This window comes from Capsicum annuum, chromosome 2 (genome assembly GCF_002878395.1).
Source record: "Capsicum annuum cultivar UCD-10X-F1 chromosome 2, UCD10Xv1.1, whole genome shotgun sequence".
Taxonomy (NCBI): Eukaryota; Viridiplantae; Streptophyta; class Magnoliopsida; order Solanales; family Solanaceae; genus Capsicum; species Capsicum annuum.
Genome location: NC_061112.1, coordinates 90,411,579 through 90,483,667, shown reverse-complemented (window position 1 = coordinate 90,483,667; position 72,089 = coordinate 90,411,579). Strand labels below are relative to the sequence as shown.

The following is a 72,089-nucleotide window of genomic DNA, read 5'->3' as shown; positions in this document are numbered from 1 at the left end:
GCATACAACCATCTTTCCCATCATAACATATTTACTCTTTCCCATCTACACAATTATTCATCATCACTATCTTGACCTAAGAGAAGGTCATTGAAAGGTTGAAATACCAACGACTAAAACATGAAGGGATACTAAGCATAACTTGACACTTTACTAAGGCCTGAGGAATAAAGTATTCACGATATCAATTCATTACAGAGGTCAAAACTAAGGATATACATGGCAAAATCTGCATTTTGTTGACCATTTAGAGTGTAGCATGAGTGCCCAAAACTGAACATACTGTAAAGCATGAGTACTTGAGTCATGAGCTGCATGCCCTGAGTTTGGAGTTCATAACTTCCTGGAACATGATTCGTACTGCTGAATGAACTAAAACTCCTTATACTAGAAATTGGAAGAGTACATGATTCTCTATTATGTGCATGAACATGAACTATGATCGTGGAAATGATACATAAGGCATGAGTAGATATCGGAATAACTGAAGTACAGCTACTGAAATAAGATTGGATTGGGCTTCATCCTCCCTTATGGCTATGCTACAACATACTGACATCCCTACTAGAATCTGAAAGCTTGACTTGGTTCCTTATTCTATCATCTCCCCCTTAGCTTTAAGCCATCATTCTAAGTCTGTGGAACCCTTTACTAAACTCTAAAATGAACTACACTTACTGCACTCTAGATCCTGGAATACAATAATACACGTAAATAATAAACTTACTCTAAAAGACTGCACCTAAAAGTGTAAGATCCACTGCTAATACTTCTTTTTGAGATACAACTCTATCTTTATATAGCCCAATAGTAATCATATAATAACTTGAACACTTACTAACTTAGAACCTCCATGAGTATCATCACGCCTATTGTTCACACCATCTAGAACTTTAACTCTGATTTATATTAGCTCAATCTCCGAGGATTCAACTTAGATTTTAACAAGGATATCTCCAAACCTTTAATGAACCATACTACTTCCGTCATAGCCTACTAATATCATATCTCTAAACTTATATTTTTTCCTAAACCATGAGAATCAAAATCATACCAAAAAGACTCAACATCATCTATCATTAACACCTTAACTTAACTATTAAGAACATCAAATACTATATAACTAGCCTCCTTTCACTTAGCAACTTAATAGTACTACTAACTATACACAACACATAATAACAAAGGAATAAAGCAACCCCATATCACCTTGGGCATACCTCTACATCTTACGTACAACATCATACTTAATTACGAATAAAATGGACCTAAACTCTTGCATATACTATCCACGCCTACTAGATCACTTCCATTTAACTAGCATCATAATTGAGTAGTCATTACCTCCACCTTGGTGATCGTCCACTATTCAAACTTAACGTCTAGTGATAAACATGATTTATAACCCAGCCTCACATATTATTCTCACTCGAAAGCTATAAAATATAGCATCAAGAATCACTAGTACACTAGAACCTCATAATAACAACAATTAATCATATGATTGCATGGTATATCTTATTATAATACATTAGCACCTCCTCCTTCTACACATTGCTACTATTTACCCATCTATCCACCTATGTTATTTTCATATCTTTATAAGTTTCAATAAAATCCTTTTTGCAACCTCAAGGGAAGCCTAAATTAACAATACTAAACTACTAAATACTTTCATTAATAACCAATACTTTTCTAACAGAATAGGTACCATCAATAACTCTGTTCATACTTCAAGCAAACAACAATTCACCTTAACTAATTGCTCTTTCTCTATCTTTCTTGCCACTACTCTTCTATACTCATACTTTCGACTATAAAAAAAGTTTTACTACTTATAAATCATAACACTCTAGGTTACAATATTCCTTGAATGCAAACTCTATTTAACAATCTAGGTTCACACTATCTTCTCTCATGAGCACTATCTGTATTAAAGGGTTAACGAGGAATCTGAATATATATCTTACTCTATCTTAACTGAACAACTCATATGGATGAGGACATAAAATTTTAACTTAAGGAACTTGTAACACACTAGCAAGCTCCTCTCAAGCCCCTTGGTGTGACTTCTGGAGTTACTGATAGTAAATTCGAGAGCATCATCTTGGGAGAAATTGGAATCTATTACTCATGTTATCACAAAAATTCATAGATGGAGAATTTTGGGGTAACACACGAATAGACAGGAGTTTTTGAGAGAACAACTTTATTGCACGATCTAGAGTATGAAAGAAAAGAGACACTTCTTAAATGCCCTATAGCCTTTTAAATAAAAGTACAGACGCCCCCATACCATTCCATAAGACTTCACTTGACATGGCTTCATAGACACCTTATGAAACTTGAAATCTGTTCTCTGATTCTAAGTTTGTAATGACCTGAGACTACCCCCTAGTCGTCACACGATTCTTAGGACCACAAGTGATCCCAAGCTAACCCTTGTACTGGCATACTGTTAAGCAACTAACCTAAATATGTATAAATAATTGATTTTACTGTGCGGAAATATAATCATGATGAAATCTGAGAAAAATACAATATTGATACAATTTTACATTCTTATAAAACTGAAGAGCGGAATTGAAATTACATGACTAACACCAATTGACATCTGTGAAGCCTCTACTATACTGACTATAGATAGCTGGGATGCGACCCCAACTACTACTAATCAATACATATGAGTAAGAAAGTAAAGTACATAAATAACATCTAAATGAAGTCCCGAAGTAGGAGGACTCATCATCTACTATCTAAAATCTGTAATTGTCTAATCGTGATAGATGAACCACAACTGAACTGGAACTTACATTATGAGACAATGTAGCACATAAACGTATTTGTGGATCAATACTTTTGGAATGTACTGAGCATGTGGGGGTGAATGTATGAGTAAAACAATATCTCAATAGTACTATAAATTTTATAAAAGAATGCATGCTAAATGTAGAAGACTCACATAAGTTGGAATATCTGAAAAATGAAAATCATAATCATGAATAGAAAACATACTACATAAATCTAGTGAGTTATCACGTTTAGTTTCTAAAAGTTGTACTGGTATGCTATCTTTAAATCATGCTGTCTAAGTTTAGAAGGACTCACTTTTATATCTGTAATCTAAAAATCTGAAATCTCACAGCTAATATCTTTTGTATAACAATGTATGAATAAAGTTGTGAGCCCTTTACACTTAGTTTCTAAGAGCTTTTTTGTTATTATTTACTCTTTTCTGTAAGCTGTAGGGAAATACTTTAAAAAACTATTCTGCAAATCTTTACTATTAGGGAGGTTCTTCTAACTGACATACACTATGTAAGCTATCATAGTGTCCAATGTCTAGTTCCCTTATATAAAAACTTCATATTGGGGAGAGATACCATACTCTTGCCAAGGAGTATAACCTAATCTAAGTAATCATATCTATATCTGTCATCCATATAAAAATGAGAATAATTTGATAAATCTGAATCCTACGTTGGCTCGTAGTTCTAGGGCATGATAACATACCCAACTCGGTGCTAAATACTACTCCCTTTAATTTGTATGTTTATTCTATTGGAAATCTACTTTTAAAAATAATATGATGGTTTATAATAGAAACCAACTGTATATCTGTTAATTTAAATTGTAACTAAAACTGTAAAGTGGATCCCATATCTTCAAAAGATCAAATCTTTGTTCAAAATTTGAATATAACAAGTCATGGGATTCTTAAAAGCATAATCTTCTTGAAATATCAACATTCAAACTAGGGCTAGTAACCCATGCATCAAATTAATGTCAAATCATCATAAAGTTCATACTTGATAATGTAAATATTGATAATTTAATTCTAAATCTGGAAATTACTGTAATATGCATGAAAATATGAAAATAGACATGCAATTCAACATTTAAATCTCTCAAAATCTCATAATCTTGCAAATAACAATATTGGGTATGAACCCTAATTCAAAACTCATGTAAAATTATCTTCAAAAACCAATTTTGGGCATAAGAATGAAAGGATTATCCTTGTTGAAAACCCCCACATACCTTCATTAATGAAATTAATGAAGAAACTTGACTTTGAATCCCTATTTGTGCTCTTAAAGATTGTTTCTTGTAGTTCTTGAATTGGGAACCTTGAATTTTGGGTTATCTTGGAAAAAGAATTGTGGAATTTGAGTTTTCTCAGAATTTGAAATTGAAACTCTAGGGTTTCCTTGGAGGGAAAATTGATCAATAATAAGAATATGTTGCTCTAAATACCCTAAATCTTCTATTTTCCATGACTTGGGGCTTGGGTAAAAGACTAAAATTGCCCTTGAAAGCTTAAGTTCGGAACTGGAGCCTGATTTTTTACCTCGACGCGATGCAAAATGGATAGGCCTGATTTTACACCCTAGCGCGATACGGTGCTATCCCGTTGTGTCACTGGAAATGGACGAGTGCAAATTTGCACTCCTCCGTGATGCGGTACATGCTTTACCGCAATTTCTGGCGCGACACTGGTCAATCGCGGTGAGCTACTAGAAAGGGATGAATGGGTCTTTGTGGTTCACTGCGATACGGTGTAATTGAGGTGCTTCACTGTAAAGAGTACGACTACGAATCTGCCTTCCATCGCGTCGCGGTACTATAGCGCTGGCCTACTGCTTCTCACTAAAAGTACCATAACTTCTCAACTAGGTATCAGATTTAAGCAAAATTGGTATTGTTGGAAAGATGATTCAATTAGCTACATATTGGTAGGTCTAGATATGGAAAATTCTATACATATCAAGAGTTATACACTTTTAAAATTGACCCTTGACACACTAAGAGCCAAATGGGACTAAGAAAAGTATGGGGTACTACACCATTATTGGTCCAAACTTCAAAAATAAAAATTTGATAGAAACATTGAAAGGTAAAAGAATTTCAAAGAAGCACAAACAGTCATTGTGCTTGGTTTGGTTTGTACATAATATTCTTTGGGTGATAGACATTAACAACATAAAAGTTGGTTTAATAAAGCTCTCTGAGGATCTTGAGGCGTTTAACAGCTATCCTCTGGGTTATGAAAGCTTCAAAATGACTGTCAAATATTTTTTGACTCCATTAGAGCCAAAGATAGTCAACTTATATGGATTTCATGGTAAATATTTATTTCTTTTACTATGATATCATTCATTTTTTTTTACTCAATAATAGTTTTGATTTATTGGTGTTTTTTTTATAGGCTTGGGCATTTGAAGCCATTCCTTATTTGAGACAATAAGTGAACTACCAGGAAGAAGTCTCCTGTCCAAGAATCTTAGATGGTTGTCGGCCAAAACTGATAAAATGCAAAATTTCTTGATCTCTTCAACCCCTCGAAGGATATAGTAAGTATAATTATAATTAAGTTTTTATTTTAATTAATGATTTTTGAATGGTCTAATCATCATTCTAATATATGTAATGATTTATGTTAGATTGTGTATCCATCACTAGTTTCGACCAATCGAGAGTTGAATATGTCATTTTTTCTTACTTTACGGTCTGTGCAAACTTTATCGGACCCTAAGGTCATTGACAAAATAAAAATAGAATTGTTTGGAGCAACAACCATTACAAGAAAAATAATTTTGGAGGGTGGACTTGTTGTTGTTAATGGTCTTAGTGGTGATGGAGATTTTAGTGGTGGTAGTGGTATTGTTGTTGGTGCTAATGATGCTCCTCTTACAGTATTTAAAATAAAGCATTATGAGTATGATCATACTGGTTATACAGATTTTACCTCTCCCAGTGAATGTTCTGGATGCAAATGTCAAGACTGCAAGGCGAAACATGATGTAGTGATTAATACTATTAATGAATTAGCTTCTTCTACAAAGGAATGGCCATCTAAAATGGGTTTCATTCCATCAAAGAGGATCTTATATCTATCCACCCCATTAGAGATTTAAGTCTAAGGGGACAAGGAAAGTAATTTCCAAGACATTATCAAACATCCAAAAGAGTAAAATTGCAACTCCTTTGTCCGTGTTTTGCTTTGAGCAATGTACAATGGCCAAAGAAGAGCAACACGAGCTGAAGAAGGTGAATATATATGTCTATTCCAACTAACAACTAGACACATATCTGTTTCAACAGTTGACACATTTACTAAAAATTATCAAATAGATATATACATCTATTGTAACAGTTGACTAACTTGTTGCATTAGATAAAGTATCTGTTGTAACATATGTCTCATCTATTTTAGAAAATCAAACAGCTCTTCATACTGCTTTTATTTGTACCAACAGATGGCCTATCTGCGGCAACAGATGAGTCATATGTTGCAACATATGGTTCATCCATTAGAAATTATCATACACGTCTTCCTTATGTAGAAATTTATGCCAACAGTTGATTCATCTGTTGCAATAGAAATATAATCTATTTGGGTCAATTTAAAATAGGAGGAAGACCTGTTTGATTTGCTAGAACAAATGAGTTATCTTTTTCCATTTTATTGTATCCCCGTGATTAGCATTGACCAATTCTGGCTTTCCAGGTGGATGTAGAAGCTACAGCTAAACAACATTGACAATATGCTACTCCTTTTAGGGAAATACGGAGAATAAAAAGTGAAGAAATCATATGTAAGTGATAATAAAGATCCACGATGACCAAAGCTGAATTTCATAGCACCGGATGAAGAACAACTTATCCATATTGAGTAGATCTTTATAGCTTGAGTCTGTCAAAGTAATAACCTCACCCCTCCTTTGGAATTCTCGGAATCAATACTTAAATTGTTGATGTATTTGTTAAGATCTGTACCCATAATAATTTTTTTTACATTTCATTTATTCGTTGATTTATTTCAAATAATTTTTGAAGGCTTTTATTTATTTTATTTTGTCTATGAATTTTATTTTTTTCTAAGATTTGAAATTATTAATTGAAATGAAATACTAGAGTCAAATATTGCAACATATAATGTATCTGTTGCAATAGATGATACATCTGTTGGAAAATATCAAACAGATTTAGACATATGTTGCAACAGGTGGGTAATCTGTTGGAAATTATCAAACATGTCTTCCCACTATTTCAACATATAGACTTAGATAGAAGCATCGACATAATGCAACAGATGACTAACCTATTGCAACAGATAAATTATATGTCAGATTAGGTAGAATATTTGTTACAAAAGATGGACAATATATTGCATTATAAAAATTCAAATTTCATTAGACATAAAAAATTTCCACTACATGTAAAAACGTGAAAGTGACTTGAAATAAAAGAGATGGAACACATCGATAGTGTTCAGTTTAAACACCTAAAATAAAATATGCATCAAGTAGATAGTGTTTATTTTTAACACGTAAAATAAAATAGGCATCAAATGTGTCAGTTTGTCATTTTTTGCCCTGTCGGCTGCTTGCATGTAATTCATGTAGCCAAGGCTCGTTGAATCCCCGTTTTTGCTGATTTGGCCCCCAACGGTTATTTTTCTTCCATTGTCTTATAAATTCATCTTCTTCCTAAAATTAGCCCTAAATTCCTAAAGCTTATTTTTCTTCTTCATTTTTTTTTCTCTATCCAAATTCATCTCGATTATTTGTATTTTTTTCTGCGTAGCTTTTTCATTTTTTCGAATTGGTCGAGCTCATCTTCCGCACTTCTTTGTGACAAAGATTTTTGATATTGTAAGTGCTGTCATGAAGCTCTATTGAAGACTTCTTGGACTCAACAAATTTAGGTCGTAGGTTTTTAATTGTAATATTTCAAAGGTAATATTTTTCCTCAGATAAATATTGCAACAGATAAACTATATGCCATAATAGATAGAATATATTTTACAATAAATTGACAATTTATTGCATAATAGATAAACATGTCATGACTCTTATGACCTTAAAGTATCAAACTTTAGGTGATTCATCATCAGGAATATCATTAGGTATTTTTGGAAAAGTTTTAGATTTTTTGGACCTCGTTTAGACCATGTTTGAATGACCAAAATAGTGAGTTGATGCGATCTTGATGCGTTGCGCTGTCCATTGCATCGACAAATAATTTTTTCCTCAGCTCAGTGCAATTTCCATCGAATCGATGCGGACTCAAAGCAGTGCACCTTCCATCACGTCTATCCCATCAATACGGTGCATTAGTATGTGCTTCGATAGTTTATTTTTTAGTCATTATAAGTCGCGTCCTTAGGGGTATTTAGGTCTTTTCCCACATTCTTCAGCCCCTAAAAACACAAAATTTAGCCCTCTATTTGCACCATGTACTCATTATTTCACAAATTGCTCAAGAACAAAAACCCTAGGTGATTGAATTTCAAATTCAATGATCAAGATTCCACAATTAATCTTCAAGAATTTAGCAACAAAGGTATGTGAAGTGTTCATCTACGGGTTCCTTTCACCCTTGGAGTCCAATAAACTCTTTTAAAACTTTGATTAAAGTGATTTCATGATTTCCATCATTGGATTCAAGTGTATTCATGATTATAATATTGATTGGGTTTCTAATCCATGACTAAGTGCAAGGTTTATGTGCAAAACAGTTATTATGTATGTAGTATCATGTGGATTCATGTTGAATTCTTGAAATTGTGAACTTGGTGTTGAAATTGTGATGCTCATGTGTTGATTAGTACTATGTGCTTATACAGTGCCTTCCAAGGGGTTTGATGAGTTGTTCATGTGAATGTAATAGTTAGATTGTATCATGTAGCATGTATACTAGTTCATGCCATTCAAGTGTTTGATAAAATTCCTCTATAGATGCATTATGAATCAAGTGTGCATTTTTATGCTAAGCAAGGTCATGTGATGCTTTATTTTCATGCTATCGAGTTCTGGGGGTATTTAATACCCGACAATTTAGCTATTTACCTAGGGCCAGTATCAGTTACAAAATAGTCTCAGTCATGGCACGATCAGTAGTACTCTCAGTTAGTTATAGGACTCAGGAAAACTCAGTAGACTCAGTATTAGTCTAGTTTAGTTCAGTATTAAGTTCAAACCTCAGTACTCAGTCAGCTAACAGAATTCAGTAGTATTCCATCAGTCAACAGAAACTCAGTAAACTCAATAACAGTTTAGTCAGGCCTAGTATGAACTAGGAAATCAGTTCAGTGTCCATTCAGTTAGGAGTAACATTCAGCATCGAGCGAACCCAGAGATGGGGCTGTAACAACCCAAGACTACCCCCTAGTCGTCACACGGTGCTTACGACCCTAAAGGACCACAAACTAACTCATGAATGATATATGTTGTGAGTACTGAATAATAATACCATAATTAATGTGAAAAATGGGCTGAAATGCCATAAGGTTCAAAATATCTGAAAAACTAATAAAAACTGAACACTGTCTGAAAACTAGTCTGAAAAGCCTCTAACTAAATCTATCTGAAAGTGGAGTTGATGGGACAATCCCCTAATAACTCCATCTACTAAACTAATACATCTATTCAAAATATAAAATAGTATAATATCATCAAATTATGAGGACTCATTGCTAAATCTATTGTTGCTGGATAAACCTGAATCTACTATGCGTGATCAGGAACCTGAGCGTCCGAACCTATGATATGAAATATCATAGCGCAGAAAAGTATACGTTAGTACGTGGGAATGTACTGGTATATTAGATGAGGTAAGGTTGTATGTAAGGGTTCATATGCATGAGGATATAACTAACTGAATAAGAATAACTGAACATGAGAGTACGTGGAAAATCTGAGAATACTGTAAATACTGAGAATGCAATCTGTGTATATACATATAAATAATTAAACTATAACTGAGATTTTCTTAAGCTAAGTATTGAATTTTGATCACTGATTAACTGATACTGATTGACTGTGTCTGACAGTCCTGATTCTGTAAAACTGAGCTGAGTTCCTAACTGAAGATTGAAACTAAGACTGAAACTGTGGAAGGTAATTATCTAACCGACATTCCCCTCTCTGATCTGATTAAGGTCCAACCTGTAACCCCAGCTGGAAGGGTGCTAATACCGTGCCACGGATACTAACACTATAAAACTAGGATGCCAAGCTTAACTGATGGGTGACACTTGGGCGGAGCCAAGCCTAATCTGATAGGTGACCCCTGGGAGGTAGTAAAGCCTAGCCTGACGGGTGACTCCTCATCCTGTACTGGCTACGCAGTTCTGGAGTACAGGGATTGCTACTAATGACTCTGCCTATCTGACGGGGAATCCATATCCCTGCTCTCGCTCGGTGCTGAATCCTACTCCCAACTGAAAGACACTGAACTGAGTATACTGGACTGGACTGGACTGAGACTGAGTTTACTGAGTTTTCCTAAGTTCTATAATTATTTGAGTTCTATTAAGTTCTGTAACGGACTGAGAGTACTGATCATAACATGACTGATACTATTCTGTAACTAACACTGGATCTAGGTAAACAGCTAAATTATTGGGTCTTAAATACCCCCAGGACTCGATAGCATGAGAATTAAAGCAAAGCATAATCTTGAATAATATAACAATGATCACTATAATTCATTCATAGAGACATTTAATCAAACACTTGTAATGCATTAACTTGTACATGAATGGCATCACATAATAATATGTCATGCCTTCACTATTCAATTCACATAAGCATTTTATCAAACACTTGTAGGGCATAAGCTTGTACATGATTAAGATCTCATAATAACATCTCACGATTCGTCTATCTACTTCATATAGGCATTTTAGCAAATACTTGGGGAGCATGAGTATTTCACATGATAATGATCATCACATAAACATCATGAATACAATACTTAATTGTAAATTCAAGGGTTTAGCATGTAATTCATATAATTCCCCCTAAATACTATTCTATTTTTCATGAATCTTATCCTAATCATGGATTGAAAACCAAATCAACATCATAGATGCATTAGTCACTTTATAAATTTAAGAGTCTATCAAGATAATCACATATTTGTTATATATGCTATTTAATTTCATGAAACTTGCATTTAAATCATTGATTGAAACCCAACTAATATTATAAACATGAATTCAATCTAATTCAAACATGGAAATCATAAATATATTATCTTTGTACTTTGAAAAAGGATTCTTGAACTTCATGGGTGAAAGAGACCCATGAATCAACATCTAACATACCTGAGAAGAAGAGTTCTTAAAGGTTCTTGGAGAGATTCATGAGGATTGACCTTGATTCTTGAACTAGGATTTTTGACTCTTGAGAGAGAATGATTTAATTTGGGGAAAAACTGAATGAATAATGGTGTAACTAGGTTTATTAGGGTTGAATTTCATGTTAAAGGTTGACTAGGGCCATGGAAAAAGACTCAAATACCACTTGAATGATTTAAAAACTCAAAATTTAAAACCTGAAATTAACTGAAAAATCCCGATCTGGGCCCTTGGCACGGAGTGTGCTATTGTGTTATGTCACTGGAAAGTGGACAACTGGGAATTGGACCATCAACGCGATGTGGTGGAAATGTGTTAACCCTTAGATGTGACCTGGAAGTTCACCGCGATGCGGTGGGATCGTGTTGGTGTAATAGAAGCTAACTAATGTGAAAATAAGTTGTGGCGTGATGCCCCGGTATCGCGGTACCTCACTAGAAACTGACAATTGGGTAAAGGATAGTATAATGATGTAGTTATGTCGCATTTTATCACTAGGAAATTAAAAATGGCATTTGGACTGCCTCCGTGATGCGCTAGAGTACTAGGTGGTACACTGTCTTACTAAAATGGCTCTAACTCTTCGCTCGGGTGTTAGATTTGGGCAAATTTGATATCGATGGAAAGCTTATTCAATTTTCCACACAATAAAAAGTCAAAATATTGAAAATTACACATTTATAAAAGTGTATTCATCTTTAAATCAAGTCTTTGATATTTTTAGGATGAATTTAAGCTAGGTAAAAGTACGGGGTGTTACAAGGGCATTTTTGCCAATAGAGATTTTGACCCTTAGTAGCAATCCCTGCATTACAGAACTATCTAGACATCATAGGTTGAGATATATTCCTACTAGATATTATGAGGGTTGATACATCTCAATCAAGTTTTCCTACCAGCGAGGGTTGATGAAAGAGCTTTTTGTTAAAGAGGGTTAACTCACATCTTGTCTTTACCTGTGGCACGGTACTGAAACCCTTCCAATTGGGGTTACTGGTTTGACCCTAATCTATTCAGAAAAGGTCATGTCAGTTTGATGATTACCTCTCACAGTCTCAGTTTCAGATTCAGTCTCAGTACAGAACTCAGTTCAGTTCTACAGATTTAGAACTGTCAGACACAGTCACTCAACTCAGTACAGAACTCAATATAGTTCCACAGAATTAGGACTGTCAGATACAGTCATTCAGTTATTAGTATAACAGTATTAGTAAACTTAGATATCAGTTAATCAATATTCAGATTCAGTATCTAGTGCTATCACAATCTCAGTTACAGTATACGTATTCATACATGTACTCTCATTTAGTTTTATTCATGTTATTCAGCTAGTATTGTTCATGTATATGAACCAATGCATTTCAGCCTACCTCACTTAGCATACTAGTACATTCAAAGTACTGACGCATATTTTTCTCTTGTGCTATAATGTCTTATATCATAGGTTTAGACGCACGAGCTCCCGAGCACCCTTAGCATTTTCAGATTTTCAGCAGTAAAAGTTAGTAGTGATTCCTCATAGTTCAAGGATATGATTATTTTCTTTAGTATTGCAGTTTAGTAGTACAGTTTTAGTTGATGGAGTTTGTTGGGGGCTTGTCCCATCAACTCCATATTCAGATATTTAGAGGCTTTTCAGACTAGAGTATTTTCAAATAGATGTTTCAGTTTTGGTATTGCTATACCGTATTTAGTTTTATTTCAGTATTGAACCTTATGGCAAGTTTCCACCTAATTTTTGCATATTTATAGTATTATTATTCAGCCATTGCAGCAGGTACCAGTCATGAGTTAGTTTGTGGTCCTTCGGGATTATGAACACCATATAGCATCTGGGGTACAGACTCGGGGTGTTACCAACTTGGTATCAGAGCCTAACATTCAATAGAGTCCTAGGAAGTCTGAAAGATGCATCTAGTAGAGTCTTGTACATAGGTATGTATCATGGCACACTTATCGACAGGAGGCAACAAGGTGTTTTAGAAAAAGTTTTCCTTCTTTCAGTATTCAAGTCGTACGATTGAGCGTGAGCTCAAGATAAAATCTCAGTCTAATTTATATCTTCCTTATACTTCTAGAACATATCTTCTAGAGAATCTAACGAAAGAGGTAACGAAAACCAGTCATCCCTCAGCACGTTCAGGAAGATCCCCTGAATGAGCATGTCTCCCATGCTGAGTTTAGAGTGTTTTCACCGCCTTAGATTAATTAATGGTTTCTCATAAAATTCATCTAGATGTTATCCTATCTAAGCTTATGTCTAATGCTCCATAGAATAAGAAGCAGAGCCATAGGAGAAAAGGGAGAAAAAATAAGAGGGCTAGAATGTCAAGGCCAAAGAGTGCCCGAACAAATCCCCTTTGTCAGTAATGTGGCAGAAACCACTAGGGTATCTGCAGAGCTGGTAGTGATATGGATTTTGGGTGTGGAAAGCCAGGTCACAGAGTCAGATATTGTCCCCAGTCAGGTTCCTAGGATCAGCATAACCGTCCCCCAGCTCAGTTCAATCACTTGAATTAGTAGGGTGCCGCATCTAGTGCCACCAGTGGGCAACACCCAAATATACTCTATACTCTTCATTCCTGATAGGATCAGGAAAGTTCTCCTGATATGGTCACTGGTATGTTACAAGTTTATCAATTTCATGTTTATGCTTTGTTAGATCCAGGAGATTCTTTGTCCTTTGTTACTCCATATATAGCCGTTGATTTCAGAGTCAATCCTGAAATTCTAGCAGAGACTTTCTCAGTCTCTACCCTAGTGGTTAAATCCATCATAGCTAGGCGGGTATACAGGAACTGCCCATTATGGTATCTCAGAAAATCACTTCAGCAGACTTAGTCGAATTAGAGATGACTGATTTTGATATCATTCTCAAGATGAATTGGATTTATTCCTACTATACCTCAGTCAACTATAGAAACAGAATTATTCAAATTTAGTTTTTGAATGAGCTCGTCCTAGAGTGGAGGGGTAGTACTTCAGCACTTAGGGGTTAGCTTATTTCTTACCTTTGGGCGAGAAAAATTATAACTAAGGGATGTGTCTACCATATCGTTTGAGTCCAAAACTCTAGTTCAGAAACCCCTAATCTTGAATCAGTGTCAGTAGCACGTGAATTCCCAGATGTGTTTCCCAAAGATCTTCCTAAAATTCCTTCCAAAAGGGAAATTGATTTTGAAATCGATCTTCTCCCAGATACTCAGCTCATATCTATTCCTCCATACAGAATGGATCTAGAAAAACTCATGGATTTAAAAGAACAGTTGAAGGATCTCCTAGATAAGGGATTCATCAGACCCAGTGTGTCCCTATGGGGGGCACCAAGTTCTATTCATGCCTAATAAGGATGATTCTATCAGAATGTTTATTGACTACCATCAGTTAAATAAAGTCATGTTCAAGAACAAGTATCTGCTTTCTAGAGTCAATGACTTATTTGACTAAATTTAGGGTGTCAGTTACTTTTCTAAGATAGACCTCAGGTCAAGCTATCATCAGCTCAGTGTCAGGGAATGTGGCATTCCAAAAGCAGCCTTCAGAACCCGGTATGGTTATTTCGAGTTTATAGTCATGTACTTTGTTCTTACTAATGCCTCAGCAGCTTTCATGGGCTTAATGAGTCACGTGTTCAAGTAGTATTTGGACATGTTCATCATATTCTTCATCAATGAAATTCTTGTCTATTTTCATAGTGAGAATGATCACACAGATTCATCTTCGAATCATACTTCAGACTCTCAAAACCATCATTTATCATGATATCTATTCATGAATTATATGTCAACTCTATGATCATGGCTCATAGTCAAGGACGTTAGCAAAAAATCATGTACGCTTACAGTTCATAGTATAAGGAATTCTAGTTCACTTAGTGTTACGAACCATGTTCCATGAATATAGAAAACTTCATACTTGCGTCATGGAGATCATGAATCATGTAATCATGTCATGTTTTACAGTATGCTCAGTTCCCATAACCCATGTTACACTCCTAGCGGTCGGCTAAAATCAGACTACGTCATGAATACCCTTAGTTTAGATCTTTTGATAAATCTATAGTGTTTATATTCTATTTCTTTGACCTCAGATAAGCGTCGATCTTGGTATAGTATTCATACATACTTTAGGTCCTCATGTTTTAACCCTTTAGTGGACTCTCCTTACAAAACAATGTAGTGATAAGTGATTACTTAGATGGGAGAGAGTAAGTGTTTCATGATAAGAAAACATTTTTACATGCTTGTCTTACACGAGGATGTAGCTATGAAGAAAGGATTGAATTTTAGGGTAGTGTATAAGTAATAGCTAGCAAGGGGTTGTATTTAGTTGCTATAGGGGAAAATCATAATTTTTTTTCATTAGATGAGAAGTTGAGAAAATACAGAGTGTGAGTGTCTATTCAGATTCTCGATTCGTGTTAGTTCCCATCACGTAGATATCAGAGCCCAATATTCAATCCCAGTTATAGTCTCAATTATAGTCTCAGTTACTGTCTTAGTTATAGTCTCAGTCACAGTCTCAATCCAGTAATCAGATCAGTAACTCAGTTCAGTTTTAGGTTTGCTTGACCATAGCGTACAGTTATCAGTTATCCAGTTATCAGTATTTTAGTACCTTGGTTTATAGGATATTTCAGAATCATGTTATATGTTTGGTCTTGCATTCTCAAATAATATAATTTTTATGAATTCATGCTCAGTTATCTCATGTTACTCAGTTAGTCCCCTTCTCACATACACAATACTCTATAGTTCTAGTCCAGTTATTCAGACTAAGTACAGTTCAATATTCCATGACCAAGTATTCAGCTATCAGTCATTCAGATAATCAAATAAGTTAGGATGTTTATGCACTCGTGCTCAGCACCCGTGTTAATATTTTTAGTAGTCTTAGGTGATGTGTTGTACTAAGGTGGAGAGTAGAGTTGAGAAAGTATTCGAGGAATATGAAAATTTTTAGTTGTGGTGCAAAAAGGCTTAGTCACTCTAACTTAGATGATGATTCGTAGGCCTCGCCTCATATTACAAAATTTTAGCCAGGATGTGATTTTCTTATTCAGATATTTTTTTCAGCCATGTTAAGATTCTTTGCTTCCTAAAGTCACTAGAACTCTATAGAAAGAGTGCCAAAGAGAGGCTTTAGTCGAGTATAAGTTTTCAGCTTAAGATAGTCTGCAAAGCCCACAATTTAGTTTAGCAGTCAGGCGGACAAGTTCGTATGATTTGGTTTCCCATCTTTCCATCTAGTCACACTATCCGAACTCTCAGAAATGTAATTATTTTAAGATCGAGCAACCATGTGGTTGCGATTTCAGCTCAGTTTAGGTGTCATGCCTCAGTTTTAGATCCCCACTCTGCAGTCACGATTTAGTTCATAGGTGCCCTGTGCATCGTCTTATTTTTCCTCAGTATCTCAGCCAAGTTAGTATTCTTCGAGGGACATAATGTCCCAACGAAGAGATATACTATAATTCCCCAGGCTTTCATGACCTAAACCTTTCGTCTCCTCTTCACATAAGAAATATAGTTTGGAGTAGTGGGTACTCATTAATTGACCCTCGAGTCCAAATATCATTCGTACGCCATGTATCCAGGGGCTCATACCCTTGAGTCCAAATCTCAGTCGTATGCCATGTATCCAGGGGCTCAGTTCAGTTCATGATGTTCAGTTCATGTATTATGTTACAGACTCAGTTATATTCTCATGTTCTCGTTCACGCGTGTTCAGTAAAGGATCTCAAGTTTGAGATCGGTAATTTTATATTCTTGAAGATCCCTCCTATGAACGGGGTAAAGAGGATTGGCAAGGAGGGGGAATTCAGTCCATGATATGTCAACCCTCACAAATTTCTCAGTTATTTTGGAAAGATAGCTTACGAGCTTGAGTTGTCTGCAGACTTAGCTTCAGTGCACCCAGTGTTCCATGTCTCCTTACTTAAGAAATGCATAGGAGAGCCAGAAGCCATAGTCCCTATAGAGGGCATAGATATTCATAACAACCTCTCTTATAAAGAGATCCCAGTCAAAATCCTTGATTATCAGATTCGCAGACTAAGGAACAAAGAAGTTTCTCTGGTCAAAGTTCTTTGGCGGAATAAGTCCATTGAGGGAGCTACTTGGGAAGCAGAAACAAATATGCAGACCAAGTATCCTCATGTCTTCTCTACAAACTCAGACTCAGCCCAAGGTAACAGTTTTTCTTTGAATTTACTCAGTATCATGTTCAGATATAACTACCAACTTGGTATCAATTAATGTTGCATATTCAGTCATGTATTAACGAATCAGTTCAGTCATGTACTCATGCATTAGATATGCATGTTGATTATATAAACTCATCTTATCAGTAATACCAGTCATGTATTCATGAATTATGTTAAGTTATGTACTCATACATCAGATATGCATGTTCAGTATGTAAACTCAGTAGATCAGTAATTTTAGTCATGAAATCATGCTTCAGTTGTGTATGTCCAGTGTCTAAATATAGTCTATTAGTATTCTCCACTTAGTCAGTCTCATTTAAGAATGAATGTTCCCAAGGGAAATATATTATAAGACCCCGCAAAATTCTAAGCTTAACTCAGTCCCTAAAAGTTTGTTAAGGGGTCCCAGACTTAGAAAATTTCAACTAAGTATTCAGACTTAGTATTATATTAGCCTTCGTAAGTTGGAAACAAAATTTCATGACTCATATGACCTTAAAGTATTAATCTTTAGGTTGATTCATGATCTGGAATGTCATTAGGTGTTTATGGACAAGTTTCAAATTTTTCGAACCTCGTTTAGACCATGTTCAAATGACCAAAATAGTGAGTCGATGCGATCTCGAAGCATCGCGTCATCCATCATGTCGACACATAATTGTTCCCTCAGCTCAGTGCAATTTTTAGTAAACCGATGTGGACTCGATGCGACGCACCGTTCATCGTGTCGATTCCATCTATGTGGTGCATCGGTCTGCGCATCGATAGTTGAGTTTTCAGTTATTAGAAGCCACATCCTTATGGGTATTTGGGTATTTTCCCACGTCCTTCATCCCCCCAAAATACAAAAATTAGCCCTCTATTTGCAACATACACTGATTATTCCACAAATTGCTCAAGAACAAAAAACCTAGGTGATTGAATTTTAAATTCAAGGCTCAAGATTCCACTATTAATTTTCAAGAATTTAGCAACCAAGGTATGTGAAGAGTTCATCCAAGGGTGGAATTTTGAGTAATGTGATTTCATGATTTCCATGATTGGATTCAAGTATATTCATGATTATCATATTAATTGGGTTTCTAATCCATGACTAAGTGCAAGATTTATGTGCAAAATAGTTATTGTGTATGTAGTATCATGTGGATTCATTTTGAAGTCTTGAAATTGTGAACTTGGTGTTGAAATTGTGATGCTCATGTATTGATTAGCACTATGTGCATATACAGTGCCTTCCAAGGGGTTTTATGAGTTGTTCATATGAACGTAATAGTGAGATTATACCATGATAGCATGTATACTAGTTCATGCCATTCAAGTGTTTGATAAAATGCCTTTATAGATGTATTATGAATCAAGTGTGCATTTTTATACTAAGCAAGGTCATGAGATGCTTTATTTTCATACTATCGAGTCCTAGGGTATTTAATACCCGATAATTTAGCTGCTTACCTAGATCCAGTGTCAGTTACAGAATAGTCTCAGTCATGTCATGATCAGTAGTACTCTCAGTCAGTTACAAGACTCAGAAAAATTTAGTAGACTCAGTATTAGTCCAGTCTAGTTCAGAATTCAGTTTAAACCTCAGTAAACTCAGTCAGCTAACAAAATTCAGTAGTATTTCATCAGTTAACAAAAAATCAGTAAACTCAATAACAATTCATTTAGGCCTAGTGTGAACTAAGAAATCAATTTAGTATCCATTCAGTTGGGAGTAGGATTCAGCACCGAGCGAACCCAGGGATGGGGGCATTCCTACCAGCAGAGGGTTTGGCCCTTAGCAGCAATCCCTGCGTTATAGAATTACATAGACAGCATAGGTTGAGATATCTTCCTGACAAACATTATGAGTGTTGATACATCTTATTCGAGTTTTCCTACCAACAAGGGTTGACGAAAGAGCTTTCTGTCAGAGAGGATTAACTCACAGCTTGTCTTTACCTGTGGCACGATACTGACATCCTTTCAACTAGGGTTATAGGTTGGACCCTCAATCTATTCTGAAAGGGCCATGTCAGTTAGATGATTACCTCCCACAGTCTCAGTTTAGATTCAGTCTCAGTACAGAACTCAGTTCAGTTTTACAGATTCAGGACTGTCAGACACAGTCACTCAGCTCAGTATAGAACTCAGTATAGTTCCATAGAATCAAGACTATCAAATACAGTCATTTAGTTATTAGTAGTATAATATCCATAAACTTATATATCAGTTAATCAGTATTAGATTCAGTATCCAGTGCAGTCACGATCTCAGTTATAGTATACGTATTCATGCATGCACTCGTATTCAATTTTATTCATGTCATTCAGCCAGTATTGTTCATGCATATGAACCCATGCACTTTATCCTACCTTACTTAGCATACCAGTACATTCAAAGTACTGACGCATACTTTTCTCTTGCTCTATGATGTCTTATATCATAGGTTCAGACGCACGTGCTCCTAACCACCCTTAACAGTTTCAGATTTTTAGTAGTCAAAGTTAGTGGTAAGTCCTCATAGTTTGAGGACATGATTATTTTCTTTAGTATTTTAGTTTAGAAATACAATTTTAGTAATTGGATTTAGTTGGGGACTTGTCCCGTCAACTCCATATTTCAGACAGTTTAGAGGCTTTTTAGACTAGAATATTTTCAGACAGATGTTTCAGTTTTGGTATTGCTTTACCGTATTCAGTTTTATTTTAGTATTAAACCTTATGGCAAGTTTTTAACTAATTTTTGCATATTTAAACTATTATTATTTAGGTATTACAACAGGTACCAGTCATGGGTTACTTATGGTCCTTCAGGATTATGAGCACCGTGTAGCATCCGGGGTACAGATTTGGAGCATCACAATAATAGTCGAAGATAATCACAATAACCTTAACACATATCGACCAATATTCATTTCCCGGGGGGGTGATGGATGAGTAAGGCATTCATCGGCATTGATGGCCATGCGACTGAGTAAACTCCTTAGCATATTATCCAAAGTTTGAATTTGGTTCGACAATATCGATAATTTGTTATTAAATTCTTCACGATCCGACAAACTTTAAATTCTTTTCTTTAAAGATTCAACTCGAAAACATATCTATTAAACCTCCATGTTAACTCTGCGTAAACAAAAATTAAATAGGAAAACACGTAAATCTAATATAAAGAAGGATATAACAAGAAGCCGAAAAAAAGAACTATGCCTACAAATACCTTTTTTCCAAGTTAACACTTTCAGAATATGAATGTCAAGTGTCCACTATGATATATCACAAGCAACAACGTCTATATATATAAGTAATAACTTAATATTTTTCAATTCATCAATAAAAATTTAGATTTAAAAAGTTTGAGGTTTTCCCTCCCATTTTCAATTGCCAAATTTTCACTAGAATCGCAAAGACTTTGGAGAGTTTCCCGCTCTTGACAAAAAAGTTAAAGTTCACATTTTTATAACATAAAATTATCAATTCATCATCAAAATAATTAAACACTTTTCCGTGACTTTCCTGCACTTAACAAATCAGTCACACTTTAACATCTTCTTATAGTTATTGATTTTGTGTGGATTGGTAGTTTATAATGCTTAATATCAGACCTTTTAATTAATTAGTATCAAAGAGTAATAGATTTTATTTTAGTAAGCTTACTGAGCAACTCATCAAATAGTAGACTGATCCCATAGTTGATTACAAGCAATAAGTTGACATAATCGTGAAAGAGTTAAGGAAAGATACATATTTTTTCAGTTCTAGTACATTCCTGTTACAAATTTCCAAAAGAACAACACAAACACCAAAACATACAATATATTTTTAAGGGTATTTTCTTTTTCTTCTGCGAAAATCAACCTTTGTTTTAGTTGATCCCTATCCAGTTCGATTTCTTCTAGCAATCCTTTCAACTGATCCCTTTACCCTTCGGTTTCAATGAGCAGTGATCTCAGAAAATTCCTATTTTCTTTGGTTTCCTGAAGCTTTTGGATGAGTTCAAACTTGGCAAGTCCTTGCAAATTACACGTAGAAGGGTTGATCTCCGGTGAATCCTCTTGAAGCCACTCAAAAAAAGAGCATCTTCCATTATACTAGACCAATCAGAAGAATTATAGTGCATCTAACCAAAAAAATAATTATAAATCAGTAAATAAAATCACCCACCTTCCCAACTGTACAGTTAAAGAACCGTTGTCCCGGATTTAAATCGGTGCGTAAACTTCCTCAAGATAGCTGCTTTATTGCAATTACAAAAAAAATGTATATTGGTTGCATTGGATGTTTGATAGTTCTGAGACATTGTAGATCACTACAAACTGAATGAAAAAACACTGAGTTAAAAAACCCTAAAAAGATTAGGTGAGTAAGGTACATTAATTTTTTTTGAACAATAAAACGAACTTTAAATTTTGGAACAGTGGATAGGCAAAGTTGACAGCCTGGTTGCATTGAACAATCACCTCAGTACCCAATCAACACTCTACCCCATGTCATGAGTGATTGTAATAATAAATCTGCAGGATTTCATAGCTTTTTTTTATGCAATCTCATTAATTGATGTGAACGTTGAGTGAAGCATGTCATATCTCGCACCATTGTTAGATCATAGGTCTTAAACCAACCAATACTCTATTTTGTCTTTTTAGAACATTCACGCTAATTAATAATAGGTTTTTAGAACGTTCAGGTATTTTTTTTCAATAATACCCTTCATATTATATTTTTTAGGTTGAGTTCCAAGAGACTTAATTTTCTAGTTCGAAATCAAATTATAATTGATTTTATTTTGTTTAACATTGCAGTATGTTTTAATAAGATTTACATCGATGCGATGAAAAATTAAGCAACGCAACATATAGTCTGATTCACCTAAAAAGGTATCGCATTGACTAATTGACCACTATCTGATTTGATTACTCTCAATAAATGCATGTAATAGTGTGAACAATTTGACCCATTTTTAGCAAAGCTTAGCCTACCCAGCCTTGATTTGGATGAATTTTCACTTCACTGTACGAAAGCCATATCTCCTTAGTCAACTCTACACGGCACAAGCACGGATTGGATATTAACGTCGTTCATAAACGCAATCCAAATAAAACCAAGTTGTTCGTCTAACTGCGCATACCACATTATAAATATGTCAATATAATTGATTCAAGTTGGCCCTTTTTCGGTGATGTCATAATTCATGACGTACGTTCATTCAACAATCCCTTTTCGCGAGCGAATTTGATAATATTTGACATAAGGTTGACAAATCGAGAGTCGACGTAATTCATTATGGACGTCCATTCAACAATTCTTTGTCACGAGCGAATTTAATAATGTTTGACATACTGTTGACAAATCGAGAGTCGACACAATTCATTATGTAAGTTCATTCAACAATCCTATGTCACGAGCGAATTTAATAATGTTTGACATAATATTGATAAATCGAGAGTCAACGCAATTCATTACCTACATTCATTCAACAATTCCTTATCACGGGTGAATTTAATAATGTTTGACATAATGTTCACAAATCAGAGTTGACACAATTCATTACGTACGTTCATTCAAGAATACCTCGGCACAAGCGAATTTAATAATGTTTGATATAATGTTGAAAAGTCGAGAGTCGATGGAATTCATTACGTACATTCATTCAACAATCTCTTGTCATGAGCAAATTTAACAATATTTGACATAATGGTCACAAATTGAGCATCATCGTCATGCACGACGTACATTCATTCAAGAATACCTTTTAATGATTGAATTTAATATTGTTTGATATAATTTTGACAAGTCGAGAGTCGACATAATTCATTACGTACGTTCATTTAATAATCCCATGTCATGAGTGAATTTACTAATATTTGACATAATGTTGACAAATCGAAAGTCGACGCAATTCATTACGTACATTCATTCAAGAATACCTTGTCACAAGCAAAATTTAATAATGTTTGATATAATATCGATAAGTTGAGAGTCGATGTAGTTTATAACGTACGTTCATTCAACAATCCCTTGTCACGAGTGATTTTATTAATGTTTGATATAGTGTTGATAAATTGAGAGTCGACACAATTCATGACTTACGTTCATTAAAAAATCTCTTGTCACAAGTTAATTTAACAATATTTGATATAGTGTTGACAAATTAAAAATCAACATAATTCATGACGTACGTTCATTCAACAATCCCCTAATACGAGTGAATTTACTGATGTTTGATATATAACGTTACTAAATTAAGAATCAACGAATTTCATAACATACATTCATTCTAAAATTTCATGTCATGAATTTGGTCAAACGTACAAGTTCGCTGATAGTTTGATTATTATGCCGCATGCACTATATTGAAAGCTCTGGTAGAAATTATGCTATACATCATGTTCATATGCCTTACGTCGAGTGTTCTATCCCCACCAGACACATGTTTTTTTTTTTAAATATAAAATAATAAATGTTGATCCTTTCAAATACAACTACCTAGGTAACTTCCATGAATACAAACCATCAGAATCTAGGTCATCTCTCCCATTCCCCTCCTCTTCAAAAGACTTCACAATGCACGCTTTACCTAAACTATATACAACCAACTACGAAATTCCTTTATATCTATCTAAAAAAATGTCGGTGTTCATTCCCATCAAACACAGATAGGCCCCATTCATCAATTCCAAGTTAATTTGCGCCGCACCTACTTGACGTATGACTTACTGGTACATTTATTTATTATTTTAAAAAATAGTTCTTTGTATGTGTCGTCGTTTAATGCATTCATCATATTTTTTTTGTGGTTTGTAGTGGATGCCACTATGCGTCACCGACTACTTCCCCCCAAAACAGATACCGATTAAGATCAATAATTCAACTTATGAGGTGAATCTAGATCAGGTTGGTCCTTCTGGCTTCAACAATCATCGTAGGATCAACAAGGATGGGGAGAATTTATCAGGGCTACGATTTTTAGGGAAGGAGATGTTTTACATATGTTGCTCTTACACAATTGTGAAAACTATGTTAAAATTATTGTTCTTAATCGGGACCCAAAGCTACAACATCTTATTGCAAGTACAGAACCTTTTCCGTTTTTGATCAGGAATTACTAATACTTTATTGTTTTGGTATGTTTTTATAAATATATTCAGTTGTTCATGTTCAACGAATTTATTCATCTTTATTTATTTTGCTGCATCCACATTATTATCTTGAATTTTTTTAAGAGTAACTGAAATCATTAATCAATTTTCTATATGTTTTATTTCTGAAAGAGGACCAATAAATACAAAAAAGAAGAGATAAAATCATGTTTCATGAAAAAAAGAGTAGCAAATGCATTGGTTAAGAAAAAAAGTAACTAGGTGAACCATTAATTAGTGGTTGGGTAGGATTTTAATAAAAAAATAAAATTCTAAAAAGCCAAAAAAATTAAAAAAATAAGTCAATCCGAACACACACTAAGATGGTAAAAATTTAAAATTTTTAAGTTTGCAATACAATAGTTAAATTAGTAGGTCATAGTATTTACATTTGGATTTTCGGTTATATTATGGCACGTTATTTAAAATTACAACTATTCATAAATCAACGAATATTTACGACTACACAAGTTCTACGTAATAAATTAAAATCATGTTTTCAATATTTGAAAATAATCGTTTGCGATATCGTGGATAATATTCGTGGTTTACGCCTACTTAGGATTGAAACTAATTTTTTAACTGTCGCAAATAATAAATTGTATCTACCTAAAACATTCATCGTGTTTCTTTATGTCCATGAAAAAATCAAAATGTACTCAATTACAAACAAATGTTGAATCAATAATTATGGCTACACCAAACATAAATTGAGTTAACAATTACGATTGTGCATCAATCAAACTTGTTCACTATTGCCGATACAATTAAAAAAATTGATTTGATCAATATTGTCGTACTCTCTGCCTCAACTAATTCAGTTCACAGTTATCGTGACATGTTCATAGTCAAAGTATGAAAAAATATATCACATCAATAACTATCGACTTTAAGTCATTCAGTTGAATTCACTATTGTCGTCACGATTTACACTATCAATTGAATATTCAATCATTTCATTTATTTGTTACAGACATAGAATCTACATGCAAAATATTTAAATTATTAAAACGAGTCACTTAATTAGGTTTCTTACTGATATACCTAAAGAAAGCATCAATAAAATTTAAATGCATGTAAAGTAGGAATGAATGTTATTGTAGCAAATTGGTCAACCATCAACTTTAAAATATATAGATCCCGAGATCGAATTCGCTCTTTCCTACTAATTTTTTAATGTTTTGAAGGCGGTTCTCCATGTGTTTAGAAATTCAAAAATCATTTCAACTAAAATTTACCTGTCCTTATTTGACGGGAAGCTAAAAAATTCCTTTTCACTACTTATTATAATCACCAACGCTCCGTAATACATAACAAAATCTTAGCCAAAAACCTATTCTCCCCTCCCCCTTCCAAAGAAAATGACAAGGTTCATTCTAGTACATGGCTGCCCAATTGATGTTTGGCCAAGATTCAGTATTAGATTGCATAAATCGTATATCAGGCATGATAGAGTGGTAATATCTAATTTTTTCTTCAATGAAAATTCTATGTTTATTTGTTATTTTAATTTAACTTTCGTTCTCTTTCAAATTTGAGTAATTCGTCCAATTTTCTCCCCTTTGTAGTGGATACCACGAGAGGCAGGTTGATTCTTCCTCATCGGCCCGACGCTAGTCACCATCCATCATCATAGTACTAACAAGTTGTATAGGCTAAAGTCACCTGCTTCAAAGTTCGGACAAGGAAGAGAATATATGACGGGTGGAGAAATTTCAGCCGTAATGCAGGTATATGGACAGAAGATGTTTTGCTCATTGTGATCTCCCATAGTGTTCCAGGGTATGTCTTTATAACTGTTCAACATGTAATTGATGTGTGAAGTAGTTTTCAGGTAGTACGGGTTTAAAAAAACCATTATGTTACGAGATACATAGTTTTTGTTCTTGGATTATAGATTGGTTTGAATGTCTATTTTTTTAATTCATATCTTTACTCTTTAGTTTATTTTTAGTTTCAATTAAAGTAATTATTTTTTATTTTCCTTTAGTTTAACTGCATTAACAGAACAACCATAATTATATCTTTTTTGTGTGTGTATTTCTTAGCTTAATTAGCAGAAAAGAAAAACAATGATGACTTAAAAATGTAAAAGAATTCATTCAGATTTACCAAATCTTTTTGCTAGATTTTGAACGGCATAGGTGAGAAAACTCTTCAAATTCTCTTAGCAAATTTAGCTGATTTTTTTGATAGGATGTGCCAAAGAGTGAAAAACCCTTGACAATGACATCATGCACATTTTGACCGCCTTAACACTGTGCACGCCTTTTTCTATTACCAATGTGGCGTTAGCAATATCTATGTTTAGATATTGTAAGTGAATGGACTTGTTGGTAGCGGAAAGGGTGTAACAATATAAGTCTCAATTAATTCTCCAACAAAAATCCTAGCCTATTTTTTTATTCTATTTAAATATTCTCTTTTCTTTGCAATATTGTTCATCTTTTACCATAGAGAGTTTGCTTGACAACTTTCAAAATGCCTCTTTTAAATGCTAAAATAATATGTCTTCCTCAAACAATGAGAATAGTCTTATGATCCAAAAAAAAAACGCTATCACACCATGTGAAAGATTCAGTTACTGAAAGATGAGGTAAGGGACCATAATCAGTGTATGGAACATCTTAAGCAAGATTTGTGAGAGTTGAGGTATCTTTTCCACACCTACATACTAGAGGTTAACAACGAGAAGATTGAAGAAGGTGGTGAGGTTGCACAAGGTGTTGATCCTGCTGCTTAGGTTGTTGTTTATTTTTTTCAGTCTTTTTTAATTAAGTTTTTTTATTCATTGCGTAGGGATGACTATGTTTGTACTTTGATTTTCAATTAATGAATAGATGTTTTCTTATTACACTTGCTATTATGCAAACAATGGAACACACAAATCAATTAAAGGACTGGCGATTAATACAAATTATTGAACGTTTTTTGAATAAGCCCTAGATTGTACGTTGAACACATTTAACCTTGATTAGATTTAACTGAAGAAGTTTATGAAAAAAAAACATTTTTTTTCAAACCACATTCACCTTCAATTCTTATTTCCACTCTTCAGGTATATGATAACTTATCCAGTTCCATCAAATTTCAAGCACAAGTTTGGACTGAACAAAAAAAAATTATTGGAGCTAGTTACTTTTCATCAAACTCATTAAAAATGTATTTTCTATACTTGGATAATGAACTGCAACAAACAAATAATATGCCTACAATAGAAAGTCACTTCAAATGGAGCATTGAAATAAAATAATATGAACAATGTGTTTGACGATTCAATTAACTCTTTTAATGACCACATCTTTAACTCTACAGGTCCTATTGTCCAAGCACTAATTGGACAAAGTATTAAACATGGTCATACATTAGATAACTTAACAAATAAATTGATGAATAGATTCTCACCTAATAATCTTCGTAAAATTACACAAGGGTATAAAAGTAAGCTTCAAAATATACTTAAAAATGGGTGGAGAAATTCCAAAATGGAGCAAGTAAGAAAGAATGGAGGGAGTGCTAATTCATACTACAAAGATATATGTTAAATAAAGCTCAAATATCCCATGCTAGCATTCACTAAAATAATCACAAAACGTGCTGTAGAGTTGTCACTACGCATGATCAATTTGAGTGTTTGCATTGTGATAAATTTAGTGAAACCACACTCCTTTACAAAATTTATAATACGTTTAAGCATGTCCATGCTTCCATTCACTAATTGAAAAATAATGAATAAAAGAATACAGTAAACTTTGATGGGTGGAACAATGTCACTACGCATCACAAAATAATATTGATTACAATAATTTTAGAAGGTAACACGAATAATATTACACTATTATTTGTACCTAATTGTCCATATTGTTAAAAATGAATGAAAAATAAAGAATTGCACATAAATGTATTTAATTAATAAAGCCAACGGGGTGTTATTTGAGGCATAAACCTATATTGTACATTTACACTTTAACAAAAAAAATTCTACGTAGATTATTTTTCATATTAACAAAAACTTCACCATAATCCTAATTTGTATTTCAGGCCCAAGAAATGACCCATGAAAACTTTTCATATGAACATCAAACTAGGCCCAACATGAGAACAATTGTAACAATTTTCTTAGTAATGAATAGGCCCAAATTTAAGGGTGTCAAAACAGGTTTACAAAACAAATGGGTCCAAAGAAATTGTTCCCACTTTTTTCAACAACGGATCCTAAAACACCCAAACAAAACAAAATAAAATGGGAAGAGGGAAATACCAAGAGAAAGGAGAAAGTGGGGACAAGAAAAGACATTGTCAGCCTATTTTTAAATGTGTGGGACAATGATTTTATCAAAATCGGGTGGTTTTCAATTAGGGAGGGTTATTTTGGGTATGAAAAAAATGTAAAAAGACAATATCACCCTCCCTTGTCACTTTAATTACAAAATTACCAGCCAAAAAGTGTAATTCCAGTCATTCGAGCCAAAAGTGCCCGAGTCAATTATATCTTTTGAAAATTTAATTTAAAGAATTTAAAAAAAATATATGTTTTACATGATTGTAGGCATTGAATCACCTTATTGTATAATCTTATTTCCTAACATTTATATGGGGAGCAAAACTTTTTTACCAAGAAATTTATTCATGCTACTACTGTATACTATTGTTGTTGTTGCTATCTCTAGTCCTTCAACTCCTCCTAGTTTTTTTTTTGTGGAAAGAAAAAAAAATTCCAACCAGAACATTTGAGTACAATATTTCTTGTTCTTCTAACTATTCCAATGCCAAACTATATTACATTAGACCGGATAATAATTCAAGCTAGCTAGTATGTCCTGCCATTTACTCTGTTGTTGGCCTTTGATATGCACTTGAAGGCAGATATCTTTGATCAGCTGGGTGTTGTTCTTACATTGAGCCTTGAACTTGCGTACATTTCTTTCAAGACATATCTGGTAAACTGTAGCAGCAAATACACATATTAGGACTTGTGATCATGCCTTTGAGGTGTGTACACTAGTAGTCAGCCATTTGATTTCTTCTGTCCATATGTGAACCTGTCTATGAATGTTCATCCATTTTAACAAGGTGCTCCAGGTGTTCTTAGAATAAACACATTCAAAGAACAGATTCTGAAAAGTTTCTTTAGTTCCTGAACAACAGAGGACACAACCAGTAGATACTTTGATGCCCCATTTCTTTAGGCTTTCAAATGTTGCCAACCTCCCATGTAGAGCCAGCCATATTATGAATTGGTGTCTTAGGATAGTCACTGGTGATTGCACCAAGTTCCTCTATACTACCTTGGGTTGTTGAGGCAACCTTTAGTAGTACAATTTCTTGATACTGAAGGTTGTCCCCACTGTAAACTGTGCTAGGTGTTGTAATGGATTACCAAATTGAAGCCCTTATCTAGCATTAAATATCTTCCTAACAAGCCAACATGCTTGTTTAGGTATATTTACTGACTCTAAGTTTCTCCCTTTGATATAGATGTTGTGGATCTATTGGACCCACAAGGTGATTTTATTATTTTATAATGCCCATAAAAGCTTACAGAGAACAGCTTTATTCCACCTCTCAAACTCATTCATGTTCAGCCCTTCAGCAGCTCTAGGTAGACACATGGTATCCCAAGCAAGCAGTGACTTCTTTGAGTTTTCAATACCTCCTGTCCAGAGGAATACACTGTAGATATGTGTGACCATGGATATCACTTTTTTGACAGTAAGAATACTTGTGCCCAGTATGTTTATATCTCAAATAGTACACTTTTAATCAGATGTAGTCTGCCACTATAGGATAAGAGTTTAGTAGTCCAACACTTGACTCTTGCTACTATTTTCTAAACTAGAGTAATGCATTGTTGAATAGTTAGTTTCCTGGATGAAAGTGGTACCCCCAAGTACTTGAAAGTTATTTCTCCCAATGTAAATTGCATTTCTCTCAAGATCTTTTATTTAAATTCACTGGTTACCCCTGTTACATAAAAAGAGCTTTTCTCTAAGTTGTTTTTCAACCCTGATATAAAAAATAAATGCTCAAATGCCTCTAAAATCAATTAGATAGATATTTGGTCTGTTTTGCAATATAGCAGTAAGTCATCCATAAAATAGATATGAGTCATCTGTAATCTGGCACTCCTTGAGTGGTAGTTAAAGTTTGGATTATGCCTCAACTGTTTCAGAAATCTATTTAAGTATTTTATCACTAACACAAAAAGATATGGGGATATAAGATCCCCTGTCTAAGCCCTTTCTTAGCAGAAAATTTCTCAGTTAGATTTACATTCACAATCACAGAATAACTAACAGTAGTAACACATGTCATTATCCATTCAATCATTTTTGTAGGGAGGCCATATTCAACAAAAATCATCTGTAAGAACCCTTATTTAACTAAATCATAAGCTTTTCGGATATCTATTTTCATGAAACACCTTAGGGAAACATGTTTTTGGCCATATCCTATGATTAGTTCATGGGCCACTATCACATTATCTAAGATACTTCTTTCCTCAATAAATGTTGATTGTGAATTCCCCACTAGAACATCTATTATTGGCTTCAGTTTTGCAGTGAGAATTTTAGCAATAATCTTATACAAAGTAGTACAACAAGCTATTGGTCTATATTTCTTTAAAAAATTAGGGTTGTCTACTTTAGGGACAAGTGTGATAGTTGTACAATTGATACTCTTTAACAGCCTCCCATTTTTAAAAAATTGTAAAACTGCTATAGTCATCTCTTTTTCTACTACTGGCCAGTTACTTTTAAAAAACTCTATTGGAAATCCATCAATACCTGGTGCTTTCTCACCAGAAAGATGTTGAACTATCTACTAGACCTCCTGCTCTGTTACTTTCTGCATTACTTATTTCTGTTGCTCAATGTTCAGGCATAGACCATCTCTTTCTATGTCAATATTGATGCAAGGCAATTCACTTGCTGCAGTACCCAAGGGTTGCTGAAAAAATTGAGTGAATTCTTGCTAGATTTGTGGTGATTCTGTGACTCTCCTTCCTTGCTCATTACATATAGAACCAATTTTATTCCTTGCTTATCTTTGCTTTAAATGGTTATGAAAGAATTTTGATTTGAAATCTCCATGTGTTATCCAAGTTGCCCTGGATTTCTGTCTCAAGACCTGTTCATTCATCCAGTCCCACTTTTGGAGTTGGGCAAGAACTAATTTCTCTTGCTGATCAATCTTATATCAAACAAATTACTATTCAATTTTTCTTGCACTTGTTGTAGTTCTAATCTCAGTTCCTACATTTTCTACTCTAGTAAGGACATCTATTAATTGAGAGTCTGAGCTTTAACTCCAATTCTTAATAACTTCTGCCATAGTGAATACATTGTACACCTCTAAATATTATGACTCTAAATCTCTTTCACCATGTTCTGAAAATTGTCTTGGATTAATAGGACATTCAACAATCTAATAGGTCTTTTAGTAATCTGTATCTGAACTTCTGAGTTGACAGTGATTGGTGAATAATCTGAACATCCTGGTTTCCTGAATACAACCTCTAGAGCCCCATACTATATAAACCATGTTGTATTTCCTAGCATCCAGTCTATTCTGCTATAAATTATATCAGTTGCTTCTCTTCTATTACACCAAGTATAGTACATCTTGTTTTGGTAGTATGCCTAATCCTAACTACTCTATACAGTCCTAAAAATCGTATATGTTAGTTTGTTGGATAGGGGCTCCCTCAAGCCTATCAGTCACAGAGAGACCTATATTGAAATCACCTAATATAACTCAGGGTTCATTTATATCATAGTGAAGTTCTTTCAGCCGTTCCCACATGTCTTTCCTACCTACAGAGGTGTTGTAGCCATAAACAAAATTCATGAAACTAGCAAACTTGGATACTTTATCTTCTACGTAGCAGTGTACCACTTGTGATATAGCTAATTCAATTGTGACCGTAACATGTTGATGCTTCCAACATAGCCATATTCTTTCTGTCTGATCCATATTATAGTCGGTTGTGCACGTCTATTCCTTACCTAGCAGCTTTGTGATGGTATCTTTCTTATTACTCTTTATTTTTGTTTCTAAACAACCTAACAGATCAATTTTATTATGGTTCAGGAAGAGTTTTAACTCCTTCTATTTAAAGGGCTGATTCAGCCTTCTTTTATTCCAGGAGTAAAAAATCATGTTGGAGCCTTGAAGGACTGCTCAGGACCCTCAAAATCTCCCAATAAGCTGAGCTAAATGCCTTATGGATGTCTCTTTCCTCTTGTCCCTTGACTGTGCTATAACCTGCATCTGACTTTACATCCTGTATTACCTGCACTTTTCTTTTCTTTTGATCCTCCTAGCATCAGATTCTGGTAATTCATTTGTATCAGCAACTATAGGACCCATACATTGTGCAGTTGTAGGAATAGTCTTTGGTAACCACTATGTATGACCCATATTCTTCTCCTGTACTAGTGCTGGTTTAAGAGGTTCAGGGTGTTGTTTTGCTGCTTTCTTTAAAGGGCATTTATGTGTCTCATGTCCTAGAGCCATACAATCTTGGCAGTACTCTAGCCACCAGTAATAGTCCAATTCTTGCCTTCTAAGATTCCCATCAGGTTCTTCAATCAGCAAGTGATTAGGTAGTGGTTGTGTGACATCCATTTCTATTAGCATTCTAGCATAGGAAATTCTGCCCTCCCTAGTGATTAGGCCATCAGTACATACTGGTTTTCCTAGGTAACTTGCTATTCTGCTTAAGTTTTTGATAGCCCAATATTGAATTGGTAGATTAGGGAAGACAACCCACAGTAGTACTTGTTTCAGAGACTCTTTACTCCTCTGAAATTTTGGTATCCATAGCTTCAGCACAAATGCTCTATAGTCATACGTGTATGGCCAATTGTTGAGGACCTTTTCTCTATTGTCTTCATTCTCAAACCGAAATATGAAATATCCATCATTATGTAAGTAAACTCTATGTGTTACTATAAAATTTTAGAATATATACACAAAGTGTAACATCTGTTTGAACGATGGATTCTTCCCCACAACATATCTTATTAACGCATCATCCCATTTTCGTTGTTGTGTTTCTACTTCATCCAGATTCAATTTAACCACTTTAACCCATTCTTCATTATAGGTGAAAAGATTGAAGTTGCTTATCCATCAGCGGAAGTTTGCTCTGTTGTGCCTCAATTGGTTTGGAACTTACTGAGAAGGTTAGCTTCCTCATCGCTTGTGTTGAGCCTTCCCCATTCTTAGCATTTTCAGGTAGGGATTTGATAGTGTGAGTGCCCTGGGGGTTTTGCGTTGGAACATTCATCGAACCTTTCGAGCAGCTGCCAGTCCCCAATACCCATTCAGCTATTTGAGCTGTAGGTAGTGGCTGAGAAACCCCTGTTTCCGGTGTAACTATCTCACTGCAGAGCCACTGCTAGTCCCTTTGTCTCTCCCAGCTAGTTGAACTGTAGATTGCTGAGGAACCCCCATTTCTTGAGTTGTTGGCTTCCCATTTGATACTGATTGTTATAGTATTACTTCTGATGGTCCTTTAGGTGTTGTATTAGTTGTGATCTTCGCCTTCGTCTGCCATTTTTGGGCCATTTCCGATGTTGGTGTATGTTAGCTGTCGTCGCTTAACGTGCGCCCTATTAGCATGCGCCCCTGAGTTTCAATATATGAAATATTAGATCCTGTGTATTACTAGTTTATTATGTGCTATTGGGACTTCTTTCATTATGTATTTTAATCAAATAAATGTAATTGTTATTAGCATTGCTCATACTACTACTACTACAATTATTATTACTACTATTGGTCAGTCTACTCGTACTAGTATGTTTTCTTTATGTAATGCTTCGAATTTATTTTTCATTCCACTTATGTAATAGCTAGGATGTTTATATATAGTATAAAATTATATTGTATCATATTATTTTGATAAATATGATGGATAAATTATATTTCATTCATATTATTGCTGATAGAGTTTAGCAATACGAATTCAAGAAAGAAAAAAAATTATCCAATAATTTTGCAACTGAAAAGGCATAACATATGACAAAGTAGTTGGGGGGTTGTGGGGGGGGGGGGGGGGGTAAAGTGAAGCTAATTCAAATTGCTTAACTTAATTTTGTGAGGTTGAAGATGAATAGTTATGTTCTTCTTTGCATGAACAACAAAGAGAAGATCGTCGTTATAACAGATGAAACAGAATATTAAGGATAATATTAATTAATTAGGCCACTTAATTAAGTCAGAAGAAAGTGAAATTACTATTTACCTATCTAGTCATCGCTCAATGGTCGGATTTTGATAAAAAAAAAAAAAAAAAAGGGAGGTTGATTATTAATGATAGTTGGGGAGGGAGAGCGGTTGATTTTTAAGATAAACTTCTAGGAGAAAATAATTTTCACCCATATGAATATTGCGATAAAATAATCATATTAATTTTTATTTTTAAGGAATGTGCAAAGTTTAAATTAGATAAATAAAAATGAACAGAGTAAATAACATTTTCTTTTCTTTTCTTTTCTTTTTTTTTTGCCTGCCCATATATCAAAAGAAAAAAAGAAGTTCATACATCAAAGACTACAGAAATGATCAAGCAACTATAGCGTTGGAAGATTTCACTACTTTTCGGATAGATTCATTTTATTTGCCATTTCTATTGTCTTACTAGTCGTATTTGACCTGTGTTGAGCCCGGCTCAAATCATATTAAACTTTATATTTGTAAAAAAAAAATTATCTTGTTGCTATTCTTGTTTTTTAATTTTATTTTATTTTTATGACATTATATTAGTTGTAATGGTTGTTCTATAATATTTCTAAATATTAATCAAATAAATTTATTTTAAATTAAAAGAATATTTTTTTTAAGAGTATATTCTAGATCTTATTTTTATTTTCAAACACATGCATGCGTCAACATTTTTTCCTTCTTATTTTACTGATAGTTTTTAAGATTAAAGTCTTTAGTGGTCCAAATTTTATATTTTATCTTATGTTGAATTAACTTGATCATTTTTTTCTGAATTAAACTTATATTGGCTAATCCATTTTTCATTATGATTTTCCCAATTAAACTTATATTGATTAACACATTTATTACAAAAAAATATTTGGTCCCATACTTAATAAAACCTGGAAATCATATGGGCAATTTGTCTTAAAACTTTCCCATGTGGCTTTTGCAGATTCCCCTAAGAAGGTTTCTAAATATTTATATATTGTTTCCGTATCTGTTTCTGTATAATGTCTTAAGTAATATGCAGCTACTATTCCTTTCCATAAATATATCACTGTATCCTACATTTGGGGATCGTGCTACTATATTCAGAATTTTACCTTTACTACCTCCTTCTTGTAGTTTAATTGGTTCTTCTATTGGCATTCTTTTACCTGCTGGTTTTATATTATCTCCTCTAAGTTCTGTATCTGGGTTTATCCTAATTGCTGGTCTTCTAGGTACATTGCCTGTACTATAATCTATTAGTTGGGGATTAGGGTTTGTTTGTTGGAATGGGCTAGCACTTGAAGAGCTAGTTGGTTCTAATTCTGCTAGTTCTCTATAACTTATTGTGGAACTTAATACAGAAATTGTGTCGTCATCTTTTCTTTCAAGGAATAATTTGTTATTTCTATATCCTAAATTAGCACTTCTCTCTAAACAGTTTTTAAAATGTTCTATACATTCTTTTATTTTCATTTCGTCCTTTTGACATCCTTTACATTTAAAAGTTATATACTTATATTCTTCTGCTAAGTTTTTAGCTTTTTCTATGGTCATGTCTACTTCATATCCTTCTTGTAGGACTTCTATATTCATAAACTTGCGTTCTGTTTCTATATTACTCTCTATTTCATCATCGTCTAAATTTCTTTTAGTTGTGTAATTATAATCTGTAAACCTGACTGAAGTTTCTCCTTTACTTGTAGTATATAATAGATGAGAGTCTGGTGTAAGAATTTTTGGTTTAGTAAATTTGTTTAAATTTCATTCTAAACCTGCATATATTTCCGAGTCTATTTTTATTGGTTTTATTAAACTTATGTCTTTATTTCTCATTATTTCAACTACATCATTTACTTTTAGTTTAAATTTAGTATTACTGCTTAAAGTTAATTTTTCAATAAACCCTATGCACATTAATAAATTATTTCCACTATTCATTTCTTCGTACCCTTTAGTTTGGATTCCTATTTTAATGTTTTTTCCAAATTCTTTTAAGTTCATTAGAAAATCTGGACTTATATAGAATATTTCTCCATTATTTGTCATATCTACTTCAGTTAATCCTATTATTGATTTTTTAAAGGACGAGTGTTAGCTGCCATACTAAAATTTTTCGGGGTGTGGTTAAAGAAGTAAGATATTAAGAACATAGATTAAGAGGAAGATATGAACAGGGTAAAAAAAAAACTCTGGGAAAATATAAACTATAAGAATGATAAACATGAAGAAACAGTGGGAAAGAGGGAGTACTGAGTAAACAGATACGGAAACAATGTATAAATATTTAGAAACCTTCTTAGGGGAATCTGCAAAAGCCACATGGGAAAGTTTTAAGACAAATTGCCCATATGATTTCCAAGTTTTATTAAGTATGGGACCAAACCCCTATAACTTCACAAACAAAATGCATATGTTATTAACTGGAAAAGATCCAAATAGTGGATTATTAGCACTATAAAAGGAAGCATTAATTAAACTAGAACAATTAAGTATTTCACATTGGGTATATATAAAGAAATTCCTACAAGACTATTTTTATTATTGCACCGTCAGCGGAAATACCTTTAATGAAGAATTAGGCAAAAAATTATTCAATAAATTACCTGGATCCTTAGGAAGAGAAATAGATGGTATAAAAGAGATGGTGTAGTAGCCAACCCAAATCTAAAATGGACAATAGGACATAGAACACAACATATAATGGATATACTAACAGAAAAATATACAAACATACAAATACAAAAACAATTAAAAAGAAATGAAATGAATTTCTGTAAATCTGTTATATACACAACTCAGAATTACGATCAGAAACTATATAGAAAATATAAGAAGAAACATAATCAAAAACCATATAATCGTAAACAATACTTCTTAAGAAAATCAAAAGCTAAAAAACCATGGTTAAATAGAGATAGACATGTTAGGAAATATAGAAATGATAGAAATTATAAAAACAAATTAGAATGCTATACTTGTGGAAGCATCGACCATTTAGCTAATGTATGTCCTAAAAGAAATAATAAAAGAACTAGAAATTCTCAGCTAATAGAGGATTTCCAAGAAACTTTATTAAATGTAAACGAATATATGTCAGATACAGAAAGTATATACTCAATAATAAGTATTGATATAAATGATAAAGATAATCCAAAATCTAATTCTTCAGAATCAGAAGAAGATAACTTAGTTAATGAGCTAGGACAAGAGATAGAGGATTTAGACTTAAACAATCTAGTAATTAATAATTTAATGAATGTTACTCAAGAATGTATACATGAATTCCAAAGAAACAAAGGTTTAGACAGTAATAGATGTCGTATATGTAATTGGTATCCAAGTAAAGACAATAGAGCTAAATGCAAAAAATGTTACTTAGAAGCATGTATAAATTGTATAGAAAACACTTTAAAAATAAAAGTAGAATCAAAAATAAATAACGGACAAAAACATACAAATAATCAAATCCTAAATCTAAGGGTGTCTACTTTAGAAACCCGAGTAAATGATTTAAAACAAAGATTAACCATCCTAGAAAAAGGAAAAACCAAAATCGTCATAGAAGAAACAGATACACAAGAAGCGATACATTTGGAAAAATTAGAGAAAACTTATGAATCTAGAAGATAATGACACTAGTCTCATATGCAACGAAGATAAAGAATTCTCTACCATAAAAGTTTTAGTAAAAATTAAAATAAAAGACGTAGAGATAGAAACTCTAGCATTAGTAGATCCCGGATGTACTAGCTGTTTAATCAATAAAGAAATAGTACCGGAACATTTACTAAAAGTCTTGAAAGACCTATAACAGCTACTCAAATGGATGGATCACAAAATATCTATAATTATTACATAGAAAAGGCACAAATAAATTTTTTAAATACATGCAATAAATTCTATAACCCAGTTTACAATGTTAATAAAATATTACCAAGAGATTTAAACATAGGATCAGATTTTGTTATCGGACTAACATTTTGTATCCAGAATAAAGGAGGATGTCTTTTAACAAGAGATGGAATAATGCTCTTTAAAAACTTAACTTATACACCAGTACAAACAGTAACATTGTCAACAGTATATAGAATACTAAACACACATAAAACGAGATTGCTTCCAGAACCATGTTGTGATGATTGCCAAAATAATCAATGCCAAAGCAGCAACCTGTTTAAAGAAAACAAAAATATAAAAGAAAACCTAGAAGAAGTTAGAAATTATACTCTGCTTAATGCAGAAGGACAAGAATGCTTAACAGATATAGAAAAAGACTATACTCTAATAAGTATAGAAACTCAGTTTTATAATTTTAGAAAAGGAATGGATAAAATAGGAATAATAAACAGTCCAAAAGATTTAGAAAATATAATATCTATACTAGATAAAATGGAAATAATAGGAGAAAGACCGTTAGCCCATTGGGACGCTAACGAGATAATGTGTAAATTAGATATAATTAATTCAGAATACACTATAAAAACAGCACCTATAGAAGCAAATAATGAAGATACTAAAGAATTTGATCTACAAATAAAGGAACTTTTACAATTAGAAGTAATAAGAAGATCTACCTCTAGACATAGATCGGCCGCCTTTATGATAAGAAATCATAGTGAACAAATAAGAGGTAAAACCCGTATGATAATTAACTATAAAAGATTAAATGATAACATCAGAACAAATGCATATAAACTACCAGATAAAAGTGAGTTAATTAATAGAATTCAAAATAAAAAGGTATATAGTAAATTTGACTGTAAGTCAGGCTACTGGCAAGTCAAAATGCACCCAGATAGCATAGAGTGGACGACATTCACATGTCCAGGTGGACATTTTGAATGGTTAGTTATGCCGTTTGGTTTAAAGACAGCTCCACCCATTTTTCAACGAAAGATGGATAACATATTTGGAGAATATAAACATTTTACATTAGTATATGTAGACGATATTTTGGTATTCAGTCAAAATATACAAGAACATTTAGGACATTTACAAATAATTTTCAGATTATTTGTTAAACATGGAATAATAATAAGTAAAAAGAAAATGGAATTATGTAAGACTTATATTAATTTTCTAGGAATAACTTTAGGAAATGGAAAGGTAAAACTCCAACCACACATTGCAAAAAAGGTATTAGAAATGCCAGATAAATTAGAAAAGACAAAAGATTTACAAAAATTTTTAGGATTAGTAAATTATGCAAGAAATTTTATTCAAGACTTAGAAAAAATAGCATGACCATTATACACAAAGACAGGTAGTAAAGGGCAGAAAAATTTCAATATAGAAGACATTAAATTAATCCAAAAAATAAAATAAAAAATTAAAAATATCCCAGACCTAAAAATTCCATTAGAATCAGATTATTTAATCATTCAAACAGATGGAAGTGATTTAGGATGGGGAGCTATCTTAAAAGCACGACCTAATAAATACAGTAATAAAAATGAAGAACAAATATGTGGTTATCAGAGTGGGGCATATAAAGAAAAAGGAAACATGAGTGCTATAGACCTAGAAGTATTAGCTATAATATACGGGTTAAATAGTTTCAAATTATATATTCTAAATAAAGAAAAAATTTTAGTTAGAACAGATTGTGAAGCTATAGTTAAATTTCATCAAAAAATAAATGACAAAACTAGTAGTAGAAGAAGATGGCTAAATTTTATAGACACCATATCTGTTTATAAGAATATAGTATTTGAATATAAAAGGTAAAGAAAACGAATTAGTAGACCAGTTAAGTAGATTACAACTGCGAATAAATAAATAAGTTTAATCTCACTCATTTGAAATGTGTAAACCCTTCCTCCCAACAAACCTATCCAAGTCAGTCCTTCTTGTATAAACTTTGTATCAGTGTGTTTTAAATAAAAGCTCCAACTTTTCTATTCGATCTTAAGGGAGTTCCCGAAAGGGAAACCTCTCTCCTAGTTACTTCATGTAAGTTCTTATTTACATATTTTCCCCACAAAAAATATTTATACTTATGTTCTTATATCCATGTTTAAAGTTATTCTACATATTTTTGTACATCATGTAAATTAAATTCTTTGTAAAATTCTTACCCTTAGTATATGGTTAGCCTCTTAATTTCTTAATAACAACGATGGATTAACCTGTAAATTCCTAGGAATTCTGGCCTTGATAGTCCAACAGGTCTGCAAAACAGACCAAGGACGAGTGTTAGCTGCCATACTAAAATTTTTCGGGGTGTGGTTAAAGAAGTAAGATGTTAAGAACATAGATTAAGAGGAAAAGATGAACAGGGTAAAAAAAAAACTCTGGGGAAAATATAAACTATAAGAATGATAAACATGAAGAAATAGTGGGAAAGAGGGAGTACTGAGTAGGTTTTACAAAACTGATATACTAAAAAATCAATCATTATTCACTGAAATATATCCTTGTTTATTATCTTTGTGTTAAAATATTGAAAAATCATAATATTGAAATATAATATTATTGAAATATATATATACCACTGTTTAGATCGGCCGCCTTTATGGTAAGAAATCATAGTGAACAAATAAGAGGTAAAGCTCGTATGGTAATAACTATAAAAGATTAAATGATAGCACTAGAACAGATGCATGTAAAATACCAGATAAAAGTGAGTTAAATGATAACACCAGAACAGATACATATAAACTACCAGATAAAAGTGAGTTAATTAATAGAATTCAAAATAAAAAGGTATATAGTAAATTTGACTGTAAGTCAGGCTACTGGCAAGTCAAAATGCACCCAGACAGCACATAGTGGACGACATAGTTTCAAATTATATATTCTAAATAAAGAAGAAATTTTAGTTAGAACAGATTGTGAAGCTATAGTTAAATTTCATCAAAAAATAAATGACAAAACTAGTAGTAGAAGAAGATGGCTAAATTTTACAGACACCATATCTGTTTATAAGAATATAGTATTTGAACATATAAAAGGTAAAGAAAACGAATTAGCAGACCAGTTAAGTAGATTACAACTGGAAATAAATAAATAAGTTTAATCTCACTCATTTGTTTTCAACATGAGACCAACAGGACAGCCTCCCGCAGATAAAGGCAAGGGTTGTATCTGCTTTATTAATCTAGTGTTTTCCACGAGGAGTGATTTTTTCTGAGCATTTAGCTTCTTGAAATTCTCCGTCATTGAAAAACAATGGTTGTAGAAAATGATCTTTCCAGTCTCTTTTTGCAAATTATACTGAGGTATTTGATCTGGGTTCTGTCTGAGTGATGGAGATATATAATAGTTTGGTCCTAAATATCCTCTAGCATGATTGGTGGCTTCGGTAGAATCATTAAAACCTTTAAAAAGAGGGGCTTTAAAACCTTGTATTGAATCTAACACTTTTAACCATGTTTGGAAAATTCCGTTAGTTTTTCCATGAATGATGAATGACTATATAGTATTTAAACCTAGGCCTACTTTTTTCTGCCATGTAATGGCATAAAGAGTTCATGGATGCCATAAAATGATTACGGTTTTGTCTATTATAACATATCCAAAGATTATCTACTAAACACCTTTGGGGTCTATCTAAAATATATATATATATATATATATATATATATATATATATATATATAATAGTAATTACATATACATCCTATCAATTTTTAAATTATCATTTGATCATGTAGGAAGTTTGTAACACTCTCAGGTGGATGATTAAACCGGTGAAAATAAAGGAGAATTGGATGTATATTTTACTGTATTATTCGGAAAGAATTTCTGAAAGCAATTTTTATCATTAGAACATCAAGGACGTCTATTGTGGCACGAACGTTTACATGAATGTATAACAACACTCCGACCGATGGAGAATTCACTATATTCCCTACTTGTACAATTTTCTGGTGTCCTTAAATTCTACTATTTCTCAAGACTAGCAACTATAGATGTACAAGCTAATATACCAATCACCCATAAGCAGAACTCCGATGTCATTCAATCCAAGACACCCTATGCATAAGAAAACGTACTAGGCACATTAAAAGATTGTTCAAGAGCTTCCATTTTCGATGTTACCTTGAAGGGGCTCACAATCAGCAGCTTCTATGAATATTTAAAAAAAGTAAACCAACCTCAATTTAGATGGTACTAGACAATATTTCTAAATGTGAAACATGAACTCTTGGAGATTCCTAAAAGAAACATCAAATATAGTTAACTTGAACCTACTACGCAGCCAATCAACAAAGCAAGATTTCCTTCTTTAACATTAACCAGCCTCAAGTCCATGCAGTGAATAGATTTTTAAGGAGACTTCTAATAGTGAAACTGAAGCGAATGCTCGAGATAATAATATTCCACAAGAAATAACACAAAAATGGAGCTGAAATCATCTGCGTGCTGGATTTCCACCTTGTTTTGATGCATCATATCCAGGACCAACAAGACCAGGTGAGGTAGACGGCCGATGAGGATTTCCTGTAGGTGCTACCTGTCCTTGAGTTGCAGCACCACCTTTGGATGATGCGTCATAGCCAGATCCTCTCTGAGCATGATAAACAGGTGCCCCATATCCATCATAGCCAGGTCCTCTGTAAGCTTCATAACCTACTGCCCTCTGAGCATCATACCCAGTTCCCCTCATTGTATCATATCCATGCCCCCTCTGAGCTTCATAAGCTGCTAATCCGGATCCTCTTTGTGTGTCATAACCAGGAACGCCTGATCCCCTTTGTCCCCCATGTCCATCATAAGGAGGCCTGTTTGACGGGGGCACAGATTGAGCTCCAACTTGTGGAGATGTAACTGCAGGAACTCCTCCAACATTAGTCCCTGTTGGCAGGGAGCCTCTGCCCTGCCATGTAAAGTGTAGAGATACGGTCAGCTTTTGGCATTCGCAATAAATAATAATAAAGAACATTCATCTAATCCAGAGTTTTGACAGGAGACACAGTTCCGATGAAACAAGAGACTTCAATCCCACTTTGCACATTGAACCTATATTAATGAATACATAATAAAAAATTAAATAAATATAAGTATTAAATAATGTGTTTTTGAGTGATGAAAAGAAAATGTTTATTCCATTCAGCTAGTAACTCAATAAAAGAATAAATCCTGCTCCAAATAAATCCACAATTAGCTTATTGTGATTTCTAAGGACTTCTATAGAATATCTTATGAAAATTGTTGTTTCTTGGACCTGACAAATAAGCAACACATAAAATCTACAAAAATTTTCGAAATTACACAAATTGGAAATTTGAAACTTTTGGTCTTTTATGAATTTTGGAATGAAAAGATTAAACCTATAGCTAGAACAAAATATCAGAGACAAATGAAAAATTTTAAATTAAATAATTTAATATTTAAAATGAACACCTCAATGTACAGAAAAATATCGAGTAACGAAGCAAAAAAGAAAGAAAGATGATTAATTTAGACTACATTTTGTATCCTTGTTGCTCCAAGTTTTACATTTTTACCAATTTGATTCTTTATACTGTACTTGTGAAAAATAATTAAACTGATAGGATGAATTAGGAAAAGAAAATGTATTGGATTCTTTTGATAAATATTATAAATTCTTCTTGTTGATTCAAATTCTTAATATTATTAACTCATCCCAAATATGTAAATACTTAACTATAATTATGATTTTATCCAATAAAATATGATTTCTATTTTCGAAGATTTAAAAAATCAATCCGACATTTTGTTTATGACACTTGCTAACCACCTCTCTCTCTCTATATCTATATCTATATATATATGTATATATAGATATATATGTTTCACTTTGGATGTTTTTATTTGCAACTATAACTATATGATTTATTTGTGCTCCCTCCCTCCCTCCCTCATAGCCTTTATTTGAACAAGTTTTTGGAGTTGGATGAACTTTGTTCCAAGCAATATATTTTTAGGACTTCTTTTACGTAAAACTCGCGTAGATGTGGATTTAATTCCTTTCAAGATAGTAATACTCCTTCGTCATGATTCATTGAGTTAACCGTAGGTATATTTCAAATGGTAAAATATCAATTGATCTAGAAATTCTAAATATTAGGACTTAATATATATTTCAAATAAGGAAAAGATATATAACGAAAGGTTTAGTTGATTTCAAATTCCTAAAGATTAGAAAATTATTATATTAGAATTCTGCTATTGGACTTCAAGAATTGAACTATACATCTCAACTCAGAAAAATAAGTTGGGCATCAGCAAGTTTCAAGTTACACTATTTTGTTAAGAGGTAGTTCTAGTTGATAGCAAACAAAGGAGCTATTGCAGTCATTCTGGCTTATTCATTTTAAAGGCTTAGCAGGGTTTCAAGAACAGTCCGAGTGCTTCTATGAAAATTTTCCTTTCTACTCTGCATCAATCAAATTTAGATGGCTAGCTTGACAACCAAATAAAGTAGTTGATTAGGAGTTATAAATGTTCAAATGGAAAAGGAAATTCAAATCTAAAATATCCATGAGTGATGAATCTACAGCAATTATATAGGCACTTATCAGAAAGAGTTGCTAATGTTAGAGAAAAGGGTCACCCTGGATTTAAGAGTCAAAATCCATGTAGGTAAACTAATTATTAAGATTTTCACTTCATATTTATTACCCTTGTTTGTTTGTTTTTTCCCCTGTTCTCACATTCTTTGTATCTTCAGACTTCATAGTTTTGCTCAAAAACAGAACACAAAGTTTACATGCATAGTACCAATATCCACCAGCTCAATTCTAGCGAACATAATTTAGAGAACTTGAAGCATAAGAAGATAGCATTTAAAACCACATAACTGCATTTCAACTTCCTCAATTCAGAGGGAACCATTGTAGAACTAACGGATACATGAGAATAACAGATTAAAACCTGATAATAACCATCTGCATAGATGTTTTGTCCAATAGCATAATTATTAGTGGCATCATTCTCATTGTATCCAGCTGAACCATATGGCGCACCTGTATATACATTACAATTAATGTAAATATTAAATTCTTCTACAACTACAACGGCCAGTACAATTATCCAAAAAAAAAAAAAAAAAAGAAAAGAAGAGAGAAATGATTAAGCAGATGTGCTACCTGTTTGTCTGTCAGAGTTAGAAGTATTTGCTAACTCTGCCCTAAGTTTTTCCACCTCTCTGGACATAGTCATGTAGTTCTTCTCCATCACTTGAAGAGATTCAAGATGATCACTGTACAATTTGCTCTCGTACTCATAGGTAGTCCTGTCAATCGAATGACGGAAACCAAAACATCTTTCGATCAAACAAGAAGTTAGCATTCATTGAAAAACATTATCCACCATTACCGCTTCTCCCCTCTCTAATGCTAGCATATGATAAGCTATGTATGACATTCTTGAAGTGTCTCCTAAATGATTTAACCTCAAATACCTACTACAAATCTAAAATGAACTAGTCCGCACACTGAGTTAAATCCTTTAATCACATTCGTGAAGTGACTACTACACTGAGATTTGCGCAGTTCCTCCACATATCCATTTGATTCTACAGATACTCGCCTCATTGTGATTTGTTTGTCACATCTTTCTACTGGAACAACTCTGTTCCAATTTATTGTCTGGAATCTGATCCATGATTATGATGTCGACTTGGTAAGAGAAAAAAAACTATGGGTAATTCAGGACCATGATCCTTGAGGGAAACTCAAATTGGAACCAATTCACAGCACAAGCGGATAAAATTGCTCATATTAGCTTTGGGACTGAAAATAGAAGGTGCAAAACTAGCAAGCCATATCAAAACGGGATGGATTGGAGTTATGCGGTCAGGGGGGCCGCACAGAGAGCAATTTTCCAATAGAATATAGGTTTTATGTACTCCCTCCGTTTCAAGTTGTTGTCTTAGTTGCTGTTTGGAAAGTCAAAGAATATTTCTTTGAAAACATTTTTCTCAAATACTTTCAGTTGTTAAGAATTGCGACTTATGGTACTTTTGATGTAGTTTCTAAATATGTAAATTTTATTTCAAAAAAGTGAAGATTCTATGTTCGAATTCACACCGAACATTAGTTAGGTTGACCATTGCACTCTTAAGCCAAACAAATTGAAACGAAGGGAGTAATTCACAACCGCGGTCTTAATGCTTGGCTATTTTCATCTACAATATCACAACTTACCGGTTTCAAGAAATATATATAAGTTCACAACTAATAAATAGAAAATGGACAACATTAGATGTTATAAAATTTTGGAAGTCCCTAAATCAACTTGCATATTGATTGGAAGTTCATTAATCTTTAAAGATGTTTAGGACCAAAGAGTCATAGAGTATTACTTTTGAAAAAAGACACATACAACTATCACGTTGTTGAATGTTCGAAGGAAGTAACCAATGGTGTACGCTAAAAGGTTTCTAAAGGATAGTGTACTATGAATGTATCTTAACACAAAGGGTAACTTCTCGTTTCAGGATATGAGCATCCACTACGGCTCTAATTACGTCAAAAGATCTGTTCTTGTTAAGTTACATTTCAGATCAATAAAAAAGAGAGTTACCAAAGAATTACCGGCACTGCTGATACTCCTTTTTTAGGCTCTCCAGCTCAGCCAGCAAAAGAGGAATCTGTTGCACATCAGTGTGAGCCCTTTGAAGATCCTGAGTCAGCAGTTGCATTTTAGCAAGAAGTTCCTGCCTCGCTGCAAACAGACTGTGAGCTTCACCTTGTGCTTGCGGCAATTCTATTTTGATAGGTTCAATAGCTTGAAATTCAGCCTCTATCCTAGAAATTTTATCGTTAAGGCCTTTAGTCTCTTGTTCCCTGTTGGCCTTGACTGCATCTATCTGAACATGCAACATTTGCAGCTCATGTTGTGCAGCAGCTAATTCTCGCCTCAAAGTTACATGGGTGGCAGTAAGCCTCTGATTTTCTGTAGTAAGTTTTTGCATCTCAAGATGCTGTGCGCCAATCTTCTGTTCCAAAACCTCTGGAGTAGGTAGCCTGTCAAAAGGAGGGAAATCACCTGGCGGCGGGTTGCGCATAGGAGGACCAAAAGCATCATGATACACCATGCCTGGGCCAGGAGGTGGATGCCTAAGGTTGGGAGGTGGCCCTCGACCTTTGCTTCCCATCAAGAGATTGTACAAGGAATCTGTAAACAAGAAGCACAACTACTAGACATATAGAATGCGTCAAAAGAGAACCAAACTTCAATATAGTCTATCAAATAAAATAAAGAAACTCCTTTTATGTCTTTACTATTTCCGGTCAAAAGAAACTCAATCAAAATTGAAGCTAGCGAAATTACTCATAACATACACACTTTTATCAATAAAACCCCATGCCCTAATTTTTCATAAATTTGAACAGAAGCTGTCTCTTCGTGTCTCTCTTGATTACAAAAAAAAAAAATGCACCCTTCGCATCAACGAGTGCACAAGAATTCACTCAAATGCACCATTTATCCCAATTTATTTGGGTCAAATATATCAAATTTCTCACTCAAAAAGCACCTGACTTTTCACCCAAATATATACAGACTTTTTAACTTCAAAAAAGCATCAACGGGTACATTAAAGCTGAATCAAATGCACCAGAATTCACAATTCAAATGGCATAAAACAGCTATAACAATGCTAAACAGTAACTACAACTAAACTTTATAAACAACATAACAAATTTTCAACAACGAAACTAAACACAACAAATTTTACATAATAAACCAAAAAAGTCCAACAATTACATAAACCAAAGGATTAACATTAGATTTACCTTTGAATAAATAGGATCTACTTCAATTAGGGTTTCACCTTTACTGTCGAATCGGAACAATGTTAAGAATTTGAGGCTTTTCTCGAATAAACGACGACGCTTTCGTTCGATAAACCTACCGTAAGCTAAGCTAAAGAGATGAACAAACTAGGGCTAACTCGTAATATATTTTCATTTGATTTGGAATAAAAACTCAAATATACTAGGGACTAAAATGGAATAAAAAGTAGTTCAAATTGTAAAGCTAACTAACTAAGTGGGCTCAATTGCAACAATTAAAACTCAACTCCAATTGGTTCCACAGTGCAACCCTGCAAACCCCTTGTACAATCACTATCAGCTAGATCTAACACCTTCCATTGTAAATCCCATCTGTTTTTTGGCTATGTAACTTGCTTTTCTAGTAAATTTATTATTCAACTTATATATATATATGTAATAAATTATACGAAAAAGGACTTAAAATGTCCTTCAACTATCTAAAATAGCGTAAAAATGCCCTCTGTTTACTTATTGGATTTGAAATTACCTCTCAATCTACCTATAGGGCCTAAATTGCTTTTTTATTTAACAGGTTAAATTATCCCTTATTTATTAATAATGTGGCATCTTTTAATTAGTCAAATAGTAATTAATTAAACTAATTAAAAATCCGACCCGCCAAAACCTAACCCACCCAAACCCAATAACTCAACCCATTAATAATACAAACCTAACAACCCGCCCGCCCCATCCAAACCTAATTCTAACATTTAAAAGAAACCCAAATCAGTCAGCTTTTCCCCTAATTTTTCTCAATCCAAAGCACAACCATAAGATAACTGCTACATCCAAACTAACATCAGACACATAACTAGTTTTTTTTCCATTCTACCAGTAAATTTTTCGAAACCAACCATGATCTAACTTAGATTGTTCATGTTCGATCGTGATTCTAATAATTCCTATGTTCTCCCTCGTTGCTCGGTTGCTGTCTGTGTATTTACCTCTATCTCTATTGTTTCACCATCAGAACAAACAATCAAGCATTGTTGGTACTTCCTCCTCTCCTTTGAACTGGTTTGTAAAGCACTACAGTAACATTCTTTGAGCGAAAGCGATGTGTTGCACCAACTGCGATGACTGATCCTGGAACTTGTCTGTTCTCGAGGTAGAGATGGTTTAGAACCACGTGTTGTGGTGATGGCAGCTCTGCAGATTGATCTCTAGTCAGACGGTGATGGTTTAATACGGTATGGTGCAGGTGTGTTGGAACCATTGGTGGTTCTCGTTCATCATCTTCGTTTTCAGGAAGCACGTTGTAGTCTAGCTGATACAAGCACTACCTATAAAATTATTTGTCGACTAAAAATCTATATTGCTCGGACTTAAAAAAATACATTGTCAGGTGTATGTCGCAGATTCTCTGAGCTGTGTATTTTTTGAGGAATTGATACGGGTGTGACAACATTTTTAAAGAATACGAGCACAGCTAAAAAAAATCAATTCACTTAAACAACATAATCCATACGTTCAATTATCGAACTATATATTCCATAATTAGACAGAAGACATGACAAAGACTTAATAGTCTAACTATATTCCAAAGTTGAATTATTGAACTATATATTCCATTAGTTACTATCAGACAGTCACAAGACAAGGACTTAAGATCTTTACTTTTATCAATAAAGATGCAACTGAAAGGATTCTACATACAAATTCATATTGGAAAGACAGAGAACATTTTTGTCCAATTCTACGAACAATTTTATTTGATAGTACAAAAAGTATTTGCAAGAGTTCATTTAATCTCCCAGAGCAATCAATAGAAAAGTTGTATAAGTTGGAATAGGAAAGTTGTATAAGTTGGGTATACCTAAAGAAGTAAAACTAAACTAATTATCTAGCCTCTGTGGCATCTGTGGCAACCAACAATGTTGCAGACAAGCTGAAGTTTTGCTGGAATAGACAACTCAACAATGTGGCATCAGTGGCAGCCAACAATGTTGCAGACAAGCTGAAGTTTTGCTGGAAACAGAACACATTAAAACAACTCAACAAGCTGAAGTTTTAATGTATATCAGCTCACATTGAAACTGGACATATGATATGAAAGAATTCCTTGCCTATATACTGCAGAAAATTCACACAACATCGAAACAATGGCCAGTCAAAACAGAACATCAAACAATGGCCAGTCACAACGCAGAACTTCAAAATGAAACAATAGCTAGTCACAACACAACACATCAAACCAATCAAGATAATAAGCACCCAAATATTTTAAAGTGAATCAATACAATCAAGTTACTTCAAGACTGATTCAAAATACCAAAAACGAAAATTCATTGTGCCATGTTATTACATAACATCCTCAAAAACTTAGAATCACTACATATGTATAATTGTTGTTCCTTAGTGTTTGCCCCTCTTTGTCTTCAGTTTGCTAATCTTTTTCTCTTTTTCTGTTGCCAATTGACTTGAAGTAACACAAGATTTTCCTTTCCAAGTTATCTTTCTTGGTGAATATGGCAGATTAGTAGGTATACTAACACCGTTTTCATCACCCCGAAGTTAATCTTCCTTGTAGCAGTTGGTTTTTGCTGTAACTTCTTTATTTTCAGCCTTGTCTTAGCTTCATATAAAGCCCTAGGCCTAAGCAAGGGTTGCTCATCCTCGACTTCAAGCTCATCTCCAATTTCATCTTCATCAATTGGTTGGCATATCAGTTGACTAGAAGATGCAGAAAATCCAGGAGTTATCATGAAGGCGGATTCTTCACTGGGTTGGGTTGCTGACAGTGGCACAACTTGAAAAACTTCTTCTCTTCTTTGAAGCTACAAAATTTGACAAAGTAACTATACAGTTAAATATTTAATCGACAACAACATAAATAGTAACTAAGGGACATGAAACTTACTATAGGACATGTCCTTAAATTGTGACTTGTTGCACTGCAGTGGCCACATGTCATTTTCAGCCCCTTTCTACTTTTTTACCACAATCCTTCTCTCTTCCTTACCTCGTTTTTCTACCTTGCTCTCAAAAGTTTTGGTCTTCCAACCATTTTATGTATTCCTGGTGGCTCCATAGCAAGTGAAGGATGAACTTTTCAGAATTTCTCACCCCTAACTGGTTGTATTTTATGTTGTTACAACAACATATAAGTATCTTTTGAATACCACTGGTGTATCTTATTCTCTAGTTCTTGTTTATCATGTTAAAAAGCTTTAATGGCATGAGCACACGGTATTCCTGTCAAATCCCATGTCCTACATGTGCATTTCTTACTAGCAAGACTCACAACATGCCTATCAATACCCTCAACTACCTTATACCCCAAGTCTCCATTAGCTTGAACATGACAACCTTGTGCAATGATTTTGAAATCATTATACAACTCCATGGCATATGGATAAAAATTTTCTGTCCACTTTTCACCCTGCGCTTCAAGATCTTTCAACCTACCCATGACCTATACCAAACATTAACAGTTAGATACAGACATTAATATAACATAAGACAATAAAGACAATACCTTGATTCTGATATCTTCCAACATCTTAATTATTGGCTTTGCCCTTGCAGACAAAATCCATTTGTTGAATGATTCTGTGAAATTATTTTCACATGTGAAGTTTTTGCAAACTGTCAAAATAGGCTCTGCACCAATGTTTTGGAGGGAACCATAATAGATCTTTGATTGCTTGTTCAGACATAGAACCCATGCTCTTTAGTTGATCTTCAAATTCTTCTGCATATGTACTCCAAGCAGACTACCACATTAACTTTTTCATCTCTCCACCTTTCCAAATCTTGACCCAATTAGCTTCTATATGTCTTACACACCATCTGTGGTGTGCTTTTGGAAACAATTGACCAACAACATCGATCAACCCCTGAAATAATGAAATAATCAACATAACAAGTGTAAACAAAATAAAATTAATAATGAAAGTGGCAAATAATTACCTTTTGCATATCAGACATAAGTGTCAACCCTTCACCATCTGCCAAACCTAATGAATTTCTCAACAAGTCAATGAACCACTTCCATGTTCTAGCTGTTTCTCTATCAATCACTGCCCAAGCAAGTGGATAGAAATGCTTCATTGAATTTTGTCCAAGGGCTACCAGTAAAATTCCCTTAAATTTTCCCTTTAAAAATGTCCCATCCAGACCTATAAATGGTCTTAAACCACTTATCCAACCTCTTTTCAAAGCTTCAAAGCACACATACATTCTTAAAAATCTTCTTTTACCTTGTACCAAGACATCTTTAGATATATTTATCACAACATTAGAACCAGGATTGGTATCCCTCAATTCTTGAGCATATATTTCCAACTTATTGAAATCATCAATAAAGCTACCATCCAGTTTCTCTAAGATAATTCTCTTAACCCTCTTCATCTTTGTATAGCTAACATTAAGAAAAAATTTATCATCCACATGCTTTCGCATATCTGTCACCTTGTAAGTAGGGTTATTTTGGACTTTGTTCTTGAAATAATGTGCTAAAGCTTGTTGGGAAGCTCTTCTATTCTTAAAGCATGGTTTACATGTGTGTTTCATTTCCAAGGTTTTAACTTCAAATCCTTGACCTTTACCAACTTCTGATATCAGACTCACAAAAGGGCAACCAACATCACACTTATATCTAACTCTAGTAGGTCACTCTTAGCAACTTTAAGGCCCCTCTTCTTAACAATAGAGTAAAAGCTAACAAACATTTTTGCTTCATTAAGATCCTTAAAGCTCATTCCCTTTTCCAACTTTAAGAAGTTGTCTAGACTCTCATTAACTTCTCTTTTCTTTTCCCTTTCAAGAAATTCTAACTCATCACTATTATAGTCACTATCTATAGGTTCATTTTCATCCTCCTCTTCCTCACTTGATTCACCATCAATTAATGCATCTACTGTTGCAGAGAAAGATCCATTATAATGACTAATTTTAGGAGCTGACACAATATTTTCACTCTCCTCAACAGCAAACAATTGAAGTTTAAATATATTGGATTGAGTAGACCCTCAACTAGATAATGCCCACCAATTGGTCCTATACATAACAACTGTTTCACCTTATTAAAGCCTAACTTTTCAGTGTACTCGGAACATATATCTATATATGAAAGCAAATCTGAATCATGACCTTTCCATATATGAGTCAGTTTTTTTAAGTAGGCAAATTGAGAAGTAAGGACCCACTTTCCTCCATACAATAAAACAGATATTAACTTCCCTGTCTTCAGGGAAAGAGAGGTGGAAAAACATACACTTGAAACATTTTTATTTTTCTAGATGGTTGACTATCAAGTTGCCAACCTTGTACAATCATTATGCATCCTTGAAATCACGAAAATCATTGATTTTTTCTTCTTTTTTATTTTTTTGTGTCCCAAGAAATATCAAGTGAACTCTGTTATCGAGTAAGACGAGTAATATTAAAAATAATAATTTGATAGGATTATTTTTTATTTATGCTTTACAATTTGACCTTTTCTGTACTATTTTTTTATCGTATAAATTGTACACTTTGATTATGAAAGAGTGATCTATATGTTTATATTGACACCATATCCAAACGGAAAAAGATATCATATTGTGGAGAATGCAAAAAATATGCAGATTGAAATGAAAAAATAAAAATATGCTGAAATGAGAAAATTAAACTTCAAGTCACTTTATTTAAAAAAGAACTATGTAGAGTTAAAACTTCAAAATTGTCATAAATATCAATTATTATTGATTGACCTGTCCTAAGTTGAATTAATTAAGTTTGAGAGATACATTATTTCTATATTTACTCTCTAGTAGTATACGTGATCGAGCGATGCGAGGTAAAAGTCAGAAAGAAAAATTATTGTACGAGGTAAATGTCAGAAAGAAAAATTATTGTATGATATTAATTTGACTTATCGGAATGTATTACATATTATGTTAACAAAATTTGCACAACAATCATATTTTCGAATGTCATGTACTCAATAATATTTTCTGTATTAAATTAAAGAAAATAAATTAACTAATCGCGGAATAACATTTTTCTTCCATATTTTTCGTTATTGCATTCATCTATTTTTCAATCAGTTTACTAAATATGACTTTTATTAGCTTGTTAGTAGACTTTCATTAGCTTGTTATTTCACTACTCTCATTTCAGTATAACATAGGTACACAATTTGTTACTCTTGATCTATTTTTTTTATACTTTTACTCTATTGTTCATTTAGATATGAATTATTTAATTAATTAAAATGTTAAAATTAATAATATCTCTTGTTATGAGTGATATTGGGCTTGGGCCAAGTAGAAGTAACGAAGAAGAAAATGGGGAATGGACAGAAATAACACTTTAAATTAAGCTATTTTCATGAAAATGGTCATGGAATTTAAATTCCACTTTCTAGCCATTTCAATTTGTTGGCTTGTTCTATACTGTTTCTACACACTTTCTATACAGTTTCTATACATATCTTAAATATATAAATATTCCATACAAAAATGATACGGTTTTGATACACAATTTATATAATAGTTGTATAGTTTTTTTACATATCTTATATAATAATTATATATTTTTATACACTTTTTATATATTTTATACATATATCTTATATAGATACATATTCTATATTACAATTATATTGTTTTTATGTAATTATCTTTAATTATTATTTCTAAATAATTAAAAAAACTGAATATTTTTCAATTAAAAAATTTATAGCAAAAAAAAAAACTGAAATATTCTTAAAAGGGTCGAATGGCCCAAGTTGAAAACTGTATCAATATTGTATATAGACTATATCTGAATTACGTGGGCCAAAATGACCAAATTAGGAAATGGCTATAAAGTGAAAATAGTCTACCCGACTGACCACTTTTTGGAAAGATATCAAACTTGGGCTATTTGTTTTAAAAAGTGCTATAGAGTGTCATTTCCCTAAGAAAATTATATTGAAAAAATCACATAAATATACAATTTAAGAGTCAATATTATAAAATATCTCGATATTATTTTTTATTTATAAAATATAGTTTTTATTTACAAAATCTATCAAGTATTCAAATGTCATAAGTTCTTTTGAAATAACCTTTACGAAACACCACTTTTTATACCATGTTTATATTATATTTTTGGAATGTAGTTAAATAATCTTTAGAGAACACTAATTTCTATACCATGTTTATAGGAGCATGAGTTCCTACATCATTTTTATATCTTATTTCTAGAAGGTAATCATACCTCATGGAAATATACCATATTTAGATGTCATAAGTTCTTTTAAAATAACCTTTACAGAACATCAATTTCTATACCATGTTTATATCATATTTTTAGGATGTAGTTAAATAATCTTTAGAGGACATCGATTTTTATATCAATTTCATATCATATTTATAGGAGCACCATTTTCTACATTATTTTTAGATCATATTTCTAGGAGATAATTATACCTCTTAGAAATATACCATATTCAGATGTCATAAGTTTTTTGAAATAAACTTTACGGAAAACCAGTTTTTATATCATATCATATATTTAGGATGTAGTTAAATAATCTTTAGAGGACACCAATTTCTATATCAATTTTATATCATGTTTATAGGAGCACCAGTTTCTACATCATTTTTATACCATTTATAAAATATGTAAATGACAGGAGAAGATATAACAACCACAGATCTCTACCCCCACAATTGAATATCACCGATAACAACTACATATTTGCCGCAGCAATGACACCATATCCGGGTGGTTACTATCTGCTGCCGACGACGTACAACTACCATGATCACCATCATTATACGAATTAGGTTAGCTGCAGTTACCTGATTATTATACCTTTGTCGCATGCATCGTGTATTATGTTATTCAAGCCTAAACCCAAGCCTAAGAATGAGTCAGAGTGATGGAGAACATTCTTGTCGGTCTTCATTATCAAAAGCATTCTTTTTTATTGTCATCTCACAACCCCAACAGATAAATTTCAGTTAACGGATGTTGGAAAACTTTGTGTAAAATGAGGCGCCAAATATGATTGTGACGGTCCTGGCCGCGACGGACATCCCAAACTACGAAGGCCTGAGAGACCCTTTAACATACTATCATAAGCATAATCCACACATAAATCAAAGTGCAGAAGATATAATGAATTCAAGGAAAACTCATAATCAAATTGTGTCAACAAAATTATGACAATACAATAATCAAATCTTGTCTAAGAAGCCTCTACTAAACACTAACTGTCTAGGCCCGGACAAGGCCCTCAGCTTGACCGTAAACTGAAAGAAGTCAACATATGAATAAATGTGTTTCTTAAGATGGATGGCTCACCAACTCTGTCATATCTAAAGGTTCTACTGATGTAATGGACCATGGAACTGTACCTCAAAACCTACACTATGAGACAATAAAGCCGCCATGATGATGATCAATACTTGGAATGTATTAGTATGCACAACAATCCAAAAAATAACATATATTTTAAAAATAATCGAGAGCATTGTGAAATCAATTTAGCATAATATATAAAAAAATACATGGGCATAATTAAAAAGTTTCAAGCCATTCTTGTAAAAAAGTAATCAACACTCTTTGTTTTACTTCTGAGCTAGATGGTACCACCTACATACATATAATCTCATGAGTTATATGAAATCTGCGGCGACCAAGCTCCCAATCCGAGTTTACCGCAAGAATTGGGGTACGCAATAAAAACAAAGTATGCTTTCTTACTGACATACCATGTTATGAAACAGTATGCCTCCTTATTGACATACCATGTTATCCCACTTACCAAACAACATATTATAAAACTTGCATCGACAAAATACGATTTCCAGCAATGAGTTATATGAACTCGTGCCTTTTTTGGATAACCATCTAACTCTCTTGGAGCCCATTTTTAATCCTTTAAAAATCATGTCTCATGCTTATAGCATTGTTTTTTTTCATGTTAAGGGCATTTCATAATAGGTATCGTCATACCTATACTTGCAAGCCATATCATATCATAACATATCCATAACTCTTCTTATTAAAAAATATGTTAATGACCACCAAAAGATTTAAACATCACATGAGTTTCTATTTCAAAAGCACATGAAAACTTATGCAACAACACTCTACTTTTAAGACTTTAACAAATGGTGACCATCTCTTGCAGAAAACACATGAAATCTTCCATTTAACATGAATGAACATTTAGAAAGTAAGGAAAATACCCTCTCTTGGAACATAAACCCATGTCAATTCAACGTTGATAGAAAAGCATTTAACTTAAGCCTTTAATCACACACTTCAACAACCCATAACATTTTAATGCAAGAAGTTTCATCATGAAAGAAAGAGAATATCATAAATCATGCTCTCAAATCTTATAACATATATACACATGAATATAACTCAAGTTCATGTAGAAATCTCATAGAAAATACATAATTTCATCATAACAAAGGGGGTTTCATAATTCATTCTTTTCAATCAATTTCAAATCCCATAACTTAACATATAGGATTTATTAAAATATCATACATGCGCCCATAAAATAGTAGGATAGTTCTACATACCTCTTGATGGAGGAAAATTAAAGAAAACCCTTGAGTTGGGAATCTACAAGACTTAGAATTGAGAAATCTCTCCTTGATGTTCTTAAGATGAAGATAATGAGGGTTTGGGGGCTTTCAATTTATTTTGGGACAAATTTAGGATTATATGACAGATTGGGGAGTTATGAGGAAGGGGGTGAAAGGACCATTTTATCCTTGATTTAAAGTGGGAAAATATGATTTAACTTTTGGGAAAGAAGGTTCATGCTACAGACCCAAATGCAAAGCAAGATATTTGTTTCGTGACCCCAAACATGATGCTCCAAAATTACCTCACGACCTCAATCATGCATCCTAGATAATGTCTCACTAAAACCCTCATAACTTTTAATTTAGAACTTAGATTGATGAACAGTTAGCTGCATTGAAAAGAGGACTCAAAGGGATTTAATTTGATATATAATGGGCCAGATAATTCCTTATATTCTAGGATTAATACTCATTGAAAGTTGACCCAAGAAAAATCATATACTAAAATTCAATAGATAGGAAAGTGCTCAACTTAACTTAGAGTTGGGAGATATTTAAAACTTCAATCCATCTCCGAAGATGTTCCCACCCAAAAGAATCATTATTCATACTTATTTCTTAGTAAAAACCATTGAGTTCGGTTCTATATACATAGGAAAGATGATTCAAACTCTAGCCTAAAAATATGGGTATTACATTATCTCCCTCTTGGGATCTTTCATCTTCGAATGATGGTTAGGAACTTTGTGAAGCTATAAAAGTATGGAATAAATGACATAACCTCACCTTAGAAATTTTCTCTCAACGAAAAATACATAGGCATCTAAGAAGAGCTTGGTGACTTCATCAAGTGAATCGTGTAAGCACGAAACATGAGATAATAGGAATTGACATAGAAATGACCTTGGACATGAGTTCTACGGATCATAATCATCACAACGTAAGGCATGAATGTATTTAGTGATTATAGGCCCTGATATACATTGATACTTGATATGAAATAAGGTTTTGTGGGACATAGAAATAAAAGCATTCTCCACCTTACATGATACAATGAATAAAACATAAATTTAGTGACACTACTCGACTATGCTCTATACCATGAATTACACACTTCATCATTTCCAACTTACAATTCCCCCACAACACACCTAACCACAAGAGTCTAAGTCTTCCTACAAAGTACTTCATGTTGAAGCCTAACTTGGTGTTAAAAAGGTATTACCTTAAGCTATGAGACCCTATTCTTTACATCCCTTTAAGAATATTACTTCACTCTATCACTATAATCAAACAACATCAGGTCTTAAATCAAGGAGTACTAACCATATAGAACATTGGTTTGTGTATTCATCAATCACCACATTCCATCTTATCTTTACTACACCCACCTTTAAATCTCCCCGGTAAAACCAACCACTTCAATTACTCTCACAAAGATTTTTGCCACATATCCCTTTCCTAACTATTTCACATAACAAAAGTTCATCTCTCTCTTCCCTCTTTACCTATAACCTTAGCTCGAGTTATCACACCAAAATTTTCACAATCAAGAACATCTACTCCCTTATCCAAGGCATTACTATGTTTTTATAACTACTATCATCCTAACATAAGGAACGTTATTAAGGGACTAGAGCACAAACATCATGAATGGGATTAACATTACTCAAGTACAACTTTTATTTGTTACTCTACTCAAGGTGGGGCATGAGATGTAAGCTACAATACAATAGGAACGAAGTGCTTTATATATTAAATTTCTAGCTCATAAATGGAGAGTTGTTCAGGCATAATCATAACACAACATGAGTTCTTATGACTGGACACAATGAGAAACATAAGTGCATATATCATGAGTTAGATAACATAAATTTGGGATTCGTATATTCAAGGAATATAATAAAGATTGTTGCTTGAAGCTATTTCTTCTCATTTCCAGAGCTGAGATAGTCATGAATTTGCATAAACTTTATTAGTTTGGGCTAATCCTGATATAAAATAAATTGGTAATATATAGAAAGCATAGTTTCTTAGAACTATGCATAAAATAAGACATGTATTTATAGATCATGAGTGTCATAACAAAGAGATTGAATACATGAAAGCTTGGATTATTGAGAGATATTATTGCTTCTAGTTTGGATGTCGAAACATAGACATAAGTTGCATAGAAAACTTGATCCTTAGGCATAGACATGACTTGAATATATAAAACATTAGTAGAATGTCCTCATTAATTTAAAGTAGGAGGATTTTGCTTGAATAGGAATAGATTAATCATGACTCTTCCTTGAGGCTTGCTGCCATGATAAAGTTTAAGAACTACCTTAGTTCGTCATCTCCCCCTTAGATCAAAGTCATAATCCTATACTTGCTAACATGTCCTCTTATCAAATCTCTAACCATAACTCTCAATCATAAAAATGGGGGTATCACTATACACATGAACGTCAGACTCGCACTAATAAACTATATAGGAAAAGTACTAACTTCTTGCTAAGACATTCCTCCCAGGGGAACTACTTTTAACTTCATCTAACCTCCAAGTTTGAACTCTAAACTCACTACCTTTCAACCTTAGTTTTGGGAATGAAGAGGGATCCTTTTTGATAGAATACAAAATATTTAAGGCTTAAAATTAGGTTATGAAAAAATTGGATGGTCTATAGGACATAAAAGGACCAAAATAACCTTAAATCACTTTTAAAACTAAGTCCTATCGATGAAAGAAAGGAGGTCCACAACTCAAAGTCAAAGGTAAACCTCAAGCTTTGTGGAACAAAGCCCAATGTAAAGCAGCAGCTTTATGGTGCATAGCCTAGTGTGAAGTTGAGGTAGTGAGCTCACGTGGGCTCCCTCATTATGTGAAGCCACACAAACTCACCTGTTTGTGATGCATAACTTATTTTCTATGCCTAAACTTTCCCCATTGCATTAGAACCCACCTTGGGACATCCTATATTCAATCGAGGGACCACATAAGCTCATCATAAGCTTGATTTTTGGACCTTGTAATACCCCGGGTGTTACATACTCATTTTACCAACACTAATCCTCATATACACATATACATCACAATTTTTCCACTCAAAACTTTTTATAGGTTATCAACCCAGTCTCTTTCACACATTATATAAAACCTACTAGTTTATTCCCACATATCTTACATTACAATTCTTGAGTTAACATTCTTATCACCACAATCTATATCCAAAGTTCAAGCCTAGTGCCTAACACTAATCATGTACCATCAAATGAAATATCCCGCAAAATATACTAGTCTATCAAATAGAGAAATTAACTTGAATCTCTTATTTTGCTTAACTACGGCCTACAAGTTCATCCTCTCCACAACATTACTACTACACCTTAGAATTTACTACACCCTTTCTTACATGCTATCTAGTTTATCGCTACTAGAGAAAAGAGAATCAAGGGGGTAAAGTCACCTAATAAGAATAGTAGATCTTAATCTTATAATATAACCCATTATGATCTTATTAGCATGTTCTACTTTCTCACATCGTATCTACTTAACCATGCATACACCCAACTACCGTAAAGATTCTATAAACACCATTGAGTTTTACCCAAGCTATTCTATACTTATAACTTATTGGCTAATCTATCCCTTTCCATTCACAACTTATAAATGACTTTTACAACCACCATAACTATTCATTCTTATCTCATTTCTCCTATTTTTCTTAAATAATTATCATAACTAATTACTTCCTCTACAAACTGTCACACTATCTACAAATCTTGCTACAATATTAGATAATCACTATAAAAGGGCATACCACCTCTCACTCAAAGATTACACAACTATAACTACCTTCTTCACTCAAGAGTTACCCTCACTCGGACTTGTAAACTTATGGTTTTATTAACTAACTTTGGGATCATCTTACTACTCATAGATTTATACACCTTAACTTATTTACCTCTCGGGTGGAAACTTTGTTCCAATATTCTAATACAAACCTTTACCCTTAAGTATGGCATCTGAAGCAAAGCCTTTGAAAAAAGACTGAATACATTTCTTACATTAGGCTGAAAAGCATAATTTTCATTAAGATAGAGGTATACACTCGAATCAATACACTTGATACACTACTGGACTCCTCTCAAGTCCTCGTGCAATTTTATAACTTTTTAATGACTCAATAAAAAAGGACCATTTCCTTAGGAGTCTAAGCTCTTGCACTTGTATCGCCTTAATAATGAGACATACCAATAGAATTAGAGCAAGGAAGAGATTTGGATAACTTCCGTACGGACAACACAATCGGACAATCTAGAGTATGAAAGAATGAGAAACATCTCTTAATACCCTGTAGCCTCCCCCTTATAAGTGTGATGCGCTACACACCCATAAAAGGGAATCTACTCGACACAATTTCGTAGATACTTTGGAACCCTAAACCATTCTATGATACCAAGCTTGTCATTATTCGAGCTGAGGCTCTAGCCACGATGGGCATCTCGAACTACGAAGGCCTAAGAAACCCTTAGCATACAATCATAAGCATAATCCATACACAAATCAAAGTGTGGAAGATATAATGACATTTAAGGGAAACTCATAACCAAATCGTGTCAATAAATTTTTGACAATACAATAATCAAATCTCGTTTAGAAAGCCTGTACTGAGCACTAACTGTCTAGGCTGGGACAAGGCCCTTGGTTAGACAGTAAACTGAGAGAAGTCAACATATAAATAAATGCCTTTCAAAAGATGGATGGCACACAAACCCTATCATATCCAAAGGTTTTACTGATGTGATGGACCATGGGACTGCACCTCAGAACCTATATTATGAGACAATGCAGCCGCCATGAGAACGGTTAATACTTAAAATGTATTGCATGTAGAACAATCCAAAAAATAATATATATTTCATGTAAAAATAATCGAGAGCATTGTGGAATCAATTTAGCATAATATATAAAAAAACACATGGGCATAATAAAAAGTTTCAAACCATTCTTGTAAAAACATAGTTAATTGTAATACCCCATACTTTTCTACGTTCAGTCCAACTTATAGTGCAGATATAAGATGCTTAGGACCTAAAAATTTGTCTATGTGTAGGAGACTTAGTCTTATTTTGGCCTCCCAACTTCGATGATTTTTAAAGTAACCTTCCCGACCCCAACACGTAAGCTTTTTAGTTGATTCATGTTCAGGGGTGTAGGTAGCATGTCTTGAGTAATTTTTAGATTTTTTAAACTAGGTTTGGACCACGTTTGGATTTCTAAAACAACAAGTCACCGTGATTGTGGCACGTCGCAGTGGCTATAGTGATGGAAGCCTTGGCTCGTCATGTGATGGTCAAATTTGGATTCCAATTGCAAATTTAAATTACAAAAGGGCAGTCTGGTCTTTTCCCACCACCCAAATCGTGAAAACATGGGACTAAACTTCTGAAAAGGGCATAATTTTCCCACATTCCTTAATTTTATTTAAAAAGAAACCCTAAACTCTCTTATTGTTCATCAAGATAAACCTTTTTTCCATCTAAGAAAGATCAAGAATTGGTGTCTTCCAAGCCAAAAATATTTAAGTTTGTGATATTCTTCAGGATTTAATCCTTAAAGGTATGTTAGATGTTTATCCATGGGCTATTTTCACCCATGGAGTCCCAAAAACCCAATTCTAAGTTTAAATATATGCTATTTACATGTTATCATAAATTTTAACCATGAATTCCCATGAATTTCAATTTTATATTATGTTTACACATAATTTGTTGTTGAAGTTAAACCCTACATATTTGAATGATGCTTATTCGTTGGTTTGTACCTAAAATTATGATTTAGTACCGAAATCATGGTATTAATACATGTTTTAAACTATTACTATGTTTAAACCATGGCTTGTAAGTGTTGGATGAAATGCCCAAAGGAATGAGTTTTGAATAATGACTACTAATCATGTCCTTAAGGTTTTAGTACGATTTTGTTGTTACTGCTATAGAATCCTCGGGTTTTGAATACCCGAAATCTAGCTTTTTATCTAGTCTTTAGTATCTACAGAATGGTTTAGGATAGTTATGATCATTTTTAGTCCAGTCAGTCACCATAAACAGCTAAACTTAGTTTAGACCAGTATTCAATGTCTTTTAGTTGGGAGTAGGATTTAGCACCGAATGAATACAGGGATGATGACTACCCCGTCAGTTAGGTAGAGTCGTTAGTAACAGTTCATGTATTCCAGAACTATATAGCCAGTGTAGGATATGAGCAGTCACACATCAGTTTAGGCTTGAGTACCTCTCAGGAGTCACCAATCAATTCAGGCTTAACACCCTGGTCCTTCGGGACATCAGTTAGTAGATCCACACAACCATTGTTAGTACCCATGACAAGGTACTGACGTTCTTCCAATTGGGGTTACAGGTTGGACCCTGATAGTACATTGAGGTATATCGGTTATAGTTAGCTCCCACAGTCTTAGTTCAGTATTTAGTACAGAATACAACTTCAGGTTTTCTTGAGCTTGGCATACATTTATCAGTTATTCAGTATCAATATTTCAGTACTTCAGTTTATAGACTATTTCAGTATTGTGTCATATGCTTGGTCATGCATCCTCTAATTTTACTACTTTCACGTATACTATTATATCAGTCATCTCATGCTATTCATTTAGTTATGTATTATTCATGTCCATGATACCATGCATATCAGCCTAACCTCATTTAGTATACCAGTACATTCAAAGTACTGACTACATTGTTATTTCTTATCTCATATCATAGGCTTAGACGCTTAGGTTTCCAATCGTACTAAGACATTTCAGTGCATCAGCAGTGGTAGCAGTGGTGAGTCCTCATACATAGAGGACCAATTATGTTTATTTTAGTATTTATTTTCAATTCAGTAGTCAGTCTAAGTTAGTTGGGGATTTTTCCCATCAACTCTACAGTCAGTCAATTTAGAGGCTTTCAGACTAGTACAGATATATAGTCAGTTTTTAGTCATTAACATCAGTATTGACAGTATGTTTCAGACATTTTAAAACTATGATTCAGTATTGATTTTAGCTGATTAAACCTTATGGAATTTTTCAGTTAAGTTCTGCACACGTCTTTGTTATTTTATTCAATGCTCACATCAGGTACTAGCTCATGGGTTAGATTGTGGTCCTTCGAGGCTGTAAGCACCGCGTGACATCTAGGGTGTACTCCTGGGGAAATATAAACTTTGTATCAAAGAATAAGGTTTTACAGTATCCTAGTGAGTCTTAAAGTCGCATTGATTAGAGTCTTGTGCATGGGTGTGAAACTTGCCACACTTATGAATAAGAAGCGATAAGATGTTTTAGGAAAAAAAATGTTTCCCTTCTTTCAGTATTCATGTTATGCGAATGAGCATGATCTTAAGTTAAAATCTCTATCTAATTCAATCTTCCTTCCATTTACAGAACATGCCTCCCAGAAAAACTAACGAAAAAAGAAATGAAAATTAGCCAGCACCTCCACCCGTATAGGAAGATCCCATAAATGAGCATGTTTTGTATGTCGAGTTTAGGGATGTATTCACTACTCTGGCCCACTCTTTAGCAGCTCAGAACAATCAGCCAGCTACTCTCCTAGCCAACCCAGTGGCAAATAGTGCTACATCCAGGATTCGGGACTTCAGTCGAATGAATCTTCCTTCACTTTTGGGATCCAAGTTTGATAAGGATCTACAGGAATTCCTTGACATGATTCAAAAAGTAACAAACATTATGGGTGTGACTTTTAGTGAAAGTGCTGAATTGGCTACTTACCAGTTGAAGGATATAGCCGCACCTGGTTTAAGTAGTGGAAAGAGGATAGAGGCACCGATTCAGGGCCTATAGAATAGGGGGGGTTTGTTATAGCCCTCTTAGATAGATTCTTCCCTTTGGAACTAAGGAAATCTAAGGTGTTATAGTTTATTAATTTGAAACAGGTCAACATGAGTGTGAAAGAGTATTCTCTTAAGTTCACTCAGCTAGCTAGGTATGTTTTTCATATGGTGGCTGATAACAGGTCTAGGATGAGCAAGTTTGTGTCTAGGGTATTTGATAGTGTGGTCAAGAGTGTAGGAACACAATGTTGATTATGAAGATGGACTTATCTAGGTGGATGGTCCATGCTCAGTAGATTGAAGAAAAGAAGGCTAAGGAGAGAGAGAGGGAGAATAAGAGGGATGGAATAGGTAGCTTTAATTTTACTCAACCAAGGTTAGAGGGTGGTAACAATCCTTAATTTCATCAAAAATCTTTAGTCCCAGCTCCATCTTTGGCTAGTGCACCAGTGCCTAAGTTCAGAAATGATAATCAGGATAGGGCGCCAGGCTCTAAGTCCTAGGGACAACGTTAACACTGGTCGTATGAATCTTCTTTGCCAAAAATATGGTAGAAACCACCAGGGAGAATATGGGGATGACAGCGATGTATGTTTTGGGTATGGTAGGCCAGGCCATAGGATTCAAGAGTGTCGAGTGGTAGCTCAGAAGGGTAGGGATGTACGTCATTAGGGCTAGTTTGATTTGTCATCAGCACCAGCAGGTCACCCGACTTAGCAGGGTGCCACTTCTAGTGCTTCCAGTAGTCAGAGTCTGAACAAGATTTATGCACTTCAGTCCCGACAGGATCAGAAAAGTTCTCCTAATATAGTTATCGATACTTTACTGGTCTTTTATTTACATATTTATGCTTTGCTAGATCCCGAAGCTTCTCTTTCATTCATAACCCCTTATATAGATGTCAACTTTGGAGTCAGTCCCGAAACCTTAACAGATTGTTTCTCAGTATTTACCCTAGTGGGTAAGTGTATCATAGCTCAGTGGGTATACAAGAGCTGATCAGTTATAGTGTCTTAAAAAGTTACATGGGTAGACCTTGTAGAACTAGAGATGGTGGATTTTGACGTCATTTTCAGCATGGATTGGCTCCATTCATGCTATGCTTCAGTTGATTGTAGAAACAAAATTGTTCATTTTTAGTTTCCAAACAAACCAGTCCTTGAATAGAGGGGTGGTACTACAGCGCTTAGGGGTCACCTTGTTTCGTATCTTAGAGCGAGAAAAATGATATCCAAGGGGTGTGTTTACCATCTTGTGCGAGTTAAAAACTCTAGTTCCAAAACTCCCAGTCTTGAGTCGATGTTTGTACTAAGGGAATTTCCTGATGTGTTCCCTGAAGACCTTCCCAGAGTTTCTCCCAAAAAGGAAATTAACTTCAGAATAGACCTTCTTCTAGATACTCATCCTATCTCTATTTTGCCATACCTAATGGCTCCAGCCAAACTTAAAGAATTGAAAGAATAGTTGAAGATCTCTTAGATAAGGGATTCATTAGTCCTAGTGTTTCCTTATGGGGTGCTCCAGTCCTTTTCGTACGTAATAAAGATGGTTTTCTCAAAATATGTATCAATTACCGTTAGTTGAAAAAAGTCACAATCAAGAATAAGTATTCACTCCCCAGAATCGATGACTTGTTCGACCAACTTTAGGGTGCCAGTTAGTTCTCTAAGATAGACCTCAAATCTGACTATCATTAGCACAAAGTCAGAGAATGTAAAATTCCAAAAATAGCTTTTAGAACTCGGTATGGTCACTTCAAATTTCTAGTCATGTCCTTTGGACTAACAAATGCCCTAGTAGCTTTCATGGACTTGATGAACCAAGTGTTCAAGCAGTACTTTGACATGTTCGTCATAGTCTTCATTGATGATATTCTTATCTTTTCTGGTAATCAAAGTGATCATGCATACACCTCAAAATAGTATTGCATACTATTAGGGCCCATCAGTTGTTTGCCAAATTCAGTAAGCGCGAGTTTTGGCTAAGATCAGTGGCTTTCTTTGGCCATATTGTTTTTGGTGATGGCATTGGAGTTGACCTTCAAAAGGCTGAAGCAGTGAGAAACTGGCCCAGACCCATCTTTCTATCAGATATTAGGAGTTTCTTGGGTTTAGCTGACTATTATCGATGATTTGTTGAAGGGTTTTTATCTATTGTATCCCCAATGTACAGATTGACTCCAAAGAAAGTTAAATTTCAGTGGTCAGATTCTTGTGAGAAGAATTTTTAGTTGTTGAAGACTGACTCACCTCAACCCCAGTGTTGATGTTGCTAGATGGTTCAGATGGGTTTGTTATTTACTATGATGCTTTAAGAACTAATTTGGGTTGTGTGTTGATGCAGAGAGGTAAGGTTATAGCCTACGCCTCTAGACAACTTAAGACCCATGAGAAGAATTATCCTACCCATGATCTTGAGTTAGTAGCTGTTGTGTTTGCCTTGAAAATTTGGAGGTATTATCTATATGGGGTGCATGTTGATGTGTTCACAGATCATAAAATTTTATAGTATGTATTTTTGCACAGAGAGTTAAATCTCCATCAGAGAAGGTGGTTGGAGTTGTTAAAAGACTATGATATGAGTGTTTTATATCATTCAGGCAAGAACAATATAGTGGCAGATGCCCTTAGTAGATTGTCTATGGGTAGTGTGGCTCATGTTGAGAATGATAAGAAGAGGTTGGTTCATGTGATACCCCAAACATTTCTCGCTCAGTCCAACCCTTAGTACATACTTGTAACACTTAGAAGTTGGAAAATAGCTTGTTTCTGGTATGTTTCAGAATTTTCAAATGGGTATTGGACCGTATTTGAATTGGAAAAATAGTAGCTCACCACGATTAGGCCGCATTACGGTGAGTATCATGAGCATATCATCGCATCACGATGAAGGACATTTCGGCATATGTCAATTTCCAAAGGGTCACTGCAGTTCCACCGCGTCGTGATGAACGCTAAAATAGCAATTATCATAATCTAAAGAGTCACCACGATTCCACCGTATCGCGGTGGATATCGTGATAACCCACTCACCACATCGCGGTGAGGCTTTAATCAACGTTCCAGTTGAGGGATTTTAAATCCTAAGGGCAATTTTGTCTTTCATCAAGCCCCCAAATCGTGTAAACAGAAGATTAATCTTGAAATTGAGCAAAATATGGTAATTGTTCATCAAATTTCTCTCTATTAAAACCCTAGCTCTCAAATACAAGATCAAATCTTAAGAAATTTTCCCATCAATCCTCTCAAATTCATTAACCCAGGTATGTTAGATGTTCATCCATGGGTTCCTTCTACCCATGGAGTCCAAGTATCCGGTTTAAATTGCAAAAATTATGATCCTTTAAAGTTATTTTGATTTTAGATTAGGATTTCACCCATGAATTTCCATGAACTATGATTTTACACTATGTATAAATGAAATTATTGTTGTTATTCAATTCTTCATATTTTAATGTTGTCGTTCATTGAATTAAATTCCGATTTAATGCTATTCATGTTGAATTCATGGTATTACTGCAAGTCCCATAACATTCCTATTATTTGAATAAACTATGAATGATAAGTGTTTGATAAAACGCCTACAAGAGTGAAGATTTGTTAGAAGCTTGCATGTTATGTCCTTTAAGCTTAAGTATAATGTTAACTATTTTGGCTTTTGAGTCCTGGGGGTATTGAATACCTAAAAACCATAGGTGTTCACTTAGTCTCATTTTAGTATCTTCAAAGTTACTTCAGATTATGTTATGAGAATTATCAGAATAGTCAGTTAAACTCAGAACAGTCTAGTATTTAAGTGTCTTTCAGCATGCCGGCTATATTTCAAAGATAGACCTTAGATTAGGCTATCATCAACTCAGAATCAGGGCATGCAATATTTTGAAAACAGCTTTTCAAACCTGATATGGTCACTTCAAGTTTTTAGTCATGTCCTTTGGTCTTACTAATGACCGAGCAAATTTTATGGACTTAATGAATCGCGTGTTCAACCAGTACTTGGACATGTTCGTTATAGTGTTCATTGATGACATTCTTGTTTACTATCATAGCGAAAATGATCATGTAGACCATCTCTAAATAGTATTGCAGACTCTTAGGGCTCATCAGTTGATCGTTAAATTCAGTAAGTATGAATTCTAGCTAAGATCAGTAGCTTTCCTCGGTCATATCATTTTCGATGATGGCATTAGATTTGATCCTCAAAAGATCAAAACGGTGAGAAACTGGCCCAGACCTATTTCTCCATCAGGCATTAGGAGTTTTTTAGGTTTGACTGGCTATTACCATTGGTTTGTTGAAGGGTTTTCATCTATTGCATCCCCTATGTCCAGATTGACGTAGAAGAAGGTTAAGTTTTAGTGGTCAGATTCCTGCGGGAAGATTTTTCAGGAGATGAAGACTCGACTTACCTCAGCCCCTATTCTTACTTTGCCAAATAGTTTAGATGGGTTTGTTGTGTACTATGATGTATCCAAAGTAGGTTTGGGTTGTATCCTCATGTAGAGAGGTACTGTCATAGCCTATGCCTCTGGACAGCTTAAGCCTCATGAGAAGAATTACCTTACCCATAATCTTGAGCTAACATCTGTAGTGTTTGCCTTAAAGATTTGGAGGCACTATTTGTATGGGGTGCATGTTGATGTGTTCATAGATCATAAAAGTTAGCGGTATGAGTTCTCTTAGAAAGGTATGAATTTGCATCAGAGGAGGTAGTTAGATTTATTGAAAGATTATGACATGAGTGTTTTGTATCATTCGGGCAAGGCCAATGTAGTAGCTGATGCGCACAGTAGATTGTCTATGGGTAGTGTTGCTCATGTTGAGGATGGTAAGAAGAAGTTAGCTTAGGAATTTCATCAGCTTTCTTGACTAGGTGTCTGCTTAGTCGACTCAGCAGAAGGTAGTATATGGGTGCAGAGTAGTTCAGAATCATCTCTAGTTTTTGAATCGAAGGAAAAATAGGATAGAGATCTCAATCTAGTTAAGTTGAAAGAATTAGTCAGAGATCAGAAAGTGGAGGTTTTCTCCCAAGGGGGAAATGGTGTACTGCGTTGTCAGGGTCGACTAAGTGTGCCTGGTGTAGATGATTTGAGGCAACGAATTCTTGCAAAAGTTCATGGTGCTCGTTACTTGATTTATCTTGAGGCCACTAAGATGTACGGTGATTTGTGGGAGATCTATTGGTGGAGTGAAATGAAGAGGGACATTACAGAGTTTGTAGCTAAGTGCTCTACATGCCAGCAGGTTAAGATTGAGCACCAGAAACCTAGTGGTTCCATGCAGGAGTTCAGTATTCCTACTTGGAAGTGGGAGGAAGTGAACATGGACTTTGTGATAGGTTAGCCTCGTACCCGTCATCAGCATGATTCTATTTGGGTTATCATAGACAGGATGACCAAATCAGCCTATTTCTTTCTAGTCCATACCTCTTCTTCAGCCAAGGACTATGCCAAACTCTATCTTAGAGAGTTAGTTAGGTTGCATGGTGTTTTCTTATCTATTATCTCAGATAGAGGTACCCAGTTTACCTTTCACTTCTGGAAGGCATTCTAAAAGGGCCTTGGCACCCAAGTCCACCTCAGTATAACCTTACAGATGGTCAAGCAGAATGGACCATTCAGACTCTGAAAGACATGTTAAGAGCCTGCGTTGTTGATTTTAAGAGTAGTTAGGATGACCACTTTCCCTTGATTGAATTCGTATATAATAATAGCTATCATCCCAGTATTTAACTGGCTCTCTTTGAGGCTCTTTATGGTAGGAGATGTAGATCTCTGATTAGTTGGTTTGAAGTGGGTGAGGCCGTAGTAGTTTGGCCTGACTTGGTGTTTGATGCATTTGAGAAATTTCAGTTGATCAGAGAAAGGCTTAGGGCAGCCCAGAGCTGAAAAAAATTGTATACAGATGTGAGGAGAAAGGATCTCTAGTTCGAGGTCGGTGATTTTGTGTACTTGAAAATGTCTCCCACGAAGGGAGTGTAGAGGTTCGGCAAGAAAGGGAAACTTAGTCCCTGATATGTCGGTCCTTTTAGAATTCTCAATCATTTCGAAAAGGTAGCATATGAGCTTGAATTACCTTCAGATCTAGCTTTAGTGCACCCAGTGTTCCATGTTTCATTGTTGAAAAAGTGTATTGGTGACCCAGCGGTAGTTGTCCCCTTAGAAAATGTGAATGTCCAGAACAACTTTTCCTATGAGGAAGTTCCAGTTGAAATTCTTGATCATCAAGTTTGTAGACTAAGGAACAAAGAAGTTCCCTTGGTAAAAGTTCTTTGGCAGAATCAATC

At 34.0% G+C, this 72,089-nt stretch overlaps 3 protein-coding genes across 5 annotated transcripts; all 3 read right to left on the bottom strand.

The window, feature by feature from the left end:
• Window positions 1–42,890: 42,890 nt before the first annotated feature.
• Window positions 42,891–49,879, bottom strand: LOC124895896 (protein FLX-like 2). 3 transcript variants are annotated; one of them, XM_047406407.1, is made up of 5 exons: window positions 49,379–49,879; window positions 47,190–47,772; window positions 45,741–45,886; window positions 45,526–45,617; window positions 42,891–43,504 (listed from the first exon to the last, which is right to left on the bottom strand). In XM_047406407.1, the coding sequence occupies exons 2-5, from the start codon at window positions 47,750–47,752 to the stop codon at window positions 43,040–43,042; spliced, it is 1,266 nt and encodes a 421-aa protein (XP_047262363.1). In that variant the 5' UTR covers window positions 47,753–47,772; window positions 49,379–49,879; the 3' UTR covers window positions 42,891–43,039. The 3 variants fall into 3 exon arrangements, with proteins under 3 accessions (XP_047262363.1, XP_047262361.1, XP_047262362.1); XM_047406405.1 differs by having other exon boundaries at window positions 47,190–47,791; window positions 48,393–49,868; XM_047406406.1 differs by having other exon boundaries at window positions 48,393–49,868.
• A 744-nt stretch (window positions 49,880–50,623) lies between these two features.
• On the bottom strand, window positions 50,624–51,784 carry LOC107861001. The gene is made up of 2 exons (XM_016706410.2): window positions 51,295–51,784; window positions 50,624–51,211 (listed from the first exon to the last, which is right to left on the bottom strand). The coding sequence occupies exons 1-2, from the start codon at window positions 51,346–51,348 to the stop codon at window positions 50,885–50,887; spliced, it is 381 nt and encodes a 126-aa protein (XP_016561896.2). The 5' UTR covers window positions 51,349–51,784; the 3' UTR covers window positions 50,624–50,884.
• Window positions 51,595–52,838, bottom strand: LOC124896204. Its single transcript, XM_047407731.1, has 4 exons — window positions 52,347–52,838; window positions 52,180–52,273; window positions 51,913–51,986; window positions 51,595–51,849 (listed from the first exon to the last, which is right to left on the bottom strand). The coding sequence occupies exons 1-4, from the start codon at window positions 52,836–52,838 to the stop codon at window positions 51,595–51,597; spliced, it is 915 nt and encodes a 304-aa protein (XP_047263687.1).
• Window positions 52,839–72,089: the final 19,251 nt, after the last annotated feature.

Bases quoted from the DNA above. Each gene is read 5' to 3' on its own strand.
- LOC124895896 (XM_047406407.1), bottom strand. From the start codon at position 47,752: ATGGGAAGCAAAGGTCGAGGGCCACCTCCCAACCTTAGGCATCCACCT. The intron at 45,618-45,740 runs GTAGCACATCTG...ATGTATATACAG, and splicing joins TAACTCTGACAGACAAACAG to GTGCGCCATATGGTTCAGCT. The intron at 43,505-45,525 runs GTTTTAATCTGT...TTTACATGGCAG, and splicing joins ATGCAGATGGTTATTATCAG to GGCAGAGGCTCCCTGCCAAC.
- LOC107861001 (XM_016706410.2), bottom strand. From the start codon at position 51,348: ATGACATGTGGCCACTGCAGTGCAACAAGTCACAATTTAAGGACATGT. The intron at 51,212-51,294 runs GTAAGTTTCATG...CAAATTTTGTAG, and splicing joins ATTTAAGGACATGTCCTATA to CTTCAAAGAAGAGAAGAAGT.
- LOC124896204 (XM_047407731.1), bottom strand. From the start codon at position 52,838: ATGCGAAAGCATGTGGATGATAAATTTTTTCTTAATGTTAGCTATACA. The intron at 52,274-52,346 runs GTAATTATTTGC...TCATTATTTCAG, and splicing joins TTATGTCTGATATGCAAAAG to GGGTTGATCGATGTTGTTGG. The intron at 51,987-52,179 runs GTGGAGAGATGA...ATAATTTCACAG, and splicing joins TTGGGTCAAGATTTGGAAAG to AATCATTCAACAAATGGATT.